The sequence below is a fragment of the Python bivittatus genome, unplaced genomic scaffold (assembly GCF_059951505.1).
Source record: "Python bivittatus isolate LINGU-HERP-01145 unplaced genomic scaffold, Pbiv_v1 ctg000820_np1212, whole genome shotgun sequence".
Classification (NCBI taxonomy): domain Eukaryota; kingdom Metazoa; phylum Chordata; class Lepidosauria; order Squamata; family Pythonidae; genus Python; species Python bivittatus.
Genome location: NW_028277107.1, coordinates 1,574,574 through 1,646,430, shown reverse-complemented (window position 1 = coordinate 1,646,430; position 71,857 = coordinate 1,574,574). Strand labels below are relative to the sequence as shown.

Genomic DNA, 71,857 nt, shown 5'->3' with positions numbered 1-71,857 from the left:
GTTTTGTTTTCAGATAGACCACAGCAGTCCATGGAGGCTCTACCAAATATTGTCCTAAACATCATTTCCCTTTTGTCTATAATATCCATATTGAGGGACAAAGATGAAACCCATCACCCATTTAGTTTAAAAGTAAAACACAGGAAGACCCCCTTGAGGGCCAATGCTGGATTCTTGTTGCAAAGCAGAGAAGGAGATTGCTGATCAAAGTGGAAATGCAAAGCGCTCTTGGGGCAGCCCAGCAATTCAGAAATAGGGCAGAAATGGACCTCCCTCCCCCTTCTCTGAGCTATTGCTCCTCTGAGGTTGCCAGATCTTCCTGAGAAAACTGATCACTTTTTCCTAACTGTAGCTCCTGGAAGAAAAATTTGCAAAAGAAAACATTTGAAATGCAGATCTTTATTCTAAAAAGAAAGACTGACATTGTCCATTTCCTGGAATCACCTTTTTTACCTTAGAGGGGAAGCAAGCTCCCCTCCACCCCCCCACAGCTTCAGGTCTGATAGACTGGAAGGAAAATATATCTTTTGAAAAACAGGATCAATATGAGAGACTACAAGGTTGGTTACATAGTTGAGCATATGCACTTAATAACTAACATCCCGTAATAACATTACACATTGTCAACCTATAGATGTGATGGTGTCCATGATGACCTGTGGTTTTCTGCATCTGGGACGCCTGGGGGCCTTGGGGCCTTTGCTGTGTTAAGTCTTGCCTGGGCTTGTATCTGCCTTTTCCTGCTTTAAGCAGTCTGCATGCTTAGTCGCAGAGCTCCCTGACATGTTCCGTGAAGGAATGTGAGTCTAATGGTGCATCCTTGACATGTTCTGGTGGGGAGTGCGAGCCTGATAGGTTATGACCCCAGTCTGACTCCCATTTTATTAATTAACTCCCCTTTTGCTGATATCACCACCTTGAGATCAGCCCCTCAGTCAGAGTTGCCAGTAAACGGACGTCCACCTTCATCTTCCCTGTTCACAACACACTAACCCCTCACACACCCTCTTACGACATACAGTGTTCTTGTCTTTGCTTCTGTCTATGTGCATCGTCTGCTGCCTTTCAAAAGACCACCTCGCCTGTTCGCGTTCCCTCTTCTGCAACCTCGCCCAGCCCTTCCGCCTTCACAGAGACCCACTCCCAGCAGTTCAAAGCAGTCCACACAGACTTCCGTCTTCCTCTACTGAAGGTTGCCACTTCCTGACCACGGGAGCTATCCTGGGCCTTTCCACGGAGAGGAGATTTCCTCTCCTCTGACCCAGAGCTCTATGAAAAAGCCCAGAATCCCAGATCTGTTGGAGGGTGGGAACACGGTTAGGGTTAGGTGTCCTACCCCCACATTACCCCAATGGCTCAAGTATATATGGCTTTGCTTCACGTTGTGAATTGGCTTTACAAACCATACACCAGCACATATGCCTCAAGAAGAGAAATGAAAAGGAGAAAAGGTCAGTTCCAAAAGACAAATACACAGAAATCAAAGTACAAGAGGAGTCTCTATGAAAGTACTTTAAAAAAGATTAAATATGTAGCATGTCAGGAATGTGCACCACCAAGTATAGAACTCCAGTCATCATTCAGATTTTATTGCCCGTTGGCAATACTTGGTGGCTCCTTTCCTTTCCTTTCCTTTCCTTTCCTTTCCTTTCCTTTCCTTTCCTTTCCTTTCCTTTCCTTTCCTTTCCTTTCCTTTCCTTTCCTTTCCTTTCCTTTCCTTTCCTTTCCTTTTTTTCTTCCCCTACATTGGTTCAGTAGTAATTTGTGGAGCAACCAGGGGCAGGGAGGTAGACAAAAATCAAAAGGGCAGAGTTAAGGAAAAGAGCAAGGAAGGAAGGAAGGAAGGAAGGTACTAGTATGGAATGGTGCTGAGGTGGGACATGGGGTGGGCTGAGGAAGGGGTGGGATTCTGAAGCAGGAGCTGAAGGAAAAGCCTCCATTGTGCCAAGGGGGAGGGAGGTCAGGCACGGCCGCCCACCTATCAGCCTGCCGTCACCGCTCTGGCTTTGGGGTGAAGAATAAAGAGCTGAATTTCGTGCAACTGCCTGTTGTCTCTTTGATCCCGGCTCAGAAACGAACTGGGAAGAAATCATTCTAACCGCTATACGGGCTGAGACTTAGGGAAATCCAGGGTTGGGGTGGAAGGTCCCAAGGTCTAAGGACATCCCTTGAAAAGAAATCCCATTTCCCTACTTACAGAGAGCTGAGGGAAAGGGGAACACACACACACACACACACACACACACACAAAGTTGGGAGTAGAAATGAGCAGGAGGCACACACAAGAACTTACCTAATTAGTGGAGGAATTAAAAGTTACACTCGGGATAGAAAGTCCTACCCAGCAGAACCAACAGGGGAGATGGGAAGCTCTTAGTTTCGATCACAAAGATTTTAAAATGGTGCAGTCGAAGGTCCCCATTGCAGGCCAAATTGGTCTACCAGCTGTGTGGGTCACCCGAGCCCATTCCAGACACAAACCTCGAGCACAACTCTTCCTCGTCCCCGCCTGTACGGGAAATAACCCTTGTCCCAGGCGAGGAGCACCCTTTCCGGAGGGAGGTCAGGAGACCTTTGGCTGCTCATTCCCCATCTTCCCCAACCGATGACACGCGTGTCCCCCAAGGTGTTAGGCGTATCCTTTACACCCGGAGACTTCCCAGTGAACTCCTGGCCCTCCTCCTCAGTCCCTGGTTCTGGACTGAGAGAGGGACAAGGCAAGCAGGCCGGTATTTGCCCAGATAGAGTCCAGCGCACGACCTTGTGCTACCTGTTAAGGCATGTGGGTCTTGTCAGCCCCCCTTGCTTTCTAGGGCCTCCCAGCCTTTGCCAAGAAGGACTCGTGGAAGTCTGGGGGTGGCTGGAGCTGAATTTTTAGACCCACAGCCCTGGTCACCAGCATGGATTGAAACATAAAGAGAGAATCTCACACACACACATTCACTGGGCGCAAAACGCAGAAAAGGGCAATTACCAACTATGAAGTCTCAGGTTCAAGCAACTGTTTGGCTTAAAAGCCAAATTCCTTTTGCTACCAGTGTCGAAGCGGGCAGAATCCTGGGCAGCACCATCTGGACAAATGATCCGGTGCCACCTGGGTGATGTTGTTTCCAAAATATGAGAGTTTCTGACTCTCCCCTATTAGGATTCAGTCTGGCAGAAGATCAGACACGAAAGTACCAGCTGAGATTTTAAAGTTTTATTGAAAGTAAGCCAATAGAGTCAGCTGCCCCCCCCCCTTAAGGCAGAGAAGATCCCTCCCACACCCAAAGAAGACAATTTTATACATGTTCCTTACAAAGAGATACAGCAATTAACAAATGATTGGTTGAAATTGGCATAAGTTTTGGATCCTCATTATTGGGGGAAATTTATCTTCCTGATGAGCTATTGGATGCTAGTCAGAGTTCAGGGCACCCCCTCCCCTTTGTCTTTATGCCCCCGACCCTTATGGAGACAGGGTGTCTAAAAGAGAGAAACGTGTGAACATTCATCAATGTCCGTGTCTGTGTTATCCCTTTGGTAAGGAAGTAAATATGAGGGAAAATAAGAGCCCTTTTTCATAAGGTTTCAATCCCCCCTTTTTAAATTCTTAATATTTCAACCAAGAATTTAAACCTTGTAAGGAAAGATTTTCTGTACCAAGATGAGGTACTTGTTTTTCTACAGATAACTTGGTCATGTACAGGTACTACATGTAGAAATAAAGATGGGGAATCAGTAAAGACATATGCAGATTAATAAACCACAAACAATTACAACTACTAAGCCATGAAAAATTAGGCAGCCAGGAGGTTAACCAAGACCAGTCCCACCTAGAATTATTCCAATCTTCAACATACTCTTCTCTATCTTTTCGTATTTCTGCCCCAATGTGAGCAATCTGTTTATGGTCAACCAGGAGTCCTTTTGTCTGGTCATGGAACATGCAACATGACTGATTAATATACACGCAAACACCCCCCTGACTCTTCAAGATCATATCTAGGGCCGTCCTATTCTGGAGGACCACATCCTTAAGGGAGAGGACTTCATCTTGTAAGTGTTCCTCCAGATTCAATGTAATATTCTCCCATTTTTCCAATGCCATAGAAGTGTTGTAAAGAAAGGAGGCAAGTTTATGTATATCTTTGTATTTCTGAGCAACTCCCACCACAGGGAAGAGACTCCTGCCAGTGAAGGTTCCCGTAGACCATTCTAGGTGTTCTGCTCTCCTTTCCCGGTGGAAAGTATGCCTAGTAGAGTATCGAATAGCTTCTAGTGGCACCATATGAATGCCACCGGGCCATAACCACCCTATAGTGCAAGTCCGTGACCAGGCAGGTGGCATTTCCTTAAATCCCTCATTGCCACATAACCACCAAACTCTTGAACCTAAACAGATTGGTCCTTTAGATGTTAGAACCTGTAGAATAATCTTGAGAGTAGGAAGAAAGGTGCCTGATTTAAAGGAGTACCGGGGGAAAAGTTTTTCTAGCCATTGAGTAAAAGAACCATCAAATATAGGAACTGACTTGTTAAACATCAACCATCCAGGACTATCCCATGTAAATTTATACAGACACCCCTCTCAGTCCCCAACAAAATCATTTCCCCCTCTCTTCTGGAAACAAAAGGGGGCATCAAGTATGTGGTGGAGAAACTGGAAAGGTTTGGGATCCGCATAGCCTGAGTTAAAACTCTGAACTGAGTAATTATACCCTCTGTCCAAGCCTAGGGGTATTGGCAAAACAACTAACCCTTGCTGGCTATGAGTAGGGAAATAACTGCAAATCCAGCAAGCAGGAGGGTTGGTTTCATTAACAACCAAATTATGAAGTTGTATCAAAGTATTATGTGACCAGTCAGTGATTACTACCTGAGAGATGAAGAAAAGAAATGACAAACAGAAAAGAAAGAGCGACATGCTGAATTTTCCCAATACCTCCCCTTCTGTTCTCTGTTCCATCCAGCGGATCCTCCGGAAATCGGGAAGGGCAAGGAGTGTCCTTACAAATCCTTACAAGTCAAATATGCTTTGAACCTTTATTACCCACAAACGTATTCAGTGTCTTTAATGTCCCTTTGAGAAAACCAGCTTAAGGCCATCCACTCCTTGAACTTTCCACTGGGCTTTTGGTTTCCGTTGCTGATGTTGTGATGGGACAACGCTGTCACCTGGTGGGGAGGCAGCCTTCTCCCGCTGGTAATGCACCCACGCCTGAATATCCTCAACCTTCAGGCTGGATGGGGTCGTCAAGAGCACCTGGAGTGGCCCTTTCCACTTTTCAGACAGATGGTCAGAGCCTTTAGACCACGCCTTCACATATACCCGATCTCCGGGCTGAAATGGATGCAGAGGCTCAGATAAGGATTGGAGTTGTTTCCCCAATAGCCCCCGTTCATTTTCCTGCAACAAAACAGAGATCCCCATTAAATACCCCTTCAAATCAGCTCCCCCCTTTTTGAGACTTACTTTCTCCTTGTGTCCTGGCAGGGAACTGACTCTATATGGACGTCCATGGAGGGCTTCAAAGGGGCTTATTGCCAATTTTTCTCTGGGCAGGATTCGAATTTGTAGCAATGCCTGTGGGAGCAAATCCACCCAGCCTAGTTTAGTTTCTTGTGACAATTTCCTGAGCTGTGTCTTTATTGTCTGGTTCAGTCTCTCAACCTGTCCCGATGCCTCTGGCTGACGAGAGGGACGTAACTTCCAGGGGATGTCAAGAAATTTTGCCACCTCCTGAATCCCTGTAGCCACAAAATGTGGCCCATTATCTGAATTTAACCCCTCCCAAGGGATCCCATGTCCTGGTATGATTTCCCTTAAAAGAGTCTTTACCACCTCTTTGGCCTGGTTGGTCCTGCAAGGGAACGCTTCAGGCCACCCCGTTAGAGTCCGCAAACACCAGACAATACCGATATCCTTTATTTCTGGGCAATTCAGTGAAGTCCAGCTCCCATTTCGAACCAGGAAGGTGCTCCCTGGGTTGAGTGCCCATGGGCCCTTTTCTGATTCCCGTATTTGGGTTATTCTTGCAGCAGGTCAAGCACAATTCCCAAATCTCCTGAGCCCTCCTGAGTGATTCCCTCAATGGAAGCCCAGAGTTGCACATGCCGAGAGAGTGCCGATGGGCTGGCCTGTGTTCGCTGGTGCATTTGCTGCAATAGCGACCTGGAGAGGGCATGTGATATTACCAGCTGGCAATCCTTCGTTTTGAGCCAGCCAGAGTCCTCCCAAGTTGCCCAGCCCCCAGAGCTCTTCGCTTTTCCTTCCTGGAATATCTAGGATTCGAAGGCAGCCCTGCAGATGGATCTGGCACCCCATTAACCACCATGATCGCCTCTGCCTGAGGCTCTGTCATTTTCCGAGTGGCTTCATTGGCTAGTTGGTTCCCGTTCCTTTCCGTCTGCTGAAGCACCTTTCCATGTCCTTTCACCTGCATCACAGCTGCCTTGAGGGGCAGGTGCACAGCCTCTAAGAGGGCCTGAACTTCCTTTAGGTTTTTAATCTCCTCCCCTTCCACTGTTTTAAATCCTCTGCTCTTTCCTTTTCCCAATTGGAAAGCTCTCGCGAGGGCAATTGGTTTGGCTTGCTGAGCAGAAGTACTGGGAGGGAGGGGTTTAGCCTCCACTACCTCCCGTTCTGTTACTGCTTCATAACCGGCTTGCCTAACCCCATCCTTAATTATGCTGCTCCCATCAACGAAGAACTCACAGTCAGCATGGCTAATGGGGACATCTCTCAAGTCCTGTCTACTGGAGAATTCCTGTTCTATCGTTTGAATGCAACTGTGTCAAATTGGATCACTGTCTGGCTGTGGTTTAGGGAGTAAGGTAGCTGGGTTGAGACTGTTAGTGAAATCTGAGAGTTTCTGACTCTCCCTATTGGGATTCAGTCCGGCAGAAGATCAGACACGAAAGTACCAGGTGAGATTTTAAAGTTTTATTGAAAGTAAGCCAATAGAGTCAGCTGGGCTCTCCCCTTAAGGCAGAGGAGTACCCCGATCACACTCAGAGGAAGATATCATACATGTTTCTTACACAGAGATACAGCAATTAAAAAATTGATTGGCTACAATTGGCATAAATTTGAGATCCTCCTTATTATTAGGGGAAACTTATCTCCCCGATGACCCATTGGTTGCCAGTCAAAGTTCAGGACACCCCCTTTGGTCTTCTGATACTTATGGTTTCCTGGAGTCCAGAGGCATCCCCAGAGCAGCTGAAGGGTATTCTGTAGGCTATCAATTGGGGTCAGTTCCCCCCATATCTTTATGGCCTCAACACTTAAGGAGACAGGATGTCTGCCCAATGTCTTTCAACAATGACAGAAATGAGAGGAATGTGTGAAGGTTCATGAACATTAGTTTCCTTGTCATCCCTTCACTCCCCAAATGTAAGGAAAAAGATGAGAGAAACGCAGAGCCCTTTTTCATAAGGTTTCAAGACAATTACTGGTTACCAATCGTAACTCTGGGCTATCCAGGAAGGCTGCCTGATCTTGCCCTAACTGGGCATTTGAAATCCACAGACCCCCTTTCTGATCCAACACCGTTGTGATGGCGTCAGGCACATGAAGTGTAATTGGGGCCCCAAGGGTAAATTTCCCCGCCTCCTTAGAAAGTAACAGGGTGGCTGCCCCCGCTCGAAGGCACCTCGGCCAGCCTTTCGCCACCTGATCCAACTGCTTCGAGAGAGAGGCAACCGGCCTCCGCCAGCTCCCAATCCGCCGAGTGAGGACCCCCAGGGCCATTCCGTCCCTCTCAAGCACAAACAGTTCATGTGGTTTTCAGGGTCGGGTAAGCCTAAGGCAGGCGCCGAAAGAAGCTTTTCTTTCAGTACTTTGGAAGCCCGTTTCATTTCAGGAGTTGCCTCGACCCGTTCACCAGGTCCCTTCAAAGCCTCATATAGAGGTTTTGCAATTATGGAATAATTTGGGATCCAGAGTCTACAAAACCCCGTCATTCCCAAGAAAGTTCTCCACTGCCTCTTTGTGTCTGGTAGCCCCACCCGGCAAACGGTTTCCTTTCGTTCCCAGCTTAATTGTCCCTGTCCTTTGGAAAATGCAAATCCCAAATAAACCATCTCAGTCAGCGCAATCCGTGCCTTGCTTTTTGAAACGTTGAATCCTTCATACCCCAAGAAGTTTAAGAGACTTACCGTGGCCAGTTTGCACGAATCTCTGTCCAAGGTAGATATCAAAACAACATCAACCTACTGAATCACTCAGCACTCTGTCGGTGGAGTCCAATCCCGAAGGATGGCGCTTAAAGCTTCTCCAAAGAGGGTGGGTGAATTCTTCCACCCCCATGGAAGGCATCGCCAGGAATACCTTCCAGAGGGGATTTCATTACAGCCAGGAACTGCTTCCCACGTAAAAGCAAAAATTTTCCAGGATGCCTCATCAAGGAATAAGGGTCACTAAAGTGTATGGATTAGGAACTACAGGGGTGATGTCTTGTGTTAACTCATTAATGATCCTGAGGTCCTGAACCAAGCGGTATTTTCCTTCCTTCTTAGGAATTCCCATGATCGGTGTATTAAATTCAGATTCATAGGGTGCCACTCAATTTGTCGCAATAAGAGATTTCAATACCTACTGGAGACCTTTCCTTCTTTCCAATTTCAAGGGATATTGTTTTATTCTTACAGGGCCTCTCCCAGGTTTCAACTGTACTTTTACTGGGGTGGCTCTCTTCGCCCTTCCTGGAAACCCCTCTACCCACACCCAGGGGACAACCTGATCTATGATTTCATCTAATCCATTTGAGCACGGCTGGCTTTTAAGTGTTAAAGTAAAATTGCGTGCCTCTGGATTCCCAAATTGGACAGTACAACCATCATCAGAGAACTCAATTTTTGCTTGTAATTTCATCAATAAATCTCGCCCTAAAAGATTGGCCGGGCATTTGTCCATATAAAGGAACTGATGCTCCAGCCTTTTCCCATTTACTTCTATGGGCACAGACTCCATCAAGGCCACCCTTTCCGTTTTCCCCGAGGCATCAACTACTGTTTTCCCTTTTGCCGTTGATAAAGTGGGTTTTGTTTGGGGGATTTCAGTCAAAACAGACTATGTGGCACCGGTGTCTATTAACATTTGAGCTGGCTCTTCCCCCACCATTAATTCCACCACGGGGTCCCCAAGGGGTAAAGCAAAGACCCCGGGACCGCGTCAGGTGCTGTCCTCAGTTCTAAGGGCTAGCTGGGCGCCTCTTCCTTTTTCTGGGCAGTCTCTACCCCAGTGCCCCGTCTTTTTGCAGATCCTACACTGATCTCTTCTTAGGGAGGGCCTTCCTCCTCGGCCCCTGCCTCCCCCCTCCCTCTTTCTGCCTCTACGTCAATGCCCTGCAAGTCAGCGAGGAGGGCTCTCTTGTCTTTTGCCCATTCCTTTTGTTCCTCCTGAGGTCTGTGGTTAAAGATTTTAAAGGTTACTTCTACTAAAGTATGCATAGGGGCAGTTAGAGCCCCATCCATCTTATTCTGTTTTCTGTTAATATCAGGGGTTGAATTTTGAATGAATACAGAATTAAGCATGGCTTTTGCCCCTTCACTCTCTGGGCCTAGATCTGTATATTGCCGGTAGGCTCGCATAATGTGTTCGAGATAATCAGCTGGATTTCCATCTGCTTTCTGAGAGACCTCATCAACCTTGTGGCTAGCCAGCTGTTTTGGGAAGCCCTTTCGGAGCTGCTCAAGAATGCACTCACGGAAGTGGGACAAAAACCTTTGGTGTTCTCCAGTCTGGCCCTGATCCCAAACTGGCTTGGGGTCTCTCAGTATGTCTTCTACAGGTACATAAGTTTGATTATCCTCAGCCTTCCGTTTATCTTTCCCATACATTTTGGCAGCCTGCCAAATTAAGGTTCTCTCTGCCTCTGTCAAGAGAACATGGAATGGGTGCATTACATCGCCCCAAGTGGGTTGATGAGAGAGCATTATCCCCTCAAAGCATTGGGTCATCCGTTCCAGGTCATTAGAGTATGAGGGAGTATGAGATTTCCAATTAAATAGGTCTGCCGTGGAAAAGGGTAGCTATACATAGGCTTTAGTGGTTTCACCATTAGGTCTCACCACCACCTGTTCTCTCAAAGGGAGCATCCTTGCCCCCCTTTCATCCCCCTCCTCCTCCTTCTTTTCCTTAAGCGCCGTTTTACTTCTGGTGACTGCCGGAGAACTAGCCCCTGGTCCTTGCTCTCCTTCTCCTCCCTCCTTCATAGCTATTTCCTCCCTGGAGAAAGCGAAATCTTCTGGGGTGATGGAAAATCTTCCTTGTCCATACGACTGGAAGAACCCCCCCCCCCTTCCTGGTCTCCCTGACTGGTAACTGTGTCACATTGGGGAGGAGGAGGAGGAGGAGGAGGAGGAGGAGGAGGAGGAGGAGGAGGAGGAGGAGGAGAGGACTGTTGACCCCCCATGTCTGAGGCACTCGGCTCTACTCTTGCCCCACCTCTGTCCCATTGTTGTGTCAGGATTTTCTCATGGGAAGAAATTCATCCCGTTATCTGTGCAACAATATTGTGTCTAGCTTATGCAGCTTATGTAAACAACACCACTTGTGACTGTGTGTTGTGCACGTATACTGCTATTTACTGCCACCTATAGGCGTGTGTATGCTAGTTACCCAGTGGGGGGGTATGGAGTGATAATATAACTGGAGCATTGTATGCCCAGCCCTACAGTTTTAGTTGCAGTTGCAGTAGAGCGTTAGCCACTATGTAAGTATGTAGTTTTATGGGTTATGTAGTTGTAACAAATAATTAAGTAGTGTACCTCTTCTCTGAGAGTTTTTGGCTAGAGACTTTATGTTTGTGGATAAGTCTTGGATGCTGAATTTATGAGAAGAAGTGTTTTTTCCTATATTTTGTATACAACTTGTATTTTATGAAGTTTTGCATTTTTATCAATAAACAGCCAGATAGTATATATATTCTGGCTGAGTTTCTTTGGAGAACAAGATATGGACGTTGCAGTTTGCAAACCTATCATGCTGGTGTGTATTTTTTCCCTGGGCAAAGGGTTTCTGGGAGCACTGCTGTACTCTGCTCAACATGTTGGGCCGTTAAAGAAGCCTGAGCTTCTGGGGGTGCAGTTGGGATTGTGGGGTATGCTGGCAAAATGCTTTCAAGAGACCCATAAAGGATCCTTATTGGCTCCTCAGAGCTTGCATCCCCATATGGATTATGGAGTTTCAGAGGTTTCTGCTGAACTATTAGCACAGTCCCATCACTGGGGTAGCGTTCTGGATTCATCATTATTGAGGCAAAGCATTTTGCTTGAAGTTACTCTGCACCAATCAATCAGCCCCCAAATGTTCTCTGCCTCCAGACTTCCCTCTTCTGGCCACAGAGGGAAAATCTCCTTTTGAGATGGCCAATCTTTGTTTTGTTGTTGTTGTTGTTGTTGTTTGATTAATTAATTTTTCTTTCGTCATCCCAGACCGGGAATCTCCCAGAGCTCACCAATTTTTAATTACACACCCAAGGGGTGTCCCCCTGTGAGGGTGTGGCTTACTGGCACAACTACCCATACCAGAAGTCTTTTGTACACCTAGCACTAGGTTATTCTCTGCTGGTCCGGCTTGCTTTCACTCACACACACACACCGTCACTCGCAGCGAGGCTGGACACACTCCTGGCGAATGGAGCACACCGGCTTTCAACTCTGGCAGTCGCTGGTCTCAGACCTTGTGCCAAAATTGGGGCATCTATACCCCGTTTGCTGAACAGTCCTGGTCGCCCCCGGGAGGCAAAATTATGGACACACACCCCATTCCTTTCAACCGGACCACCCGGAGTACCCAAATGTACTCACCTTTCTGGCGCAGCTCGAGGGTAATTCCCAGTCAGGAATCATCAAATCTTCCCTTTGTGGGTCCCTTAGGGGTCACCAGGCCCAAAGGGCCTCCGCCCTTTCAGGACCCCCGGACACTGAACAATACCCCGGATGAGTCCCCATTTCTGTTACCAAAATTTGAGAGTTTCTGACTCTCCCCAATTAGGATTCAGTCCAGCAGAAGATCAGACACGAAAGTACCAGCTGAGATTTTAAAGTTTTATTTAAAGTTTGCCAATAGAGTCAGCTGGGCCACCCCCTTAAGGCAGAGGAGAACCCCTCCCATGCCCAAAGAAGACAATTTTATACATGTACAAATGATTGGTTGAAATTGGCATAAGTTTTGGATCCTCATTATTATTCGGGGAAATTTATCTTCCTGATGACCTATTGGATGCTAGTCAGAGATCAGGGCACCCCCCCCCCTTTTCTTTATGGCCTCTACCCAGGATGTCTGAATGAGAGAAATGTGTGAAGATCCATGAACGTCCGTGTCTGTGTTATCCCTTTGGTTTTCAAAGGTAAAGACGTGAATATGATGGAAACTAAGAACCCTTTTTCATAAGGTTTCAAGAGGACTGCACTCCCCCAATCCTGGTCTCTCCATAAGTCATCCAGAACTGCAACCAATGCAATTCCCATCCTGTCTCCCGGCCGGAAACTGAGCTTCAGCCCTTTCAGGCAAGCCAGGTCAGGAATTGGAGACCACAAAGCCTCTGGGAGCTCTGCGATGTTATTCTGAGGCACAAGGACAGCAGCTTGAAAGCCTGTCAGAGTTTCCCACTGACCTCTTTTATGGGACACAGAATCAAGACAGGATTATTTTTACTCTCTACAGGAGGAAAAGTGCTGAATTCCATTTCCTGTCTGCTCCTTTGCAACAATTGCTCCCTCTAAATGAAGATGCAACTTTCTCCAGAACCTCTCTTTAAAATGGAAGCTTGGAGATGATCTACAGTTGTCAAAAGCAGCTGGATGGAGAAGGCTTCCTGATTGGGGGGACACCACAGCCCCCTTCCTCCTGACCCCATGGATAATAACAGCCTTTCTCCCCTCTTTGCATGGGGTCCTGCATTGCACAATGCATCCCCCAGGGGGCTCCCTCTGCAAAGAGAGGGAACACCATGCGCTTCAGCGATAGGCCACTGGGGGGCAGCGGCCACAGGTGGCTTTTCAGGGGAGGGTGGGAATAGGAGTGACATCACTATCTCTTGCCTCTCTAGGAAGCTGCACTCTCTCTCTTTAACCCTTTGAGCTTTGCAGGAGGTAAAAGGCTGCAGGAAAGTCTTGCAGGGAAGAGATCCAGAGGAGGCCCTGGGGGAGGAAGGAGAGTTTGCATTGTTGCAAATCGGCAGCAGGGAAGAAGAAAAGCCCTGCAAGGAAGGAGGTGCCCCAGATTGTGCCTGCATTCTCACCATGCGCTGATGAGGCGGAAAGAGGGCTGGATCCTCTGTAGTTCAACGCGTCTTAGGAGGGTGAGTGAACCAGGAGATCCTCTTAAGCTTCATTCCTGCAAGCCCTGTGCTTTGTGTGAACTCGGCCCCTGTGCTTGGGGCATCTGTTTGGGTTTAGGGCATGTCGTCTGAACCCGCCTGGGTGTCCTGGTGTGACTTGGCTCTTAAAAGCAAATCCCGAAGAAAGGGAACTAGAACATCCCAAGCCAGGCTCATTTCACTGGCATTGCATTGTATCTGAACTGGACTTTGGGGGTTTGTTAACCTGTTTGGGGTTTGGCATTGTATGGCACTTTTATTTCCCAAGTTTCAATAAAAAGCCAATAAGAAGACTTGAGATGAGACTTCTGATGAATAGCAGATGTATTTTGATCAAGACACAGCTGGGTGACCCCAATCAACACATTAACAAGAGATGTTGATGGAATCACCCCTCACAAAACAAACATCAGAGGCTTTATAGACATTTAAATCTGTAATCAGATAGTACATCCCCTCATACCCATACAAGGGATTTTTGGGACGGTCTGAACAAGTGAAAGGTGGTTCTTAGGAAGGTAAACTTAACTGTAACTTTTTCTTCTGGTTACCAAGGGAATGGCATACCAGATTCTTCTTATCTTTCTCTAGAATGTAGGGCCTCACAACTGTTGCAAAAAGCTTGGTAACAACAAACCCTGCCAGCACCAGCCTTGTATCGAATTAAGTTATGGCTTGCAGCATCTGCCTAGTTCTAAGGGAGATTGGGTGGGGGATGCTGGGCTCTTTAGAAGGCAACTTTTATTGAGCTTGTACTTGGCTAATTGCTTATTCGAAGACAATCGGGCATTCAGCAAAGAGATAAGGGGGGGGGGGAGAACCCAGTGGTCTTTACAAAACAAAAGCAAGTTAACCCTTTAGAAATAAAATAGAGTGCACTGTTACAGGTATGGTTATACATTATGTGAAGCATATATATATATATAAAATATAAAATTGTGTATCAAAATAATGCCCTTCATTTCCTCCCTTTGCTTTTGAACATAAGATGCTTCTTATGTATGTGATTCCACTTATATGTTTTCGGAAGAAAGCGAAGGATCATAAGTTTGGCAAATGTTTGGGCTTGATTTCTGGGGGCTGCAATTACAGTTAAACCATCAATTGTGGAAACAACAACAACCTTTCCTTTCCTTTCCTTTCCTTTCCTTTCCTTTCCTTTCCTTTCCTTTCCTTTCCTTTCCTTTCCTTTCCTTTCCTTTCCTTTCCTTTCCTTTCCTTTCCTTTCCCTACATTGAAAGGAATGAAGAGATTGCCCTTCATTCAGCCAGTCATCTTTTTGCTTTCAGGTGAACCACTTGTGTGGTTGCGTTCACACAGTGTACTTTCCACTGTGCTTTTCTAATGCTAATTTTCTTACTAAAGGAACTATACATGGAATGAATATTAATCCAGCAAATGAACATAAGAGCAAAAATAATACTTGCCTTATCCAGGCGCTTCCAGGTAGCCAAGATAACCATTGATCTGCATTTGTAAGTCTTTGTCTTATTTCAGAAGCTTTTTCTTGCAGGTCTTTAACAACCTGTCGAACTACTCCGGATTTGTTAGTATAAAAACAGCACTCTTCTTCCAAAAAGAGACAGAGGCCTCCTTTCTCAGCTGTGAGAAGATCCAGACCTCGTCTGTTTTGGAGGACTACAGCTGCTAATGAATCCAGTTGGTTCTGGAGTTCAAGTACTCCTTGCGCAATTTGATTCAGGCTACTTTGGAAATCTTTTGACAGTTGTTGAAATGCGATAGCAGAGTGGGTTATTCCGGCAATCCCAGTTCCCTTGGCTACTCCAATAGCTATTAACAGGGGAAGAAGAAGTGGAATTCTCTTCCTCCGAATATGTCCTACCAAAGGGATTGGCGGGTCTTGCTTATTTACAATAACTCCAATATCAGGAGACAGGAAGGCTAAAGTACATATTCCTTCCCAGTCAAGGGGCAGGCATTGGAATGCCTTGTCCCCACAGAGAAAGAAAACTCCTCCCTCTTCCAGGCATGGTCTCAAAGTGAATTCAAAATCTTTTTCCTGGGTACTGTCACTGAACTTCACAGTGTAAGTCTCAGTCACATACATTCCAACCAATGGTTGAACCCCTTTTTGTGGGCTTACAGGGGCTTCCATTGATTTGTTTACTGCCACGCCTGGCAGGGAAGGGTCCACAAAATATGAGGAGTCTTCCCATTGTCCCTCTTGGGACCTTTGGGGAATAGGGAAACAATCCTTTCCCTTCTTGCCCTTTAAGAGCCAAGGGAGGAAATCAAACTGGTCATAAGCAGGATTAGATTATTCAGACACCAGTTCTCTCTCATTTTTCCTTGCAGAATAGTTATTCTGGATCCTTTGGTTAAATACACATCTTTGAGCTGTTTTGTGGCTTCATGCATAGCTTTCACCATTGTGAAAGTATGATCACGAACCATTGAAACTACCATGGCACAAGCATTCACATCAATTCTCCCCACTTCCACTCGTCTCTTGGGTTCATGGGGATCATGACGCTGAACAAACATTGGTGTTTTATCTAGCATTTCTACTCCAATTGCAACAGGCCCATCTATGGGGGGGCCTTGCTTTAGTCCCATTCTCAGTATCATCCTCTTAAGTGCATCAAAATAAGATTGAGCAATTCCACTTGGGGGTCTTTCTCCAGTGAAAACCAATTTAGTCTTGAGTTTGTACCACCATTCTGCTGAGACAGGAAGGGCTTGGTGAACCCCTGGGGTTATAGGTAAACATATCCAACAATCCTTTGCTAATTCGGGGTTACCTTCCTGCAGCAGATTTTGGGACAAAGCCACAGTGTCATAAATGTAAGTCTTATTAGACTGTAAATGGAATACAAACTCCTCTGTATCTTTTCTGCGTATTACCTTATAAGTAGGTGCCGGTGGTGGTGGTGGTCTTCGAAGTCCAAACCTTTCAATATAAGCATCAGTATTGTCAATCAAGATAAACACTTCAATTATCAATAGACTTATGATCAGATTTTTCAGACACACACTCTTTGATCTGTCCCTGTGCATCCAAAGCATTAAGACATCCGCCCTCCAGAAAATAGTAATCAGACCCATCTTGATCCCTTCCCCAAAAGGTGCGGGGAAACCAACAACAAGTGAAAAGTATTCCAAAACAAACAATCAACACAATGAAAACAATGTCAGTTTCACAACTTGGGTTGTGACCAAGCCAGCACATGTAGGGGTTTGTGTGGCTGGGAAAGTCTATGGTTTCAAATCTTCTGTTCCTGAATTAGGCCTCTACCGGTGGACCTAATTAGTCCTTGAAAAGATCTGCTGGTGAAGCTGGAGAGTGCTGCAATTTTAGTTTAAGTCCATCAACCGAGGAAACTTGCCACGTCTCTGAGGGTTCCTCTACCTGCTTGATTCTGGAGCCGTGTATCCAGGCCTTAATGCCTTCAACTTTCACAGCTGTTGGGGTGCTCAGAAGAACTTGCTTTGGCTCGGACCACTTTGGATCTGTGCAGGATGGGAACAGCTCCTTAACTCTGACCCACTGGCCTGGCTGGTTGATGGGCGGTACGTCAGGAGCAACTGGCAAGGCGTCTCAGACCTGTAGTGAAATAGAACATAAAACCTGCGCCAGTTTCTGTAGATATTGAGAAATGTTCTTTTCACCTGTCCATACAGTTAGCACTTCATGTGATACAAATGGTCTCCCATAAAGCATTTCAAAAGGGGACAACATCAGTGGCCCTCTGGGCATAGCTCTGATACGTGTTAGAGCAAGGGGCAACACTTTAGGCCATGGTAACTGAGTCTCTTGACAAAGCTTGGCAAGCTGAGTCTTTAAAGAACGGTTCATGCGTTCCACTTTGGCTGACGCCTGGGGCCGATAACTTGAATGAAGATGCCAAGGAATGTCCAGGAATTTACTGACTTGTTGAGTGACATCAGAAGTGAAGTGCCTCCCATTATCTGACTCTAACCCTTTAGGGACCGAGAACCTTGGAATGATGTACTCTACCAGGGCCCTAACCACTTCTCCTGCACGTTGAGATGAGACAGGGAAGGCTTCGGGCCATCCAGAAAACAAATCCACAAAGACCAAAAGATGATTTTTGGGTCCCTTTTTGGGAAGCTCTGTAAAGTCCACTTGCCAGGCCTCTCCTGGATATTGAGCTGTACGAAGGTGGCCTGGGCGGGTAGGTTTACTACTCTTTGGATTATTTCTGTGGCAGATGGTACATTGGGCCACAGCTGATTGACACAGGGGTCTCAGCTTCTTGTTACTGTATCTTTGAGAAAGCCACTTGAAAAGAGGTTTGGGGCCACAGTGGGCCATAGCATGACTTCTTCTGACAACCATCCAAAGGATTTGAAGAGGTAGCTGGACACGATTGTCAACAATCCACCACCCATCTTGGTTATACATTATATGAAGTATATATATATATATATATATATATATATATATATATATATATAATATAAAATTGTGTATATATGTAATATAAAATTGTGTATCAAAATAATGCCCTTCTGCATGTTGTGTGAATCCTGCTTGTAGGGAAATGTAAATACGTATTTATTGGGTATTCCAAGTGCTTGACGGAAGTCAATCCCCTATTTTGCAACACACACAGTTGTTGTTGTTTAGTCGTTAAGTCGTGTCCGACTCTTCGTGACCCCATGAACCATATTGCGCCAGGCCTTCCTGTCCTTCACTGCCTCCCTGAGTTTGCTCAGTTTCATGCTCATTGCTTCAGTGATGCTATCTAACCATCTCATCCTCTGCCGTCCTCTTCTCCTTTTGCCTTCAATCTTTCCCAGCATCAGGGTCTTCTCCAAAGAGATCTCTCTTCGCATTAGGTGACCAAAATATCTGAGCTTGAGCTTCATTATCGATCCTTCCAATGAGCAATCAGGGTTGATTTCCTTTAAGATTGACTGGTTTGACCTCCTAGCAGTCCAGGGGACTCTCAAGAGTCTTCTCCAGCACCACAGTTCAAAGGCATCAATTCTTCGGCGCTCGGCCTTTTTTATGGTCCAGCTCTCACAGCCATACATTACTACTGGAAAAACCATAGCTTTGACTATGCGGATCTTTGTCGGCAAGGTGATGTCTCTGCTTTTTAATATGCTATCTAGGTTTGCCATAGCTTTCCTCCCAAGGAGCAAGCGTCTTTTAATTTCATGGCTGCAGTCTCCGTCTGCGATGATCTTGGAGCCCAAATAAATGAAGTCTTTTACTGCTTCCATTTCTACCCCTTCTATTTGCCAGGAATTGATGGGTCCAGATGCCATGATCTTAGTTTTTTTAATGTTGACTTTCAAGCCACCTTTCGCACTCTCCTCCTTCAAGGCTCTTTAGTTTTTCTTCACTTTCTGCCATTAGGGTGGTATCCTCTGCATATCTGAGGTTATTGATGATTCTCCCTGCAATCTTAATTCCGGCTTGTGATTCTTCCAACCTGGCATTTCTCATGATGTACTCTGCATATAGGTTAAATAAGCAGCGTGACAGTATACAGCCTTGTCGTACTCCTTTCCCTATTTTGAACCAATCAGTTGTTCCATGACTGGTTCTAACTGTTGCTTCTTGGCCTGCATACAGATTTCTCAGGAGACAGGTAAGATGGTCTGGTACCCCCATCTCTTTAAGAATTTGCCACAGTTTGTTGTGATCCACACCATCGAAGGCTTTTGCATAGTCAATGAAGCAGAAGTAGATGTTTTTCTGGAACTCTCGTGCTTTCTCCATGACCAGTGAATGTTGGCAATTTGATCTCTAGTTCCTCTGCCTCTTCGAAACCCAGTTTGTACATCCGGTAGTTCTCGGTTCACGTACTGCTGAAGCCTAGCTTGTAGGATTTTGAGCATAACCTTGCTAGCATGTGAAATGAGTGCAATTGTGCGATAGTTTGAGCATTCTTTGGCATTGCCCTTCTTTGGGATTGGAACGTAAACTGACCTTTTCCAATCCTGTGGCCACTGTTGCGTTTTCCAAACTTGCTGGCATATTGAGTGCAGCACTTTAACAGCATCATCTTTTAGTATTTTAAATAACTCAGCTGGAATACTGTCATCTCCACTAGCTTTGTTGTTAGCAATGCTTCCTAAGGCCCACTTGACTTCACTCTCTAGGATGTCTGGCTCAAGGTCAGTGACCACACCAGCGTGGACATCAGGGACATTAAGATCTTTCTTGTATAGTTCTTCTGTGTATTCTTGCCACCTCTTCTTAATCTCTTCTGCTTCTGTTAGGTCCCTGCCTTTTTTGTCCTTTATCATGCCCATCTTTGCACTAAACGTTCCTTTGATATCTCCAATTTTCTTGAAGAGATCTCTAGTCTTCCCCATTCTATTTTTTTCCTCAATTTCTTTGCATTGTTCATTTAAGAAGGCCTTCTTATCTCTCCTTGCTATTCTCTGGAAATCTGCATTCAGTTGCTTATATCTTTCCCTTTCACCCTTGCTTTTCACATTCCTTCTTTCCACAGCTATTTGTAATGCCTCATCAGATAGCCATTTTGCTTTCTTGCATTTCTTTTTCCTTGGGATGGTTTTAGTTACTGCCTCCTGTACAATGTTACAGACCTCCGTCCATAGTTCTTCAAGCACTCTGTCTACCAAATCTAATCCTCTAAATCTATTCATCACCTTCACTGTGTACTCACAAGGAATATGATCTAAGTCATACCTGAGTGGTCTAGTGGTTTTCCCTACATTCTTCAATTTAAGCCTAAATTTTGCAGTAAGAAGCTCATGATCTGAGCCACAGTCAGCTCCTGGTCTTGTTTTTGCTGTCTGTGTAGAGCTTCTCCATCTTTGGCTGCAAAGTATATAATCAATCTGGTTTCGGTATTGACCATCTGGTGATGTCCATGTGTAGAGTCATCTCTTGTGTTGTTGGAAAAGAGTGTTTGCTATGACTAGCTTGTTCTCTTGACAGAACTCTATTAGCCTTTGCCTTGCTTCATTTTGTACTCCAAGGCCAAAGTTGCCTGTTATTCCGATTATTCCTTGACTTCCTACTTTAGCATTCCAATCCCCTATGATGAAAAGGATATCTTTTTTTGGTGCTAGTTGTAGAAGGTGTTGTAGGTCTTCATAGAACTGGTCAACTTCAGCTTCTTCGGCATCAGTGGTTGGGGCATAGACCCAATGTTCTTCCCTTTCTAGCTCCATCCTTTCCTGCAAACCCCCCAGTTTTACAACCATTCCATGGATGGGGTGTATTTGGACAAGAACGGAGAGCTGGCAGCTGACTTGGAGATTGTGAACTAGTTATGGTTTCCCAACCAGTCTGTTGTCAGGGAGAAGTTTGGGAGTTTTGCAAGACAGAAATCCCAGGAACCCAAGTTGCTCATTGACCAGGATGTTGCTATGTGGCCCCAAAGGTTTAGCAAGGTGGGGAAAACCATTTTATTCCTATCTCTCCTCTTCAGCATTGTCTTAAATAACACTTTCCCTGTGGAGCTTCTTTGAAGTCTCTGAAGCCCTTCAAGGGATCAAAAGAGTTGCAGAGAACCTCTCCTTAATTTTGTAGCTTACATGGTCCATTGCTATACCTGAATAAGGGAATCTGGATCCAAGTTCAACTGATGCCATTTTGCTTTTATTTTTATAATGCTTTCCACAGTTGTTATATTTTACGGATGTGGACTAAAACTGATGAACAGTAAACAAACACAGAAAAAACAGGCAGCAGATTCACTGGAAAACAATTTGTTTGTTTGTTTATTTATTATGCAATTTTGGACTGACATAATTATGTGACTCATGGTGGTTTACAAAAATGAAACACAGATAATATGATAACCAATTCCTAAAATGCTATGTTGGCTCTTATAAACGACTCCTGGAAGAGCTCCATTTGACCTTTTCTCTCAAAGCCAACAGAGTCAAGGCAAATCTAATCTCTCATTGCAAACTGTTCCACAGTCTGGAGGTGAAAAAGAAGAAACATCTCCTAGATTCAGATCCCTTGATCTCCCAGAAGGGAGATTCCTGGATAAACAGCTGCTTCTGTTAAATGGACCTAGTATACCATTTCTTTCCTTTGATGTCGACCCTAAACTACTGTCCTTCATGTTTCCTTTTTCTGCTCAGGGTCTGCTTCCCTCCAGGTATGTGGAAAGTTGTCAGCATGGATTTTTCAAGGTGGGTCAGGAAGGGGAGCCCATCTGCTGCTAAGACTGTGTTTTCTGTGCGGAGGGGACCTTCTCTCTCAGGAAGGTGGGTGACTCCAAAGTGAAGCAGCCCTTTAGTAAGAAGGCTAACACTTCTCCCTGGGTGAAGAACCCACGTTGCTTGGTTTATTTCTGAAACATATTAAAAAATAGACAGGCTAGGAAACCAAGGTATGAAAGATCAACTGCTAAACCATTAGCATGCATCCTTCACCAGGGTTAGAAAGCAGAAAAGTGCTCTCAGTGTTTAGTAAAGTTGGTCACAGTTCCTAAAATTGCATCTTCTTTTGTTTTCACTGTTTCTTACCCCATGCAGCATCTCTGCTGGTGGCACAAAAACGACTCGATTAGTGGCTGAACCTGGTAAATGTTACTTTTCTTCTCTTCAGATGCAGATCATTGCACCAAATGTCCAGAAGACCAGCATCAAAATAAGGAGTGAGAGAAATGTGTCCCTAAGGAAGTAAGCTTTCTGACCAACAATGAATATCTGGGGACCATCTTGTCTTCCCTTGCACTTTTCTTGTCGTTACCTACTGTATTTGTACTAGCAATCTTTGTGAAACACAGAGATACTCCCATCATCAAAGCCAACAACCGGGACCTCTCTTACATCCTCCTCGCCTCCCTCTTGCTTTCCATCTTGACCACCTTCCTCTTCATTGGGCGGCCAAGGAGAGCCACTTGCATTCTCCGACAGACAGCCTTCAGCATCGTCTTCTCGATTGCTGTCTCTTCTGTCTTGGCCAAAACAGTCACGGTGGTCCTTGCCTTTCTGGCCACAAAGCCAGGGAACAGAGTGCGGAGGTGGCTGGGGAGGAGTCTGGCCAATTCCATCATTGTTTCTCCTTGCAGTATCCAGGTGGTCATCTGCAGCATCTGGCTGGTGGTGTCTCCCCCATTCCCTGTTTCTGACATGCACTCCCAACTAAGAGAGATCATCCTGCAATGCAATGAAGGGTCTCTTGCCATGTTTTATATTGCTCTTGGCTACATAGGCTTCCTGGCTGCCATCTGGTTCATGGTGGCTTTCCTGGCCAGGACCCTACCTGGGGCCTTCAACAAAGCCAAGCTGATCACCTTCAGCATGCTGGTCTTCTGCAGCATCTGGGTCTCCTTTGTGCCCACCTACTTGAGCACCAAAGGGAAGTACATGGTGGCTGTGCAGATCTTCTCCATTTTGACCTCCAGTGCTGGCCTGCTGGGTTTCATCTTTTTCCCTAAGTGCTACATTATTTTACTAAGACCAGATCTAAATACCAAAGAGCAGCTAGTTGTGAAAACATAAATCAATATCTCATTACTTCTGCAATCTTTTTCTCAAAGTTATAATTTTGTGTACATTCTATGTGTTTCCCATCTCAAAAAAGTTTTGTAATACACTAGGGTTCTTAGGTTCAACCTCCTAATACCCTCTGAATGGCTTTGCCATGGTTTGGACTTGGTTCCACTGCTACCACCTATTGTGCTGAAAGCAAACTGGCCATACTGCCCCCTCTCCCCATTCCTTTGCACCCACTCCCTAAGTGGTTTCAATGAATTAAGCCAATATTACAAGTATGGAATAATTCCCAGGCTGCAGAATTTGAAAAGGAGGTCTTAGAAGATGTCCTCCTCTCACCATCTCTTCACAGTTTCCAAAGTGGGGTCTCCCTGGACAGCTGAAGTAAGTCCTGGGAAATGAAGGAGAGGAAATTTTGCTTTGGAAAATTGGTAGAGGTCCAGCTAGGAAATTGCATGTTGTTTGTCTTCTTATCCAGTATTGTCAAATTAAGTGTTAGTATACACAATATTTCAGGAAGACCAGAGAATGAGGATGGTCTGCTATGAAGGAATGTTTGCCTTTCAAGATGGTGGATGTTGCAGTTTGATGTTACAGACTATCAGACAATTATAAGCAAAACTAACTTGAAAGGTTTCTCCCACAGGAAAGGTTGAGACCAACCTTTCTGTTCCAGATACAAGTCTCCTGTGTAGTGGGAAGTAGCTTTTTCCTATTCAGGCCAGTGCCTCAACTACAATAGTTGTTGTTTTATAAGAAATAAATACATTTAAATAAATAAGTAAACCCAAATAAAGAAGATAAATAATGTCCCTGTGGAAGGACAAGCTGCCTGAGCAGGCTATAAGCCCCTGCGCACCTTCTTCCCCCACCTTCTTGGCCCTCCCCCATCACCAGGGCAACCCAGCTACCCATCAAAGTGGGGATTGCTCTCTGTTTATATACAGTAGCTTGCCCTGCCAGCGTCGGTAAGGGTGTGGTTTTCTCCTGCCTCATGAGGAGAAGCAGAGCCAAACCCGGGAGTCAGATAAAGAGAAAAACTCAAGGATCGACAGTAGCAGGTTTGGCCTAGCACAGCCAGCGCCACTGCTCAGTTTCACCACCACTAGTCAATTTCACTGCCTCAGGCATAGGCAGTCAGGGAAGGGAAACAAGGCAAACCGCAAGCTAATTGCTGGCAGGTGGCCCCAATTAACTCATGGCCAAGAGTAAATTGGAACCGGCAACATTGTAGTACCGGCGGCTCCCCAGACCGGGCAATGCCCCGATTACAATGCTTCAGGAATACAGCAATCCGGAGGCAATCAGCGAGCAGTTGGAACCCGACTTAAGAAACCCCATTTCATCCGCATGAGAAAAGCCCCATAAGTACACTGACAACATGGACAAAAGACGAAGATCATGAGGACAATGAAACCTGTCCTGAATCTGCCATTAAGGAGACGGGAGGGAGATCGTGACAAGCAGAGGGGTGACCAGGGACAAGGGCAGGGGCGGAACCCAGGGGTACTATGGGTCAAGGGGGGAACCCTATAAAATACTGTAAGAAACTGCGCCAAGCCAATCCTGGCTTTGTCTGTAACCGTTACGCATTACACCTGAGTAAACTAGCTTTTGTTCGAGTCCATGTCTCACGAGGGTTATTTCCAGTACCGAATGCAGCTAACGTTACAGACAGCCCTGATGAGAAGAGCAATAGGAAAGGAGGCAAAGCTGAGAGAACTGGGGAGAGAGAGGTGTTTCCCTCAGATGGAGGAAAGTTTGGGAAGAAGAGGAGGAGAATCCAGAACCCCAGTCAGGAACAAACTGGCAGGAAAGGGGAAGAAAAAGTCAAGACTTGGACAGAACAGAAATAGAAAATAGAAACTAAAAAATGATGAAAGACAGATTGAACTCCGAAGGAAAAGGAGTACAGCTGCATAGAGAGTGACAGTAGAGGTATTCAGGGATTAAGGCGACAGAAATATCGAAGTCAACCATAAAGAAGTATATTGGAGATATAGAATAAAAAGATATGAAGGTAGAGTGAAATTGGATTTTGAAGAATATAGTGTAGATAAAAAGCTTATAGAAAATGATTAAACTAGAAAATAATTTTATTATTAAGATTAATTTCTGAACTAGCTGAAGGCATGTATACTTGAAAATTTCTCTCTCTTTTTTTCTTTTTAAGATCTCCTTTTGTACAATAAAAGACTCCCTCCAGCTACTGAAGGGAGATACAAAAAACCAATAAATTGTCCAAGTTCCCAGGCCAAGTTTTGATTATTGCCTTGGTGGTTTAAAAAAAGTACTCACAATCCATTGTATGTTGAGGGGAATATCCTGGCAGAGATTTTAATTCGAGCTCGCATTCAAATTTAGCTTTGTGGAGTCCTTGGCGCTCCTTGAGCTTGGTTGTTTTCTTGCAGACGTTTTGTTACCCAACTAGGTAACATCTTCAGTGCTAGAAGGGAGTGGGGTGTACTCTCTGTTTATATACAGTAGCTTGCCCTGCCAGTGTCGGTGGGGGTGTGGTTTTCTCTTTAGTAGTTCCTTGATTAGAATATTGTTCTCTGCTTGACTGTTTGTCTGGTGTTCATCCTGGTGGCAATCCCTGCTTATCTGAGTGTTGAATGCTGGCAAGGAGGTGTTCTGTTCTTTTTGTTTCCTTATCGTTGTCTCTGAAATGGTGTGTAAATTGCTTATCTCTATGTGCCTGTTGATGGCTGACGTTTCATTACCTGACTAGATAACATCATCAAAGTGAGTGTGGGGTTTGCTCCATGTGTGTATATAGTAGCTTGCCCTGCCAGTGTCAGTGGGGGTGTGGTTTTCTCTTTAGTAGTTCCTTGATTAGAATATTGTTCTCTGCTTGATTGTTTGTCTGGTGTTAATCCCTGCTTATCTGGGTGTAGGTTGTTGGAGAGGATGTGCTCTGGTCTTTGTATTTCCTTCTTAGCTTTCCTATTTTTCTCTTTTGAATAATGTGTAAATCTGGTTTATCTCTATCTGTCAATTGATGGCTGATGTGTTTGAGTGCCAAGCTTCTAGGAATTCACTAGTGTTTTTGGAATCAGCTTGGTCTGGGATATACACAGTTGCCCAGTTGTAACTATGGTTGAATCTGTCCATGTGTTGTGAGATTAAGGAGTTTTCATCATGTCTTCTGACTGCTAGTTTGTGTTCATGGATGTGCTGTGCTAGTCTTCTGCCAGTCTTGTATAGCGGCTGTTACAGTCCTTACCCTGTATGTTGTAGATGACTCCTGTTTTTTCTTCCTGGGCTACTAAAGCAAACCTAATGAAGGAACTATCAAGGAGAAAACTACACCCTCACCAACACTGGCGGGGCAAGCTACTGCATATAAACAGGGAGCCAACCCCACACTCACTAGCACGGATGATGTTACCTAGCTGGGTAATGAAATGTCTGTAAGAAACAACCAAGCTCAGAGAGCCCAAAGGATTCCACAATTCAACCCTGAGCGACATATATTCTCTTCTATTGGAACCTTAGCTTTATTTAGTATATGTTATTTTCTGTGAGTTCAGACTGGTTCCTTTGCTCAAAAAATCCCAAGTCCTGTTCTTAAAAAGCTGGATATTAGTTCAATGGTTTGCAATCTGAGAAAAAATCTGGTAAGAGGCAAAAGGCAGGCCGATGAGTGACTGGGGACAAGTTGCAGATTTCCCTTCTTCCAAAGGGCAGATCTTGATAAGGTGGAAGTCAGTGAGAAGATGTGAACCAATAATTAAATGCCCTGAACATTATTTTACAGGTATTTACATTTGATGTAAGTATCTCTAGGTGCTGTACAAGAAAAATTAACCACGTATCATTAAAAGGTAAGTCAGATGCTCAAAATGGAGAACTGAATGGAACAGATGAAAACAACCAACAGGGAGATCCACTCACCTAGCCCCGATGCCTGGAGAAAGAGCCGGTCTGGACCACCCAAGGCCAGCAGGAGTCACTTAACAGAGTTTTCCATTGTGTTTGAAGCTACTTGTAATCTCCCAGTCTGTAGTCTTTAAAGGCAGCCCTGCGTAAAAGACATTGCAGCAGTCTATCCAGGTGCTCCTCTGCGTGAGAGTAACTGTAGACAGATCCTCTTGTGCCAGGCAAGGCCTCAGTTGATGGCTGATGTGGGCCTTCCGGGCTGTGTGGCCATGTTCTGGAAGTTTTGGTTCCTAACGTTTCGCCAGCATCTGTGACCGGCATCTTCAGAGGACAGGAGCACAGACAGGAGTGGTTCTTTCTGTGCCTAGGATGCTGTGACCCTAGTGGGTATTTATAGAGATCAGCAAGAGTGCCGGCGGGGAGGGGGGTTGTGGGTTAACAAGTGGCTGCTTGTTTTGGTGATTAGAATATGTGTGTATCTTCCTGGGGGTTAGGCAGGTTTTTTTTCTGTTGAGTTGTTAACGAGTGGCTGCTGAGGGTGATTAGCATGTTCATTGTGTGAATTGTTCACGCGTCCTGGTGGTTGAGCTGAGTTTGTTGACCTTTTGCAGGCTGTATTTTTCAGGATTGGTAGCCAGGTTTTGTTGATTTTTAGACTTTCTTCTTTTTTATTGAAACTGTGCCGGTGTTTGTGAATTTCAATGGCTTCCCGGTATAGCCTGGTGTAGTGGCTGTTGGTGTTGTCCAGTATCTCTGTGTTTTCAAATAGGATTTTGTGTCCAGTGTGCTTGAGAGCATGTTCAGGTACTACAGATTTTTCTGGTTGCTGTAGTCTGCAGTGTCTTTCGTGTTCTTTTATCCTGGGCACAGAGAGAACCGCTCCTGTCTGTGCTCCTGTCCTCTTTAGTATCTCTAGATGCAGAACAAGCCATTGATTTGATTTGGATTACATTTTTAAAGTTAGTGATGGTAAGAGCTAGTTTCCAAGGGATTTTTTTTCATTGTACTGAGATTTATTATTTGCAACCCTGCACCAGAGTCACATCAAACCAAATGATTTCAGAACTCGGCCGTAAGTATCCAACATATAAACAGGCTATGATTGAAGCCAGTTGTTTTAAAAAATGCACGTTCATAAATGCTCTTTGGTCTTCCAGTTTTTCTGTCTGGTCAGTTGTAGCCCTGATAGTGGCCTTCCCCTCCTTCTTTGCCCCTCCCTCCCTCCCTCACCTGGACAGCAAAGACCAGTTGCTTCCCATTTCTTGGGCTTCTATGGGATGCAGGCAAATATGGGGCCTAGCAAAATGGATACCCTCATTACAAGCCCAACAAATCTCCTGAGCAAGAGAGATTTTGCTTGGGAGTTGATTGATCTCCACTTTGGCTTCTAGTTCTTCAAATGCCACTGGGCTCTTCCCTTAAAAAAGAGAAAAATATTTGTTTCAGTGTTGGTTGGTTAATTTACTTCCAAATATACGCATGCCACCTCTTCTTATGATTTCAGGGGGCTTATAATGAATACAATAAAGATACAGTATGGAGAGACATCAGAGTCCTCAGAGGACAGCTGTTCCAGATGGAAGGGGCTGCTGCTGAGAACTTCCTCTCCCTGCTAGATTCTGTAGGGAAAGGCAGATTCCACTGTTCTTCTATCATAGGCCTTCATGCATAATCAGCAGCACCTTCAACTGCCCAAGAAGTTTCTTAGCAACCAATGCAGCTCTTGCAAAATTGATATCAACCTGGGCTAGTTGGCGTGTGGAATGTCACCTTTTGTGCCAGCTGTAGCTTCTGAGTCAACTTCAAGGGCAGCTCCACATAAAGCAAATTAGAGTAGTCTGGCTGAAAGATGGCAAGATGTGAGCCTTCACTGTCTCGCATTCAGGAATGGGCCCAACTGGCAGACCAGCTGAAGCTGTCCCAACCACACTCTTCACCAGTTGTTCCAGTAGGAGCCATGAGTCCAGGAGAGGTTCCATCCCATGAAGAGCTATAGATCAAACATCCATGATGTCAGGTTCAGCCTGGCTCATGCCATTCAAGCTAGCCGCCATTCTGCCTAGCTAAGTTCAAACACGCCTGGTGAGTTTCCTTGCCTCAGGTGCAGGCGATTGAAAGAGGAAGCGCTAACCGCAAGTAAACTGCCGACAGGTGGCAGCAATCAACCCGCGGCAGGAATCAATTACTTTGTAACAAGTGGGACTTCCCCCAGCCGCTGTAGGCAACCAGCCAACAATAGAAACAAAGAACTTCACAGCTCAAGCCGTGCTCAACCGCCCATCAAGCACAATCATGAGTCAGCCTCACGGGACCTGCCGAAAACAAATGACCCTGGCTGAACCTGCCATCGGCCCAAGGTGGGGAGAGCTGGGGGTGAGGGGCGAGATAAGGATGGGCAAAGGCGGGCGGGGGCGGTCAGCAGGTGGGATTTGCAAAGTGCAGGAAATGGGGAGACTATAAAATGCTATGTAACCTGTGCCAAGCCAACCCTGGCTTTGTTTGTAACCACCTGCATTACATCTGAGTCAATTGCTTTCGTAGGAGCCTGCGTCTCATGGAGTCTTTATTCGGCAATGAATGAAGCAACTCTTACACATGATACCACAAAGTGTCTGGAGGAGCATCAGCTTTGCCTTGCTGGGATTCAATCACAAACTGTTTTGCTGGATCCAGTTCCTCCCAGCCTCCAGCCACCAGGTCAGGATTTCCACCACATCTCCTCCTCATTGTAGGGTCAAGATGTCCAATTGCATATCATCAGCATATTTGGTGGTGGATAAGACCGCACTGTCCTGCTTGAGAAAAAGACTGTTCTTTGTTTGTGAAGCTGGAACTAACCCATATAGCAAGTATTCCTTGTCTAAATAGGATATTTATTAGCCATCGTTCTGGAGCATGAATAAACCTATAAGTCTTCTGATCCAGTAGGTGAAAGGTAAGGATTGTTGCGACATTCATTCACACCCCAAAACTTTTTACACACTTAACAGGAAGGAGAAAGGAGTAAATCATATGGATTAAAATGAGATAGACCACTTCTACCAGGACTTGAAACAACAGGACTTGGGGTTTTCTTTTTTCAAAAAATCGTAAGATATCAAAACCTGTTAGTGGACTCTCTAAGAAACATTTTGGGGAACCAGATATCTAAGAGTCATTTTCTATTTTATTTTGACATCAAATGTTCTTTTGTATTCAGATCTGGTCTTAGAAAAATAATGTAGCATTTGGGGAGAAAGATGAAGCCCAGAAGGCCAGCACTGGAGGCCAAGATGGAGAAGATCTGCACAGCCACCATGTACTTCCCCTTGGTGCTCAAATAAGTGGGCACAAAGGACACCCAAATGCTGCAGAAGACCAGCATGCTGAAGGTGATCAGCTTGGCTTCGTTGAAGACTCCAGGGAGGTTCCTGGCCAGAAAAGCCACCAAGAAGCAGATGGCAGCGAGGAAACCCATGTAGCTGAGGGCAATGTAAAACAGGGGGACAGAACCTTCATTGCACTGCAGGATGACCTCTCCAGATTGGGAGTTCGTGTCAGACTCAGGAAAGGGGGGAGAAGTGCCCAGCCAGATGCTGCAGATAACAACTTGGACACCTGAGCAAAAAAGGACAATGGAGTTGGCCAAGCTCTTCCCCAACCATCTCTGCACTTTATTCCCTGGTTTTGTGGCCATGAACACTAACACAACTGTGACTGTTTTGGCCAAGACAGAAGAGACAGCGAGTGAGAAAATGATACTGAAGGCAGTTTGTCGCAGAAGGCAAGTGGCTGTCCTTGGCTGGCCAGTGAAGAGGAAGGAGGTCAAGAAGGAAAGCAGAAGGGAGACCAGGAGCATATAAGAGAGGTCCCGATTGTTGGCTTTGACTATAGGAGTTTCTTGGAATTTAATGAAGATCCCCAAGACAAAGCCTGTGGTTAAAAAAAGGAAGAAGGTAATGGAAGCCAGGAGGATCCCCAGATTTTCCTGATAGGATAGGAAGGTTATAATCTTGTGTGTACAGTGATCTTGATGGATGTTTGGATATTGATCTTCTGGACATTGGTTGCATTTTTCTGCATCTGAAAAAAACAAGGATAAAATGTTTTCATCAATCATATTGTCAGACCTAGCCCAAGGAACTCCAGGAGACCACGTAGATTCAGTTCAGCAATGTTTATTAGCTACAACCTCTAGCAAGAATCTTCCCAGATTGAAACCTCAGTTCCCAAAGTCAGCCAGTCACAACAGTGTGAATTCCTCAGGGAGGTGCCAGCCTCATCCTCTTATCTCTTCCTCGCCCCTCAGGAGACGAAAGAGCATGTTTTCCTCCCTGAGTTTGGCCTTCATAATTCCATTCCATCACACATATACTTTAAAGAAATGCATTGGGAAACTGGGATAGTGTGAATGACTGCATGTGAAGGAAATCAGTCTGCAGTAAGAAAGGGAGGAAAGGGTATGTCCTCCCTTGTTCACAAAGAGTCTGGGCTTACATCTGCTGAGTATACTTTAACTTGGTGTCCAAAAATGATGAGTGAAGGAGAATTTTAGGGCCAAGCTGGAAGCCCTCATCGAAAGACATCTTCCCAGGGAAAACAAGGCGCTGGCTCAGTTACATAGTGCCAAAGGAGGAAACTCCCCCCTCCCCAAATGCACTTTACCAAGGAAACCCAAACTGTCCGCTCAACCATAAAAACTTTAGAAGACCAAGGGAAGCTGAGAGGCAGGAAGAAGATCCCAAGAGGTGAACCCAGAGTCTGGAACCAGGGAACAGTTTGGTGAACCCCATAAGAATAACTTTTTAGGAGGAAGCTATGTTCATAGAACTCTGCCTCTTTATTCCTTCAGCCCCCATTGTCTTTGTAATCTTGCCTCATTACCTCCTAGTTACACCCTCATGGCCTCACCAACCTTGCTAGGCACTTGGTATGTTAAGTCAAGTGAAATCTCTCCAATCAAACCATATAATTTATTTTTTGCAGTCTACAAAGGGAGAGTCTATAATTTCTTACTTCTTTAGACTTCTCTTTGCCTCCAGTGCTGTCAATGTTTCGCTTTGTGTTTCAAAGTAATGTGTTCTCACCTTTGCTGTAAATATATCCCTGGAAAAATCAACTAAGCAGAGAATTGGATTCAATGGCCCCTTCCAGATCTGAATCTTCTAAAAGGCCATCAGTTTCCCTGATGAACTCAACCAATGTCCCATTAAAAAAGTGCAATTCCAGATTTAGCTGTGGAGAGATGCAGATATTCTATCTGGTCTGTGCTTGCCCTGTTTGGTAAACTCCCCTCTTTCTTTCCCCTTCCTCCCATTGCTCGACAGCAAAGACCGATTACTTCCCTTTCCTTGGGCAGATCCTTTGGAGAATGATGAGAACAACCACCAGAGTGTTATGCTTCTTCCTTTCCCTCCAACTAGAAGGGGAAATGGTCTGAACTGTTCTTCCTTTGACTATGTGTTTTTTTAATGTCAGTTTCATCAGGGAAGGAAGGAAGGAAGGAAGGAAGGAAGGAAGGAAGGAAGGAAGGAAGGAAGGAAGGAAGGAAGGAAGGAAGGAAGGAAGGAAGGAAGGAAGGATTCACTGTTTTACCATTCCAGTGTTGAAGCTGTTAAAAACAAAACAAGAAAGTCCAGGTTTTCATCACTTTTCATCAAAACAAAAACAAGAAGAACAACAAAAATCCAAACACCGCTTCCTGCAATGGAAAGAACTGCATGAGAAGGACCACATAGCACAGCTTATGTTTGCAGAAGAAAACTCATAGCTCAGAAAACACCTGAGATAGAGCAAGAAAAGTTAGGTGGAGGTGACCTTAAGGGTGGTTTCAGGGTGAGTTGGGGCGTCATCAGGCATTCCTGTTCTAAATAGTAACCATCTTCCTGCAGAGCAAGAAGGAAATGTGACTCAGCCCCAACTCATGATTTCTTTGTTCCCACCCCACTTAGACACCATCCAGAAGCTGGAAGGGCCATTAAGGCCACCATCCCTGCTCAGTATAAGACCCAGGTGCTGAAATACTGTGTTCTGTGTTTTGTGAATGTGAAAAAAATGGAAGCAGGACAAGGAGAAGTGATTGGGTTCTGGAATCCTACACAGTTGCTTTATTTTGGCTTCTCAGGAAAACTGAAGCTATAACCTTCAGATGCCACTAGAAGTGTTCCATCCAGACAGGGACAATTGTGAGAAGACCTGATCAATCCTTTCCCAAAGACCCAAGCAGTGTCATTATGCCCTGGAACTAGAGTCATCCTTACTATTCAGAGAAATGGGGTGACTAGCAAAGTGAAACATGAAAGGTGTGAGGACAAGATGAAGCCCAGGAAATCCCGTCTTCTTGGTAATACTAAGCCCTAGTTGGTCCAGTATCTTTTCATCTCCTGCCCCAAGTTACAAATACAGAGAGAAATGAACACAAAAGGTATGAAGGCGATAAATTCCTTTGAAAAAGGGATTGCATGGAAAAGATCAAGGTGAAGACACTTTTCTGAGGACTGTCCCTTTCCTTCGCTGTCACCCACCTTCCATGGTGGAGATGGTTCCTTCAGCGCAAGGAAGACAGTCGTAGCAGCAGATGGGCTTCCCTTCCTGAGCCACCTTCCTGAATCCAGAACGACAGTGTTCCACACACCTGGAAGGAGGCAGGAGCTGAGCAGGGAGAGGAAGAGCATCCAAAAAGGTATTTACTTTCAGGAAAGAGGCAAACGGGGATGCACTTAGTGATCTGCAATTCAATCCTGAAGTTTACTCAATTTGAAGTTTGTAAAATCATTGGGGTTCATCAAACAGATTGCTTCCCTGCATGTTGCTTCCCTGTTATCTTCTCTTCTAATTTTTCACAGACAACAATTTTTAGGTTTAGAATCTAAATTTATAATCTAAATTACTCAAGATTGGATGCATCTTTCGTGAATATCCAATGAATCCTGCGGTTCAATGGCTCTGATCTACCTACATTAGTCCTACCTAAAGGACTAATAAATAGTTTACTTAAATATTTAAGGGTTTATTTCTTGTAGACAACTTGACATCTACGCAAGGAATATATTGCCTTGCTTAAAGAACCTAGATGACATTCAAAACCACTTCCTGCCCAAAGAATGCAACCCTCGTGCTAGGAGCTTCAGAGAGAGTGAAATAAAATTTTCCCACCTTGTTCAGCCCTTCCATCTCTGCAGTCCCATTCGGGTTGATCATGAACGTGACATCTTGGGATCCTTGTCTTTCCAGACTCCCAAACCTCACTTTGCTGACAGACATATTGGAGAAAATCACCCAGTTCACAAGGTCCAGGTCTGAGGCCAGCTCTCCCTTCTCATCCAAATAGACCCCTTCTATGGAGTTATTGTGAAACTGTGAATTTTGAAGGAAGGAATGAAGCTGCAATGGAAGAGAAAATGGGTATTTTTAGACTGGGCATCCAATGATCTATAGTAAGACTCCTTCTTTTATTCTGGGGGTGAAAAAAGATTTTTCTCTGTATATACAAAACGAACATATCAGATTCATTTTTCAAATTCTTAAGGGGACAATTCATAAACAATTTAATTTTAAAACCTATTGACTTACATTTTAATTATATATGAACTGGACCAACACTGAGATGGGACTGAGAGGGACTCAGGTACAGTGGCAATGAGTGAACCATTGGGAGACTTGAAAGAACAGGTTAGGGATAGATTGTCATGGAGAAAATGACTTGATGGGACACATAAATTAGTTTTATTAATAATTAATAATAAAGCATTTATTAATTATTATTTCGATTTTGGTCTTCTTCAAAGCACAGGTTCATATAATAACTTAGAAAATTATTTTCTGAAGAGGATTGGTGTTCTTGGAGGCTCCAGTTTTTGATAACCACTATGAAAACACTTGTCAAGTCCACGATGTCCAACTCTCAATTCTGAAGCATTCTCACGCAACCAGGCTTGGGTCAGATAAATACTTCTTTATTAAGAGGTACATGTAGCTTGTAAACAGAACATTGCTAAAACTACCGCCTTGGGTAAACCTCCCTCTATTTATCCCCCCTCCCCTTATTGCCTGGGGTCATGACTCCTCTTCACCTGTTGCTGACCTCTCTCCTTCCTCCCCGAGCTTCTTCGGGGCTCTTTAGGCCCCAGCTGCCTGGCTGGCAATCAAGCCAGTCTAAATTGCCCATATTTGGTTAAGCTGCTTCCCAACTCCCCTTACAATCATTAACAGCCACACCCCCCCCCCTTAGTTACAAGTGGCAGAAACAAATCAATCCAACTCCCAACGAATGTAATACAATACAATGGAAAACAACAACAGTTGGGTGATGCAGGTTCTGACAACACTTCTTAAAAATGGTTCAAGGGAGCTCCATTGTTGACCAAGGCAAGAAACTATTGGAGAATCTCTTTGATGATGAAGGTGAAAGAGGAGAGTGGGAAAGCTGGCTTGAAACTCAACATTAAAAAAACTAAGATCATGGCATCTCGACCCATCAATTCCTGGCAAATAGAAGGGGTAGAAATGGAAGCAGTAACAGACTTCATTTATTTGGGCTCCAAGATTACCACAGACGGAGACTGCAGCCATGAAATTAAAAGATGCTTGCTCCTTGGGAGGAAAGCTATGGCAAACCTAGATAGCATATTAAAAAGCAGAGACGTCACCTTGCCGACAAAGATCCGCATAGTCAAAGCTATGGTTTTTCCAGTAGTAATGTATGGCTGTGAGAGCTGGACCATAAAGAAGGCTGAGCGCCGAAGAATTGATGCCTTTGAACTGTGGTGCTGGAGAAGACTCTTAAGAGTCCCCTGGCCTGCTAGGAGGTCAAACCAGTCAATCTTAAAGGAAATCAACCCTGATTGCTCATTGGAAGGATTGATAATGAAGCTCAAGCTCAGATACTTTGGTCACCTAATGCGAAGAGAGGACTCTTTGGAGAAGACCCTGATGCTGGGAAAGATGGAAGGCAAAAGGAGAAGAGGACAGCAGAGGATAAGATGGTTAGATAGCATCACTGAAGCAATGAGCATGAAACTGAGCAACCTCCGGGAGGCAGTGAAGGACAGGAAGCCCTGGCATGATATGGTTCATGGGGTCACGAAGGGTTGGACACGACTTAACAACTGAACAACAACAACAACAACAACAAATTTACTATTTCTGAACTACAATCTTTTTTTTAGGTGACCTTGATGATCTTCCTCTATATACTTCTGTAAGGAAGTGCACAATTATGGGCGCAAAGACGCAGAAACACATGGATATGGCAGAGTGGCCCCTCTGACTTTAACATGGAAGAGCCCTTCAGCCATCCCCTCAATTCCCCATGTTGAACCTGTGCAGAGCCTGCTAGGTCATAAGGATCTGCCTCTCACTTGAAGAGAAGCGTCCCCTTTTACTCAAGAGGGACTGCAAACACTTCTTTCTCTCAGTTTGTCTTCCCTTTCCTGTAGCTAGAAGAAAGTGTGGTAAACCTTCTCTCAGAATGGAAGTATCTTCAGAAAAAGTTGCAAGTCATTTAGAAAAATAAACTTTAAGAGCTGAGAGCTGATGATAGTGGAGAAAGGGGAAATGAATGATCCTGGCATTTGCAGAATCTGTCTCAGCTGATAAGCATCCAGGAATACAGATTCAGACACACGCACAGTACAGGTAAAACAACAACATCAACACTGTGCTGAGTTTATGAAACAACTTCTGAGATCAATGCTTAACATGCAGAAATCCTGCTGCTGAACGTGCTACCAGGTTCCTTGCAAACCTTTGCCAAGGAGGTTTAGTGCTTCAGGAGTTTGACCAGGACTGTGGAGACAAGGGATTAATAGATAGGTCACTTGACCAAGAGAAGAACCCCAACGCTTTATCAGCCTCCTGCCAGTTAAGCTCAACTCCGTGTACTTTCCTTCCCTCTTGTCTTTTTCCAGATACTTTCCACTTTCCAGTCTAGCCATCAAAGTCCTAACTGGGCCTTAGCCTACATCATTTATCAGCCCAGAAAAAGTTGGCCATATTCTGCCACTTGCTGTGACCTTTTCCTTTCTCCAATTCTACTGAAAATGTAAAACAGCAGCAAAAGAATAACACCTTTTTAAACCAAGAAATGGGGACTGTGTCTTGGCCAAGACAGTCCTGGAGCAGAGGGGCAGCCTGGCAGGGGAGGGCTCAGAAGGGTGACACTGTCTAATACACCCCGCAGATCACTGGAATGGAGGGGACAGGATTGGGTGGGAGATGGTGGTGCTCCTGCTTGCCAAGAGAAAAGTCAGAGGAGAGACACAAGGGGAAAAAATGAAAGGAATTCAAAAGGGAGAGGAATGGAAAGTTGGAATTCAATATCATTTCTGTATCTGAATGAATTGATTTTTCTGAAGAGAGTTTGGTTCTTACATTTGTAAAATTGATTCTCAGCTGCAGGAGAGAGATGTGCAACAGAAAAGGAATACCTGCCAAGCCTTCAGCCTCGGTGTTTCCATGTTCTCAGCACCTTTGATCCTTGTCCTTTTAGATTTGGATAAATAGGCTGCCTGTAAGGCCCATGCCACAGCCCAGATGGTGTTGTAAATGAAATAGTTGTCCAGAGACAGGACCCGATCCATTATCTCCTGAGGCAGAGCCTCCAGCTCTGCTCTCTCTCTGCACCGTCTCCAGACTTTCACTGAAAAGGCATCCTTGGTGTAGGAGCATCTAAAAGATGTCTGTGCAAGGTAATGCATGACAGGCATGAAATGGATCACGTCACCATACTTACCCATGTGGTTTCTCTTCATGAGAAAGGAAAAAATGCTATGGATGAACTGAATGGGAATGATACTATTTTTCAAAAAAATGGTGAAGTCCCATCGGATTGTTGTGATCAGGACTTTTCCTGTAACTGGTTCCTTAAAAGTTTCATAGACTCGTTGTATAATGATTAATCCCATATTGAATGAATACGCTTCAGCGCCATAAAGAAAGACATTCACTTGTCTCCACTTGTGGTATGGAAGATCACTTATGAACAAGTGATAGAGAGAGTTGGAAAAGGTTTGTGATAAAACCGGACAAATGCTGTTCCTTATCAGCATGGAGGTCATCGTCCTCAAGAACAATTGTCCATTGTCAGTGTCTGGAGCAAGGAGACCCACCAACGTCCACCTCAAATGGAGGAGCAGCTTGACCATCCCTGGGTACTGGAGTCCTTCAGCAGGGAGCATCGGGTAGAAGAAAGGAGACTGAGTTTTATCTCTCAGAATCTGGGAAACAAAATTGAAATTGATCTGAAAAGGAATGAGAGATAGTATTTTATTTGATACACATAATATCCAAAATTTAAAATAAAAATTCTGGCCTGAATGAAGGGATTCGTTCCACTCCTTGCAATGCTTCAGGCATTGTGTCCCCTTGTCACGTCCACAAAGTCCAAACCCCAATTTAGAAGAATTCTTGTGAAACCAGGCCTGGTTCAGATAAATGTTCCTTTATTGGTTGGTACATGCAGCTTGAAGCAAAGAATTGCTAAAACTAAAACCTGTGTAAATTTCCCTCTACTTATCCCCCCCCCCCTTGCTAACACAGTCCTTCCTGGCCTTCAGGCTACCACCGGTTTTGTCTGCATTCAAGTCTTGCTGTAAATTCCCATATCAATGTAAGCGCTTCTCCATCTCAAAGCAATACCCCAAGCACACCTATTAACTACCATTTCCCCCCCTTGTCACAAATGGCAGAATCCAATCAAGCAAACACCCATTGACTGCTATAGCTTTTAAAATTTTTAATTTTAAAATTGACATTTGATGGATGCAGGTTCTGACAGCCCTCTCATCTGCTTCTTGAGTGGAGAATTTTCTGATCTCCAGGAATTAGAAGGTCCCCCACTCTGGACTGGCACCATTGTAGAGGGAATATGTCTGCTCTAAATCTTCCCTTCCTTTGGATATGTGGAATCAAAACACAAGACACGAGTGCACAATAATCGAGGCTTCACTGCAGTGTTTATTAGACAGTATGTACTGGAGGGGGACCCCACCAAAGGTTATTGGGAGACACTCCCCTGTAGGCAAAATGGAGGCCCTGAGATTTATACAGTTCTGCAAGAACGGGAAGGAAAAAGAACGCATATTCGTATGATGACTCAGGCATATCTAAATGAGCAATACTTCTCAAGTTACTTTCTGCCCCTCTGTTATCTGCTGTCTACAAGGAAAACAAAAGTGTGATAGAGGAGAAGAAACAAATCAGTTCAAGATACCAAATGCCAGGAGGAAGGGATCCTCCCTCAAGACAGATGCCTAAGTTGCCGTGGGGTGTTTGTGATAAGGTGTTCAAAATCAGCCCAGTTCATACCAGCTTCAAGGGTGCTGCACATTCCTTTCTGTTTCAATTTCATTAAGGTGATCCCATTCATCTGAGGCTTCTAAAAACTTGCTTCTTTCACCCAAAGGTATATTTTCCTCACAGTTAACCTGAACTTTCATCCTCAAGCCTATCACTTCCAGAATTAAACTCTTATTTTCCTTTAAAAGAAAGGACCTCTGATTGAACGTTTCATGACTAAAAGGTACCTTCCCAGGAAAGACACACCTGAGGCACTTTGTAGGTGCTCAACATGGTAGACATGAGGATGGAGGTGTCGGTTTCAGCCCCTTCGAGAACCACCACCGTGTTTCTCTGCCTTCCACAGCTGTAGTTGGGGACATTGGCCTCCCCATCTGAAAGCAGGTCCAGCAGAGCATCTGAAGTCATTTGTGCACTGAAATAGTTTTCGTAGACATTGTAACTCAGAGTGATGTTGGGCAAGAGATGGGAATCTTGGTTGATGTCCTGGATGGCAAAAAGGAAGGAGAGCATTTTCCAATCTTCTGTTGATGCTATCCTGCAAATATCAATGTATGAGAACATAATCAATAAAAATAACATTTTATTTAACCTTTTTCTATGATGATATTTCTAATCTACCCAAGTCCAAGTCTCTCTCTGAATGGATTACAATATGCTGAAAAATATTGACATAAAAACAATTAAAACATTGCAGCATGTTAATAGATACTATTAGATTGATTTCAAACACATGGTCCCAGTTGGTGACTGGAAAAGAACTTACCTTCTGCAAAACTTCATTGTTGGAAATTTGACTTATCCTTCTATATAAAACATAGAATCATTGAGTCCAAAAGTTGGAAAGGCCACTTAGACCCCCATCAGACAGACAGACAGACAGACAGATATACACACACACACACACACACACACATACATACATACATACACACACACACAAACACATACAAGGAGCAGCTGTGACTGTTAACAAAGCCAGTATGTTATCAATCTCTGGTCAAGTTTTGATTTTGAAGTCCTTGAATGGAGACTTAACTTCCATTGAAATCATTACACAATTACAACACCTGGCATTATTTCAAATGGCAATCATACACATTTGGAAATTCAGTGACTAAATAAATTCCTTTCTGTGATTCCTTCATATTATCAGTGAATTTTTGTCCAGAAAAAAGAATGTGGAGGTTATCTCATTTTCAATGCAGGGGAAAAAAATAGAGCATTCCTGCATTTTTGTGTCCATGTTGACAAGGGAGGGGTAGGAGGGAGCAACCCCCCTCTCCATCCACCGTCTAGCTCTGTTCAGAGGATATCTCAGAGGTGAGAGATAACAGAAGCAGGAGGTCAAGGCGACAAAGGATCCTAAGGCCGGAGGGGGGCTGCAATGCAATGCAGGCAGATTCACTTACCACAATAATTCATTTGAAGGGGTTGCGTTAAAGCTTAATGGTTGAAACTTAGCCCTGGTTGCAGAGATTATGCCACCAATGAAAAGCTGTCCTGGTCTGTAACGATTGTGTGGGTTCACCCCATCCCTCTTCGGAGTCAGGAGGCATTTGGCCTTGAGCTTCATACAGACTCCCTGAGGCCACAGAAGCAGCACAAGCAGCAACATGACTTGTGTTCCTGACTGAGCCTCCAGCTTTGTATCTGCTGTGAATAGAGATCAAGAAGCCATAGAAGATCAAGAAGTCTTCTTCCAAGACAGAAGCTTCAGGTGCTTTCCTAATCCAGACTGAGTCCAGCCAAGGCTTCACATCTGGAGGGGAGAGGAGTAAACACCCCCCCCAACTGCCCTAAAAGGCTCCCCTTGCTCTTGCTTTCTCCAGAAGCGTTTATGTACCCACAACTTTCCAATGCCATGACATCAGCCAAAAGGCTTTAGTGTGCTAATGAGGTGAAAACATGTTATTGACATCTGTGGTCAAATTTTCTCAAGGTTTGCAGAAAAGTCTCTAGAGGTTGAGCACCAAGACAACAAGTAAATCACTGTGATTTGGATAATGGTAAGGAGGAAAGAGATCACCTCTCTGAGCTTTGAATGAGTCAAGAGGCAGATATACAAAGGGAGAAGTCATAGATGGGCTCCCAACTTTGAAGATGAACCAATGATGGGATGGGAGAATTTGGCCCCAAATGTCTGTAAGAGTATATCATTATACAATCCAGTATCAAGAAAAACTTAAAGCATAGGTATGAACAGTCCCACATTGAGTATGGATTTAGTTGGTCTTGATTTGTGATGGATTTTGGCTATACTGAATGCAGAGATATATGGGAACCATGTTCCTTTTATTTATTTATTACTTGTTTCTTATAGTTTACCAAACCACAGTAAATGTCCTGAGAAGGAGGACTTTTATCCATTATATTGATCAATAGTTTGGTTCAGGTTTTCCTTAAGTGATTGTTAACTGAGCCTCCCTATCCAGGAAGGGGTATAACTAGATGGATTTGTGCAATGTCACTCCTAGAAGTAGGAGTCATGAATCCAGGAGGACCCCCAGATTGTATATCATTTTGGTCTGGGGGACTACTACCCTATTCAGAGGTATTGATGGGATGTCTCCAAAACGAGGCTGCCCCCAGACCCCCAGACTCTCAGTTCTAGCTAGGGTTGAGATGCAACCTGCCATCTCCCTCCAGACCCTCAGAGTCTCCAAGCACTGAGTAATCTCCTCTACAGCATCACTGAGGCACCCCAGGGTGGATATACAACTGAGCGTCACAAGCATACAGATGATCTCACATCCTGTGCAGATGGATGACTTCTCCCAGTGACTTCATTCTATGTTAGAAAGGAATGGAGAGAGAATCAAACTATCAAATACTCAAGGGCTGGGAGGTCATGGCCTTCATGAAAACATAAGCTGGTCTCATGTAATGGAGGTGGTCCTTATGTTAGACCTTTTCTTTGTCTCAGGGTAGATGAGTTCTGATCTGGAGATGGAGAGGGTTTCAGCCACCCCATTGCTATGGTCAGATCACACCCTGATTCAGTTGCAAGTGAGCAGCACCCACAATCTCCAAGGGGCAGCAGGAAGGATTCAGAAGATCTGTCTCAAGCATCTAATGGAACCAAACTGTCTGGTAGGTGGTTCAGTTCAGTTACTGAGGCCCTGCAAGAAATGAAGCAGCAAAAATGATACCTGGAGAATTGGTGGGGAAAGGCAAGAAGCAGATCCAAACTAGCATGGGGACGTGCTCATGTTCAAGCTTACGCCATGGCAATAAGGGAGTGAACTGGGCTCACTTTTCCTTCCTTATTGCCTTGGTGGGCTGTTGTCCATCTGCCTTGTCTGGATGACAAACTCCCTTTTAGTCGTTACAGGGATCCCATGCCTGGCTGCTGTGATCAGTTTCCATCGTACTTTGCCAAGAAAGCTGCTCAGATTCTTCCAGGTCCTGATTACTCATAGACTTTTTGATGGTAACTAAGGCATCATCTCACCATAATACGCTGGACTTGATTTGGCCTGTGACTTTGAGGAAGTGGAAGTTGTCTAGATTGTCTTCTTCCACATGCAGTTTGGATCCTTGTGAGGAGCACTTAAATTAACCACCTCCTCCTATCAGATTGATAATGCCTTTCTGCCTGAGGGATTGCTCTCGGCAGCCCTGAAGGAGGCTGTGGTGCGCCCCCTTCTGAAGAGGCCATCTCTGGATCCTGTAGCCCTCTTAACTATCAGTCTCCAACTTCTCCTTTTAGAGGAAGGTTGCTGAGACAATGGAAGCAGATCTCCTAGGAAGCACCCTAGAAGACATGGGCTATCTATCTATCTATCTATCTATCTATCTATCTATCTATCTATCTTTCTAAACCAATTCATATGGCTGCCCAACTCACACAGGGTAATTCCAGGCAGCTTACAAAATTAAAACCCATTATACAGAAACCAAGAACCCCACCCCCACCCCTTTGATGGCAACAAACACACTCAGACTAACCTAACAGGCTCTGTATCAGCCTGAATCCTTACTATCTGAATTCTTCTCCATCTAGATTCAGGTCTGGATTTGAGATGGAGAGAGCTTGGTTTATGTCAGGTTCAGCCTGCACCGCACGCCTAGGAACTTGCCCAGCCACGCTTTAGTCAATTTCACCTCAATTGCACCGCTCGAGCGCTAGCGCAGAAAGAGGAAATGCGAAACCGCAAGCTAATGAATGGGCCACCTGGCGCCACTTCACTAATCTGGAGCGGATGCTTTGTGTTAAGCCAGAGGGCCGCAGGCGCTATGGACAAAGGAGAGAGCCGCGGACTTGAGGAAGAGATCAGCGAAGAGATCAGCACGCGAGGGGTTGCTCCCGGGCTGTGCGTGCAACAGAAGCTCCAAGGAAGGCAACGACCACGCCATAGGCAACAACAATCAAAGAAACAAGAGAACTGGGCTGAACCTGCCATTCCAGTAGAAGGGGGGGATTACAGGGGGCAATCTGCAATCTAATTTGTAATATGTAACCTAGCAACGGGGCCCGCGGGGGGATTGAGACAACTATAAAGGTGTAATGTAAATGTACCAAGCCAGTCCTGGCTTTGCTTGTGACTGCTACGTTACGCATGAGTAAACCTCTTTTGTGAACCACACGTGTCACGAGAGTTTCTCTGTCGAACGGGGCAAACCTTACAGTTTATTCTTCTGGATGACCTTTGCAGGGACCTGGGTGGGGGTTGAGTGTTCCTCCTGGTCCTTTTAGATCTCTCATCAGCTTTTGATTCTGTCGACACAGTATCTTACTGGACCACCTACAGGGGTTGGGGATAGGAGATGTTGTTTTACAGTGGTTCTGTTCCTTCTTCAGTGGATAGTTCCAGTGTGCTGTAGTTGGGGATGAGACGCTGGGCTGATGGCTCCGGATGTATAGATGCCCCATGGGTCAGTCCTCCGCCTTCTGCATTTGACCCGAACGTGAAATCATTAGGCGAGGCTATTTGACAGCGTGGGATGCAGTATCATTAATTAAATGTGGCCACTCTGGTCTGTAGGGGAGAGGCTCTCAATATCTTATTAATGTGTCAGGTTAAGCCCAAGAAACTCCACGAGACAGTTCTGGAACAGCTCAGTTACTTTATTAGCTCGTACCTGCTAGACAGCATCTCGCCAGACTAACTCTAAACTCCCCAAGCCAGCAACTAAACACGATGAATTCCTTAGGGTGGTGCCAGCCTCATCTTCTTCACTTTCCCATGCTCATGCTGGGGGCTGAGGAGATGCTTCTGTCCTTGACTCCTCTCATTCCATTCCATCACATTATGGTTCCTGGATGCTGCACGGATCTGAATGGGAGAGAACAAGTTGAACCCAGGTAAACAGATTTGAGTTCTTCAACACCTGTGTGATCTTCGGAGGGGTAAGCACCACCTGTGAAGGAGCAAGTTTGCAATTGGGAATCTTTCTGGACTCTCAGCTCCTGCTTAAACAGCAGATGGAAACCATGGCTAGGGGGGCTTTGCCCAGCTGTAGCTGGTGCACCAATTGCAGTCTTAGCTGGCGCAGGAGGACCTGGCTACAGTTACTCATCCTATTGTGACCATCCAGATGGACTACTACAATGCACTTTTCTAGGAAATAAAGGATGTTTACTTCTTGGGCATAAGGACTGTTCTCAACTACTTCCTGGAAGGTTCCCTTTCCTTTCTAGAAGTCCCTAAAGGAGCACGGATGGCGTTGCAGTGGAGATCAGTGGCCAGATGGTGAATTCTGGCTGGTGAAGTCTCCCCAGATAAAGGAGAGATCATGGGATCACCCACTTGCACTCCAGACAGCTGCTCCTTGTGAGGCGACTGCAGGAACTGGGTTTTTTGCAGTCGGCTCATGAGCTGAGCAGCTGGGAGTCAAGGGATTTCAATCAAGCTCACAGCCATAATGCAGCCTATGTGGACATGAGGTTTGTATGCGCCTCATTTCTTAAACACTTTTGGATGTAACTAATTTACAGCTAAAGAGAGATTAAAGAGAGATTTTTCTGAGCGGCAGGATAAGAAAATTCTAGTTGGTGAGTCAATATTCTTTCTGTATTACCAAAAAAAAAAAGGTTTTAAATATTAAAAACCCATTGGCAAAAAGCTTAACAAGGAGTAGATGTAAGAAAGTTTAAAACAGGTAAAGGGGACAATTATTTTGAAAGATTATTTTTTTGGTGAAAGTGCTTTTGAACAAATTGGAATTAAAAATGACAAATGAACTAGACCTTCGTGGGAATTTTTTTCTTTTTTTGGTTTACTATTAAAGAGTAGAGACAATTGGTGGATGGTGTGGGTCTTCCGGGCCGTGTGGCCATGGTCTTGAAGTTCAAGACCATGGCCACACAGCCCGGAAGACCCACACCAGCCATCATATGCCGGCCGTGAAAGCCTTGACAATACACAATTGGTGGATTTTACAAAACAAAAGATAATGGTAATATGAGCCTAAGGCTTCCAGGGGGTAGAGCAACAATTGATCTCTGCTGATGTTCGCATTTAATGCTGAAAAATACACCAAGCAATCACATCCTTAAATTTATGCTACGTTTCTTGATTTTTGAAAGCATTTGACTTGATCTCAAGGAGCAGACTATAGGCAATTTTAAGTCATTCCTTGATAGATGGGTATTGTCCTATAGTTGCTTTGTTTAAAAAATGGAAATAGCCCAATAATAGGGTCTGAAGCCACACTGTCGATGAGCCTAATACCACACAAAAGTCATTGTTCTTAGGACTTTCGCTTTAGTTTGGCAGGCAACAAGAAATAGACAAGTAAACAGGAATCACTTGTCTGGTCCCCATCTTTGACTGTGTTCAAAAGAGGAGCAGCCACCCTTCTCCATCACAGATCAAGGCCAACCAGATCCATACTGGTGTGTGACTATTCACACTCATGCTAAAAACCTCTCTTGATACTGGATTGTATAAACCCTTTAGCTTAGAAGGTTTGGGTCCAGGTTCTCCAGTCTCACTCACAGGCTCAGCTTCCAAGTTTGGTCCCCATCTGTGACTTCTCCCTTTGGGCATCTGCCTGTTGACTCATTCAGAGTTCAGAGAGGTGATCTCTCTCCTCTTTACAATTAAGCAAATCTTGGTGATTTGTTGTCTCCGTGCAAAATCACTAGAGCCTTTTGTAAACTTTCAGATTTGACACAAACATGTCAGTAACATGCTTTTTCCGCAAATCATACCAAATCCCTCTTGGTCAATATGATGTCATGGCATTGGGGAGTCTTGGGGGCATAAATGGACCTGGAGAAAGAGAGAGCCTGGGGAGGCTTTTAGGACAGGACCCTTCAGATGTGACGTTTTGTCTGCACTGGATCAGGAAAGCCCCTGAAGCTTTTGTCTTGGAAGAGGGCTTTGCTTTCTTCCACCTCTTCTTTTTGATTGTTGTTCAAAGCAGGAACACAAGTCATGTTGCTGCTGCTTCTGCTGGTGCTGCTTTTTGGGCCCCAGGGAGTCTGGGGGAGGCTCAAAGCCAAATGTCTCCTGACTCTGAAGAGGGATGAGGTGGACCCACGGAATCATTACAGGGCAGGAGAGCTTTTCATTGGTAGTATAATCTCTGCAACCAGGGCTTTGTTTCGCCCATTCAGCTTCACCACAACTCCGTCAACTCAATTTTCTGTGTAAGTCCACCTTCCTCCACTGCATTACAGCCGCTCCATTGCTGACTGATTTTCCAGCCCTCCTATCTTACCAGGCATTGTCCTCTTGACCTGTGAGTTTTTCTCGCTTTCCATCCCACTTCATCCTGGGAGATTCATTTTCCACCCTGCAGCTGATGAGTCTCTTTTCAAATTCACAGATATAGTTGTGAGAAAAATACATTTTGGGTGAATCTTTGGGTGAAAAAGACAAGTTTTTAGAGGCCTCAGATGAATGGGATTGCCTTAATAAGATTGAAACATAAAGGAATGTGGAAGCATCCTTGAAGCTGATGTGAACCAGGCCAGTGGTAAATTCCTTATCGCAAACATCCCCATAGCAACCTAGGCATCTTCCTGGCATTTGGCACCTTGAACTAATTTGTTTCGTCTTCTCTGTGACACTTCTGTTTTACTAGCAGATAACAGATAACAGAGGGGCAGAGAATAACGTGAGAACTATTGCTTATTTAGGAATGCCTGCATCATCATATGAATATGTATGCATATACATTCTTTTTCCCTTCCCCTTCTTGTAGAACTGTATAAATATCAGAGCATCCATTTTGCCTGTAGGGGAGTGTCTCCCAATAACCTTTGGTGGAGTCCCCCTCCAGTACGTACTGCTCAATAAACACTGCAGTGAAGCCTCAATTATTCTGCATTTGTGTCCTGCGTTTTGATTCCACATAGTCATTGAGTGGGGCTCTCCTTTTTTTTTTTTTTTTACTTGGAAGAATAAACATTCACATTGTTTGACATCCTCTGAGCAGAGGGAGATGGAGGATTAAGTCTGAACATCTGGCTGATCTCCTAACTTCCAGCCCTCCTACCTTACCAGGCATCGTCCCCTTGATCTCCATGTTTTTCACTCTTTCTGTCCCATTTCATCTTTCAGATCCATTTACGCTCTGCAGCCAATGAGTCTCCCTTAATATTCCCAAGTACAATAATCAATTAGGGATCCTCTTTTTCTTGACTTTGGAGAATAAACATCAGTTTCCTGCACATTCTCTGAGCAGAGCAAGATGGTGGATAGAGATTGGAGGGTGGTTCCTCCCTTCTCCCCTCCCTTGCCCCATAAAAGGGTCAACAAGGGTATGAAGTGGAAGAATGCTGTATTGTTCTCCACATTGTAGATGGGATACCCTCTACATTTCTCCCCCGGATCGAAATTCACACATAATATGAAAGAATCCCAGATCAGGGAATATTTAGTCGCTGAGTTTCCAAACGTCCAGGATTCCCATTCAGAACTGATGCCAGGTATCTAATCCTATGTGATTTAAATGCATGTTAAGTCTCCATTCAAGACTTTTGACAATGGACTTCAAATCTAAACATGTCTAGAAACTGTTAACTTATCAATTTTGTTAACAGTCGCAACAGTGCAATGTGTGTGTGTGTGATCGTGTGTGCATGTTTCTGAGAGTGTAATGGCCTAAATGGCTCTTTGCCACTTCATGATTTAATGCATCTATATTTAATGTGGAAGGATTGGTCAAACTTTCAACTATTATATGTTGGAACACATAACTGGACAGAGGGACAGAAAGACAGATGGAAAGAGAACATTTAAAGTCACTCTGAAATCTCACTCCAACTCCAGAAACAGCATCAAGAATCAGCCAAGGGTAATCTTAAGTAGACATGAGATCCGTTCAGTATCTTAAAATGAAGTATAAATAGAGAGAATCCCAGAGGTCCATCCAAACAGGTAATGAAATGCTCAGACGTGGCTCAGATGTTCTGTTCTGGTCAGAAATGGGGAGACTGTTTTTGTAATATAATCTTTTATTAAAGTATTTTATTGGTTTTTACTAGATAGTTTTGATTAATCCATTTTCTAACATAAATTGATGTAAAATAAAAATAAACAATTCACCATACACAAAAACAAAAGTAAAGAAAAACATTACAAAACAAGAAAATATGCAAAAAGAACACATTATCTTAGGTTAGCTGTAATTTCTTCACAGCAACTCTTGGACTTGGGTGGCTTAAAGGCATTTTTCAAAAGGAAGTTAAATGAAATGTCCTTTCATTGATTATATTCTAATATATTTATACTTGCAGAAGAGCATCATCAGAATACTGGAAAATGTTATCCTTCCTTTTTGCCATCCAGGAGATCAACCAGGAGTCCCATCTCTTAGCCAACATCACTCTGGGATACAATGTCTATGAAAATTATTTCCATGCAGGAAAGACTTTGGATGCTCTGCTGGACCTGCTTTCAGACGGGAAGGCCAATGTCCCCAATTACAGCTGTGGATGGCAGACACACACAGTGGTTGTTCTCGATGGGGCTGAGACTGACATCTCCATCCAGATTTCAACCATATCAGGCATCTACAAAATCCCACAGGTGTATCTTTGCTGGAGAGACGATTTTAGTCATGCAGCTTTCAGTCAAAGCTCCTCAGTTGTAAATAAAGAGCAGTGTTTGATCATGGAGATGATAGCATTAATCCTTCAGATTATCTAATGGGATGGAATATCCTTCCACCATGGCCTCAGTCCAGGTTGGGGGACCTGCTAGTTACTGGGTACAGGAAAATTTCCTACTCAAGAAGCAAATGGGGAGAGAAGCAATGTGTGAAACACTGAGTAGAGAAACCTTCTGTGAATGGAATGGCTTCTCCCTGTATTGGAGCCAGACTTATTATCGTAACATTTGGGTGTTATGGGTGTCAAATAAAATAGCATCTTCCTTCTTTCCTTTCCAGATCAATTATAGTTTTGTTACACAGATTCTGAGCGATAAAATTCGTTTTCCTTTCTTCTACCCAATTCTCCCTGCTGAAGGAGTGCAGTACCCAGGGATGGTCAAGCTGCTCCTCCATTTCACATGGACCTTGGTGGGTCTTCTTGCTCCAGACACTGACCAGGGGCAGAGGTTCATGAGGACATTGACGACCATGTTGATAAGGAATGGTATTTGTCCAGTTATATCACAAGCCTTTTCCACTGTTATGGAGAAAGTGGTGATAGATCCTGTTCCATACCAAAATTGGAGACAAGTAAACATCTTTCTTTATGGTGCAGAGGCTCATTCAATCACTATAGGGGTACTTATTATACATAAAGTACTTGAATACTTTAAGGAACCTGGTACAGGAAAAGTCCTGATGACAACAGTCCTGTGGGACTTATCCTTATATTTGAAGGACGTGGTCTTTCCTAGGCAAAGCATCCATAGCATTTTTTCCTTTCTTATGAAAACAAAGCAAACAGTAAATGATGGTTTATCTCCGCATTTTTACTCTGCCATGCAACGCTTGGTAGAGAAATCATTTATGTGTTTGTACACCAAGGATGCCTTTTCAGTGAAAGTCTGGAGACGGTGCAGGGAGAGAGGAGAACTGGAGCCTCTGAGGAAACAGGAGATGGATTGGATCCTGTCTCTGGACAACTACTTCATTTACAACACCATCTGGGCTGTGGTCCGAGCCTTACATGCAGCCTCTTTATCCAGATCCAAGAGGACAAGGAACAAGGGGGGCAAGAACACTGAAGCCCCACAGATGAAGGCCTGGCAGGTATCTCTCCTGCAGTTGGGTATAAATTTTAGAATTCTAAGAACTGAACAGCTATTCTAACAAATTAATTTATTCTGAGCCTAAAAAACACATTTTATTCCAACTTTCCATCTCTCTTCCTTTTTCATTTCCTTCACTCCTTTCCCCACTTTGACAACATATTCTCCTTTTAAATTTCTTTTCAAATAGAATATCTTCATCTTTTCACTGTCAAAATGTCCCTGCTTGACTTTCTTTCAGTAGAAGCTGGGAGGGAGAGAAACGTGGAGCGCTTGGTGTCAGCCCCTCGAGGGAGGACAGGCAAGAAACCGACCCTGCAGAGGTTCCAGGAACGCTCCTGGATTGGAAATGGGTAAAAGAACAAAATCCTGAAAGCTGGTCGAAGCTTTCCTCTGTCCCATTTCACAGTATTTGTTGTTGTTGTCCATATTGAAATTGTTAAGTTAGTCGATATTACAATTCAAGTGTTTATAGATTCTCTCCAAATGAACTTGGGGAATGGATCTGAAACCTTCATTTTGGGTGTTCAGAAAGAAATCTTCAGTCTACCCACAGCACAAATGAAGTGATTTTGCCATAGAACATTGTAAGTCCTGTCTAAAGATACTTATATTCTCTTCCATTCCAGCTTCATTCTTTCTTTCAAAATCCTCAGTTTTACAATAATTCCATAGAAGGGGTGTATTTGGATGAGAACGGAGAGCTGGTAGCAGACCTGGACATTGTAAGCTGGATGTATTCTATCAATAAATCCATTAGTAGAGTGAAATTTGGGAGTCTACAAAGAGAACGATCCCTGGATTTCAAATTTATGATCCACCACAATGCTACTGCAGAAATGGAAGAGCTGAACCAGGTGGGGAAAGTCTTCATTTCACTCTCTCTGAAGCTCTTGCGAACACGATTGCCCTCCTCTGGCAGGGAATAGCTGTGAAGGCCATCTAGGTTCACCTAGAGAGGCAAGATTTTCTTCCGTTAGAGCTCAAGATATCCAAAAGAAAACATATCCTTAATTATACAGCTAAAGTTGAATAGAAATGTTTTTCCCTCTCCCCACTCCAGATATTTGCTTTAATTGTTTTTTACTGCTGCTCTGAGGTGCCCAGAGATATGGACCATGAGATTGGAGGCCATATATCTCATAAGTAAATAAAATGTGTATTAATCCTCTGCAAAGGGATGTAGATTTGAGCCATGGGGATAATGATTCATTGCACTAAAGCGAAAAGAATTCATCTGACTTTCCCTTGTGTAATTCAGTATTGAAACTTAGATTCTAAACTAAAAATTGTAGTGTGCAGAAAATTCGAAGAGAAGATAAAAAGGGAAGCAACATTCAGTGAAATGAGTTTGATGACCTCCAAGTTTTTTATGTTTCAAAGCTGAGCCTTGAACCTGAAATTACTAACCCTTCCTTTTTGCCCCCTTCCTGGACATAAATGTGTGATTCATTTTCTGGATATTTTCCTCTCTGTGTTCAGCCCCTGCCTCCTTCCAGGTGTGTGGAAAGCTGTCCTCCTGGATTTAGGAAGGTGGCTCAGGAAGGGAAGCCCATCTGCTGCTATGACTGTCTTCCTTGCGCTGAAGGAACCATCTCCACCATGGAAGGTGGGTGATAAAGAAAGGGGGAAAGGGGAAAGGGGCCGACTTTGGGGAGGAATATTCACAACAGCATTTTTGGTAGGCATTTCTAAGCTTGGCTTTAAAAAAAATCATTTCCTTATAATAAGTATAGCATTACATTTCATAGTGAATTAAAAAAATGATATTGAAGGCTAATTGAGATAAAACTTTAAAAGATTCTGGATGAATGAGGGTTGAGCATTATGAGGGAGATGGCATCTCTTGCTCTTCATCTTGCACACAAATCTTTCATGTTTCTGTTTGCTATTTACCTCTTTTCTCTGAGCAGTCATAATTTCCAGCGTACCAGGACAGAAAGACATTGATAGGGTCTTGGAAGAGGATCAGCTCTTCTTGTAACTGTTCAAGTCTTGGTGGAACCATTTCGTTGAGCAGCCAGAATTCATAGTTTCGGTTTTCCTGAGAAGTGAAGAATTGGGGACCTGACTTGGATGCTTCCAGAGCCCAGTGACTTCTCTCTGTGCCTCCTCCGTTCTCTGCTCCTCCTTCCTATGTTCATGTTCTTTTTTTCAAACCCATGTCCAATTAGACTGATCCACACTCAAAAGAAATACAAAAGTACTGGACCTGGAGCAGGTGGTTTCTCTATATCTTCCCATAAGGGATGGGGGGACTTTTTATTGTGTAAAACAAAAGGTATTTATGAAAGTAAAACTTACAACTATATAACAAATAAATACATTAGTGAGGCCATGAGGGTGTAACTATGAGGTAATGGGGCAGGACTACAAAGACAATGTAGAGAAGAAAAGAAGAAAAAGTCCATATTCCATGAACATGGGTTCCTTTCTCAAGAGTTCCTTCTTTGCTTTCCCAGAATTCTGCTTACAGGATCTTTTCTCAGCTTATCATCACTTGTCAGCCCTTCAAGGTAGTCTGCAAAAACGCCAATGCCAATGAGTACTAACAAAACATCCTTCTGCGGGCTGAGATGTCTCTTATTTGACCGTTGCCTGGACTGTAGTTCTTCCTCTTTGATCATGTCAATGTCTCCATGGGTGGATTCCCTGAGAAAGTGTATTTTCTAAACTCATTGCATAACCTGACACCGTATAGCTGATGCCGTGGAATGGGGGGCTTTTACGCTGCCCCTAAAATTCTCTTTCACTGCTCATTTCAGGCACCCAGATTGAAGCATCTTCAGCAGATGCAACCCAACTTCGCTTGAACAGAGGAGGGGAGCCCCCATCTCTTGGAGTACTTCTCCTTACTACATACCAATTTCCTCCAAACTCAATCATTCACTAAATCCCAAATTTGGGGATTTCTCATTTTCAAATTCCAGAATTCCAAATTTCTAATCTTTGGGTTAGAGGCCTTTAGCTTGGCCCCTGAAATTGAAGCAACCTGAAATTGAAGCAACCGCAAGAGACGGCAGGCCAGCCTCCACATGATCAGTGGCGGAGAGCAGCCCTCGATCAGGACCTACTCCTTACTACAGGCTTCCTCCTTCCATTCACAGTGGTTCACACCATCCCTAACGCCACTCAAACTGTGCATTTCATTCATATGTGTGTTTAATGGGAGTTCTTCTTGCTCTTTTCAGATGCAGAAAAATGCAGAAGGTGTCCAGATGATCAGCATCCAAGCATCCATCGAGATCACTGTATCCCCAAGATTAAAACCTTCCTATCCTATCAAGAAAAGTTGGGGATCATCCTGGCTTCCATGGCCTCATTCTTGTCCTTCACCACAGGATTTGTCTTGGGAATCTTCATTAGATTTCTAGAAACCCCCATGGTCAAAGCCAACAATCAGGACCTCTCCTTCATCCTCCTTGTCTCCCTCCTGCTTTCCTTCTTGACCTCATTCCTCTTCATTGGTCGCCCAACCAAACCAACCTGCCTTCTCCGACAAACAGCCTTCAGCATCATCTTCTCAGTTGCCATTTCTTCTGTCTTGGCCAAAACAATCACAGTTGTGTTAGCCTTCTTGGCTACAAAACCAGGAAATAAAGTGCAGAGGTGGTTGGGGAAGAGCTTGGCCAACTCCATCATCCTTACTTGCTCTGGTGTCCAAATTATCATCTGTGTCACTTGGCTGGGAGTTTCTCCCCCATTCCCTGACTCTGACCTACATTCCCAGCCTGGAGACATCATCCTGCAATGCAATGAAGGGTCTGTGGCCACCTTCTATATTGCCCTTGGCTACATGGGTTTCCTGGCTCTTATCTGCTTCTTGGTGGCTTTCCTGGCCAGGAACCTGCCTGGGGCCTTCAATGAAGCCAAGCTGATCACCTTCAGCATGCTGGTCTTCTGCAGCGTCTGGGTCTCCTTTGTGCCCACCTACCTGAGCACCAAGGGCAAGTACATGGTAGCCGTGCAGGTCTTCTCCATCTTGGTCTCCAGTGCTGGCCTTCTAGCCTGCATCTTCTTCCCCAAATGCTGCATTATTCTGCTAAGGCCAGACCTGAACACAAAAGAACACTTGATGTCAAAATAACACAGTAAAGTGGGTTTAGGATGAAGTATTTTCCAACCTTGTCAGTTAATGATTCCAACAAACAGTCTTTGAACTCTTAATTTTCCTAAAAGACACCCCACCAAGTCCTGTGTTTTGATGTCATGAGAGAAATGGACCATCACTTTTTAATAAATATGATTTCCCACTTTCTCTTTGCTCTTTTCTATAAACTCAAGAGCATAATTTTCTATAAATTGTGCAGGGGGAGATAAATGCTTTGAGTGAGTGAAGGAAGATTTTCCAGGGGTACATTGAATAATGTTTAATGTCAAAATAAGATATTAAAGTGAATTTTGGTAGTAAGTTCCCCAAAACATGAGTTACTAATTCCAACAAACAGTGTTTAAAAATTCAATGTTCATTAAAAGAAAATAAACAAGCACCAAGTCCTTTTTTTCTTCAAATATCATTTGTTCTTGAGTGTACAAAATAAGTTTCTGTGTGTGTGTATTTCTGAATGACCCTAAATCATTGTGTTGGGAGTTTCCAAGTGGACAAGTGGATTATCCAATTTGTGGATAATAAATGCCATTTTTACAAGAGAATTAAAGAAGTAAAGCTGGTGAATTCAGTTTCACAAGGAAAGGAAAGAAAGAAAGAAGAGAGTAACGGTTGAATTGTACTTGCAGAACTGAAGCCAAAGTGCTGATACAGCTCACGCTAAGCAAAATTCCTCCTTCTGAGGATTTTGCCAGACTTTATGGGAAGCATAAAGATTAGGATGATCAACAGGAAATTGTTTCACTGGTTCCTGCATTTGTATGTCTCCCAGATGGGATCCAGACCTAGCTAGAGACTCAAAACCAAATTCGCCTAGAAAAAAAGCCCAACTAAATCCATATTAATATGCCATTCTTGATGACCCTGGTAAAAGTCTCTCTTGATCCTGGGTTTTCTAAAAGTATTTTATTGGAAAGCTTTGGGGCCAAATTCTCCAGCCTCCCTCACTGGCCCATCTTCAAAGTTGGGAGCCACATCTGTGAGCTCTCCCTTTGGGCACCTGCCTGTTGACTTAGTCTGGGTTCAGAGGGGTGACAATTTTCTTCCTTGCAATTATCCAAATCATAGTGATTGATTTGCTGACTTTGTGTGAAGTCCCTAGAGATGTTTCTGCTAACTTTCAGAAGATTTTACACAAACGTGTCAGAAAATGTTTGGATGTCTATATCAAACTGAAAGGCAAAGTTGGGTGAGGACTTTGTCAGAAATTCTGGGTGGATAAATGGCTCTGGGGACTGAGAGAGAATCTGAGGGTGGATTTAAGGCAAGCAGGGGCTGTGTTCATGTCCCTTGGGTGGACTTAGTCTGGATCCAAAGCTTCAGTCTTGGAAGAGGTTTGCGCTTCTTCCACCTCTTCTCATTCCTCGTTAAAAAGCAGGTGCCACAGAGAAGGCTCAGTCAGGAACACAAGTCATGTTGCTGATGATTTTACTTGTGCTGCTTCTGTGGCCCCAGGGAGCCTGTGGGATGCTCAAGGCCAAATGCCTCCTGACTCTGGAGCAGGGCGAAGTGGACCCACAGAATCACTACAAGCCAGGAGATTATTTCATTAGTGGCATAGTCTCTGCAATGAAGGTTAGGTTTCAGTCATTAAGCTTCGATAGAAGTCCTTCAAAAGAATTCACCATGTAAGTCAATCTTCCTGCATCATATTAGAGCATTTCCAGCAAATTTCTACAGCTCCAGCCCTCCAAAAACACAAGGTTCTCTCCCCATGATCTGCTTCTCTTGCTAACTTACATTCTGATTCTGTCTTGGGGTCCCTTTTACATACTACAAGTGATGAAGCTCATTTTGAGCTGTCAAGTATAAGACCCCAATATTTGCCCTCACCCACTTTCCTTTGCGTCCTATGAGCAGCGCTAGACTGTGGACAGACAGGCACCGAATGATCTCTCCCTTTGACCTCATCCCTGGGCTGAGTTGAACTCTGGGGGATGCCCTGGTCCAAGCACAGAGGGAAAGTGGATGTTCTCTCTGCATCGGAAATGAGATGACTCCACTATTGTTTTTCCACACCAAAATTTACTGCTGGGATGAAAGAGTCCCAGTTAAGAACATTTGCATTCGTGGAGTTTGCAAATGTCTCTGATTCTCATTCACAAGTTCATCCCAGGGACCGAAAAATCTTTTTAAAAATGAAAATATTATATCTATCATATTGGTTGGTTCCTTTATTTGCTTATTTATTTATAGGATTCATAGGCTGTGTGACTCTGGGTGGCTCACAATTTAAAGTAATAAACTAGAATACAGGAAAAGAATCGTAAACAGCCCCAGAAACAACAACAAACCAATGAAGGTCCATCCAAGAGGGCTTCAATCTTCACTTCCCCAGAGCCGGGGAGAAGAACCTGGTCTTTAACAGCTTCTGAATATCATCTCGGTGGGAGCCTTTTACAGTCAGTCTAAACTCTTGGACCAACTCCAAAAATGTTTATAATATCAAGAATATACAAGAACTATAATTAAATAGTTTCCTTTAGCCATTCAGTGACTTAAAATGTAATACAATTTGAAAGAATCCTAATGGTGCACTGAAATATGGAAGCTATCTGGGTATATCACCTCTTACCCACCCCCCACCCCCTTATTGAGGGAGTCCATCAAATACGGGATAAGATGCTTGAAAACCAACGTATGAAACTGAAATGGTGTTTGTGTAACCAGCTGGGAGGGTGCCTTTGAAGTATTGCATGATCCAAAATTGTCTGTTTTTTAAATTCTTTTTCTATGGTAATATTTTGGAATGTTGGAAACTGTTTGGGAGAAGAAGTGATTGTGTTGATTAAAAGTATGATCATGGAAGAAAAGTTAAATGTGATTTTCATCTCTGCAGGAAAGCATCCAAACTTTATTGGAAATTTCTCCCCTTCCTTTTTGCCACCAAGGCCATCAACCAGAATGGCTATCTCTTACCCAACCTCAGCCTGGGGTATAAAATCTATGAGAATTTCTTCAAGGTAGAAATGACTTCAGAAGCTTTGCTGGACCTGCTTTCAGACGGGGAGGCCAATGTTCCCAACTACAGCTGTGGAAGACAGAGAAACACAGTGGCTGTTCTGGAAGGGGCTGAGACCGGCATCTCCATCCAGATTTCGACCATGTTGGACACTTACAAACTCCCTCAGGTGTAAATTAATAGATGATAGAAAAAAATGGATGTGAAGTTGTAAACCTAGACTAAGACTTTAATGTATGCTTTACTTATATCTGCTGTAAAAGAAATTGGAAATCATTCTTTTTTGTGTTTCTATTTCTTTCTTTTTCTGTACTTCTGCTTTCCTTCTTTCTCTTTATTCTTTCTTTTCTTCTATTCTTTTTCTTGCTTATCAGTTACTGCTGGTTTTTATCTGTTTTTAAAATTTAATAAAGCTATTATTTAAAAAATCCCTCAGATGTGTCTTTCTTGGGGAGACCATTTTCAGTCATGCAACTTTGAATCAGAGGTCCTCTGTTTAACGAAAAGCGGAGTTTTATTATGGAAATGATAGGAATTACATTCTGCTTGTTAAATTTTAAATATCACCATCTTCCATTCCTTTCAGATCAGTTACAGTTTTATTTCTCAGATTCTGGGGGATAAAGCTCAGTCTCCTTTCTTCTACCCGATGCTCCCTGCTGAAGGATTCCAGTATTCAGGGATGGTCAAGCTGCTCCTCCATTTCAGGTGGACCTTGGTGGGTCTCCTTGCCCCAGACACTGACCAGGGGCACAAATTCATGACAACGCTGACTTCCCTGCTGATCAGGAATGGCATTTGTACAGCTATGTACCAAAGCTTTACAGTAAATGAGGGTCAGATGGATGTAATATTTAAAGAATATTTCAAGTGGAGAGAAGTCAATGTCATTGTTTACGGTGCAGAGACTAATTCATTCCAAATAGGACTAAAGGTTGTACATAGACTACTTCAAGACTTTCAGGAAGATGCTGTAGAAAAAATCTGGATCACTGCAGCTCACTGGGATCTCAGTCTCGAGTTGCTGTTCAATACCTTTTCCTTTAAATATGTTGGGGGCATTTTTTCCTTTCTGATACAGAAAAGGAAATGGGCAAACTATGATGCTTTTCCCCTCTTTTACGAATCCATGCATGACTTTGTAAAGAAAACCTTTATGTGTTCATCCACTAAGGATGCCTTTTCGGTGAAAGCCTGGAGACGGTGCAGACAGAGAGAAGAACTGGAGCCTCGGGCCCAAGAGGAGACTGATCGGATCCAGGCTGTGGATGGCTTTCTCATTCACAACACGATCTGGGCTGTGGGACGCGCCTTACATTCAGCATCTGTATCCAGACCCAAGAGATCGGTGAGGAACAGGGGTATGATGGTGGAAGCTCCAAGGCTGGAGGCTTGGCAGGTATTTCTTTTCCGTTAGACAGGTTTCCCCTGCAGGTAGGAATCAGTTTTGTCCGTGGGTGCCTTGGTTACTTATTCTGAAAATTAAATGATTGAAAAAGAACAAGAAGGCAGCAGGGAGTGCATCCCCAGCGCGAGGCTCCCAGCCATGATCGGCATGGGGGTTAGGAGGTATGGAGGTATGGAGTTTGAATGTGAGGTGAATGTAGAGAACCCCCAGCGTTACTCCGTCTGATGCTGGCTGTCATGGTGGGGAGGAGAGTTGCGGTGGTGGCGGCTGGGCCGAGGACAACAAGGAGAGGAAATGAGCAATGGGTATGTGTGTGGCAGTGGGCAGCACTTGGACCCAAGGGGACGACGGTGGCTGTGATCGCTGCGGTGGCCGCGGGAGAGTGCTGGCGGTGGCTGCTGAGGCTGCATCATCTAGGCCAGTTTGGACGGTGGCAAAAGTCAGTCCAGCTGGGCCAGGAATGGCTGAGGAGCCAAGGCCCATGCCCAACTCTGTGGGTTTTGGAGGCAGCGCTCATGGTGGTGGCAGGGTGGTGGCGATGAGAGCACCAGGGGCAAGGCTGAGGCGGATCCAACTGTGATGGTGGAGCTGGAGGCCAGAGCCGAAGGGCCCACAGAGCCTAAAGCCCATAGAGACCCTTGGGGGGTCTGGGTTTTAGCCCTGTAATGTGCCAAGGGGGGTACCCCTTATGACCAGAGAAGAGGCCGGGGGGAACTGGAGTAGTTGTGGGGTCAGTAGGTGAGTCAGTCTGTGGATGCTTGATGAGTGTGCTACCCTGTTCCTGGGTGTGAGGTGGGAAGAGGGTAGGAGTGGATGTGGCCCTCTTCTCACCAACTAGTAAGAGAGGCCGGTTGAGAGAGGGGGCGTGGTAGTGAAGGGGGAGCTGGGGAGACTAACCCCTGTTGGCATTGAGAGCAGATAGCTGCACTGCCAAAGGGGCCCATTTCCCCTCACCCCATATTCCCCCTTGGTCTGAATGGTTTATGATACGGCGGGCCTCTTAGGTCTGAGGCCAGGAGGGTGGGTGGAGGGTCACCTTTGGTGATTCAGGGCGGGTATTCATGTGCTGGGTGGCATGGGACATTATGATGGGAGCCAGAGGGCAGGCTGTTTCAGGGGAAGACGGCCCCAGTGTGTTACACCAGTGGTGTGTTCTGGCCCTCTGGGCTCAAGCCCTGACCCTCATCAGTGGACCTACAGAGGCCGGGCTTTCAGCTGCTGCTGATGAATGCCAGGTCAGTCAATAATAAGCCCCTCCCCCCTTATTCATGACCTTATTGGGGAGGAGCAGGCCAACCTGGCCTGCGTTAGAGACCTGGCTGACACCAGAAGGGGGTGTTCCCCTTTCAGAAATGTGTCCTGCCAGGTCTAGGGTTTGGCACCAGCTGAGACCCCAGGGCAGGGGAGGGGGTGTGGCAGTGGTCATCCAGGAATCTCTGGTGGCCTTCAGGGGCTCTGCTCCACATGTTGCTGGATGTGAGACCCTGTTCCTGAGGATGGGCACGTGGGATCAGTCGGGAGTTTTGCTTCTGTACCAATGTCCCTGCTGCGTAGCAACCTCCCTGCCTCGAAAAGCAGGTGGCAGTCATGGCTAGGAGGGCCTTTGCACAACTTTGTGTTGTGTGTCAGTTATGCCTCTTCCTCATGCCCTGGTCACCTCCTGATCAGATTACTGCAATGCACTCTCCATGGGGCTACCCCTGAGGAGTATCTGGAAGCTACAGCTGGTGCAAAATGCAGCAGCATGGACAGTTCTGAATGCCCCCAGGGAGTCCATATAACACCTCTGCTACGCGAGCGGCATTGGTTGCCAGTTTGCTTCTGGGTCCAATACATCGTGTTGGTTATTACCTTTAAAGCCCTACATGGCACAGGACCAGGTTATCTGAGGAGCTGTCTCACCCCCGTTATATCAGCCCAGCCCACTCGGTCCAGCAGAAGGGGCATGTTGCAGATCTCACCAGTCAAGGAATTTTGACTGGTGGGGTCTAGGAAGAGGGCCTCCTGTTTTTCTTTCTCTGTGCTATTGCTTTTGTTTGGGCCTTTATTATCTTGTTTTTCGGAGTTTTCTAAGCATCCTGAACCATTTTTCCCTCTAGGATTTCCATCCGTGGGATCCTTCCTATTCTTTCTCTTACCTCTGCTACGCGAGCTGCATTGGTTGCCAGTTTGCTTCCAGGTCCAATACTTGGTGTTGGTTATTACCTTTAAAGCCCTACATGGCACAGGACCAGGTTATCTGAGGAGCTGTCTCACCCCCGTTATATCAGCCCAGCCCACTCGGTCCAGCAGAAGGGGCATGTTGCAGATCTCACCAGTCAAGGAATTTTGACTGGTGGGGTCTAGGAAGAGGGCCTCCTGTTTTTCTTTCTCTGTGCTATTGCTTTTGTTTGGGCCTTTATTATCTTGTTTTTCGGAGTTTTCTAAGCATCCTGAACCATTTTTCCCTCTAGGATTTCCATCCGTGGGATCCTTCCTATTCTTTCTCTTACCTCTGCTACGCGAGCTGCATTGGTTGCCAGTTTGCTTCCAGGTCCAATACTTGGTGTTGGTTATTACCTTTAAAGCCCTACATGGCACAGGACCAGGTTATCTGAGGAGCCGTCTCACCTGTCAGCTGTCTTAAAATCCAGAACACTACTCTGACTTTGTTCAGTTACCCTTGCCTGCATTATGATGAATCCTAGAATGACATGGGCACTCTCTCCCAAAGTTCCTACAACTTTCACTCGCTCAGCCACTTCATCCCTATTAATAAGTATCAAGTCCAGTATAGCTGACTCTATTTCCCTCCTCCACCTTTTGGATGATAAAATTGTCTGCTAGGCAGATCAGGAACCTGCTTGATCTCCCACTTGCTGCAGAGTTTGCTTTTCAGTTGATGTCAGAGTAGTTAAAGTCCCCCTACTACAGTGGTATGTTTTGTGGAGTCCTTAGGGTTCTCTGAGCTTTCTTGCAAACGTTTCATTACCCGGCTAGGTAACATCTTCAGTGCTAAAATGGGATGGGGTTTGCTCTCTATTTATCTGCTGTGGCCTGCTTTGCCAGTGCTGGTGGGAGTGGGGGTTCTGTTTTGCTCTTCTGATAGTTCATTGATTAGTGTATGTTGACTGCTTGATTGTGTGCCTGGTGGTGACCTTTGCTTATCTGGGTGATGATTGCTGGTGACTGAATGCTGGTGAGGTGATCTTCTGGTCTTTTGTCTCTTTTGAATAGTATGTAGATGCTGTTTATCTCTATGCATCTATTAATTGCTGCCTTGTCTGAATACCAAGCTTCCAAGAATTCTCTTGCATATTTGAATTTAGCTTGGTCTAAAATGCTGACAGTTTCCCAGTTAAAACTATGGTTGAGTCTGTCCATGTGTTGTTTAACTAAGGAATTTTCATCATGTCTTCTGACTGCTAGTTGGTGCTCATGGATGTGTTCTGCTAGTCTTCTGCCTGTCTGTCCTACGTAGTGTTTGTTACAGTCCTTACACTGTATGTTGTAGATGACTCCTGTTTTTTCTTTTTGGGCTTACTCAGTTTACTTAGGATATTGTTGGTTCATGTGCTACAGAGATGCCATGTGGTTGTAATAAGTCTGTTGGTTGTTTCTGAGATGTTTCTGATGTATGGCAGTGTGATCCTTTACATAGCTTGTGTTGGTTGTGTTGTAGTAGGTTGAGTGGACAAGCACTTTTGATAAAGTTGTGTGGATATCCATTTTGTTGGAAGATGTTGTATAGGTGGTCTTTTTCCTTTTTCTGCTGTTCTGGGTCGCTGCAGTGCATTTGTGCTCATTTGAATAATGTTCTTACGCAACTCCTCTTGTGGGAGGTTGGGTTGTTACTTTGGTAATGGAGTACTTGATTAGTGTGGGTTGTCTTCTGATTGACTTGGGTTTCTAATTTGCTGTTCTTTCCTCTGCTGATGAGGATATCCAGGAAGGGCAACGTGTTGTTGTTTTCTTCCTCTCTGGTGAATTTTATTCCTTTGAATGTGTTTCATGGACACCTCAACTAACTGATTTACAAAAAGTTCATCTATTTCCTCTGCTTGGTTGGGTGGCCTGTAGTACACACCTAAAGCAATGCCATTTTTCTCCCCCTTTATATTCATCCAAATACTTTCAAGAAGACTTTCATCCTTGGTATCATGTAATTCTGTACAAGGGTAGCAATTCTTTACATACAATGCAACTCCTCCTCCTCTTTTGTTGGGTCTGTTTCTTCTGACCAAATTATATCCCTCTAGTAGTATATTCCAATCATGGGTTCCATCCCACCAAGTTTCGGCAACACCAACAATACCATACCTGCCCTCAGGTATTAGGACTTCAAGTTCTCCCTGTTTGTTCTCCTTACTTGAGCATTATGTACAGGCATCTGAGCCCCTTATGGCTGACTTTGTGTTTGCAGCATCTCCTGTTTTATACTTGAGTGCCCCTTCCTTCTCATCACTTCCTTCTTCACTGTCAAATTCATTGTCTTGGGGCTTATGCTTTGGGTTTGGCCCTAGAAATTGGCCTCCTTCCCCCTCCAGATTTAGTTTAAAGCCCTTCGGATCAGCCAAGCAAAATGCCTTCCAAACACATTCTTCCCAGTCCTCATGAGGTGGAGCCCATCTCTTGCCAGAAGCCCATCTTGCAAGTAGTGCAGACCATGGCCCAGAAATCCAGTTTTCTTGATGGCACCATCCCTTGAGCCAGTGGTTTACATCTGAAATCCTCCATTTCCTCATTGGATGTTGACTGTCACGTTCAGCCCAAGAATCACATGAGACAGTCCAGAAATCAGCTCAGCTTCTTTATTAGCTTGCACCTAATAGCCAGAATCTCACCAGACGAACTCTAATCCCCCAACAACAGCAACTATAACCATTATGCCCGTAGGGAGGGGCCAGTCTCTTTCTCTTGACTTTCACACAGTCCAGCTGGGGGCTGAGGATATGCTTTCCTTGAAATGTCTCTCCCCTCTCCCATTAACCTTGAAGCTCCATTCCAGAATCCTCCCTGCTCATGCCTTCCATCACTTTGACCATCCGTTGGAAGTATGGATGAAAAAACTACCTGTGCTCCCAACTCTTTTGCCTTCTAGCCTAGCTCCTCATAGTCCCTTGATATTGTTTTCAGGCTCTTTTTTGTTGTATCGTTTGTCTCTACACAAAAGAAGAGAAAGGGATAATAATCAGTGGGCTTGATTAGTTGAACGAGTCTCTCTGCCACGTCTTTGATCTTTGCACCTGAGAGACAACATACTTCCCTTGATAGCTTGTCTGGTCTGCAGATTGTGGATTTGGTTCCTCTGAGAAGTGAGTCACCAATCACCACCATATGCCCTTTCCTCTTTGGGACATCCAGCGGACTCCACTTCTCTGTGGCAGTCTGAGCTCCTTCTCTTCCTGTTACGGGGACACTTGATGAGACCCTTCTCCAGAGGTCTGCATGTCTTCTTCTGGTGGGGGGGTGGTGGCGGGGTATGAAATTGATTGGTAAGCTCCAGTGGCAGGGAGAGTTTTCTTCTTTCCTTTGTCCTCCGAGTGACATGCTGTCATGCCTCCTCCTGTGGAGACAAACTGTGGTCAGTTTGTAGACAGACTTCTGCCTTTTCCAGGAAATCCCCATTTTCATGGATGAGTCTCAGAATCGCTAGACATCCCTCTAGACCCTCCAGTTTCTCCTCCAGCAATCTGATCATTCTGCATTTGGTTCAGGTATAATTGGAGTCCTTCTCAGGCAGGAATACAAACATAGCACATGCCTTGCAGGTCACCACAGTGCTAGCTTCTTTCTCCATGACTTTATTAATCTTGAGTGTTCTGCAGATCCAAGTGCATTTTCCAAATAGATTTTCCCTTGTAGACTTCTTGATTTAGATTCTTAGTTGTAAAATTCACGCATGGGTAGCTGGCTTGATCCGATGAGCTGAAGTCTCACTTCTTTGTAGCTCACGGTGAGCTCCGCTTCACTCTCCCAGAATCCATCGGTGGCATGCAAATGTCAATTGCACAGGAGGAAGGCAGTCTGAAGAAGCGATTGTAGGAAAGGACAGGAAGAGAATAAACAAGACTTGGGTCCCATGAAAGACAGCCAAAATTTTGGAGGCTTCCTATTAAAACAAAGAGGGAGAGAAATGTACTGTACAAAGCAGCATTCATGCAACACGATGCACACAACACATACCTGTCATGCTCCTTCTAATGCATAAGGGTGTTGGTGTGAACATAGAAGAGACCTCTTCTCCTCCATCAGCGATTCTGACCTGTTGACTTGATCCCAGGGCTAAGGTTGTGCTAACCAGGAGCCAAATTGGGGTTACACTTTAAACTGTGAGAGAGTACCAACTAATACTCTCCAATCACAGAAAGGAATGACTGTTAGCAAGAAGAGAGGTGTGGTGGACCAATATCTTTGGATCATCAGTGGTACTTCCTGTGCTAAGTCATTGATCTTCACTGCTGAAGACCAGGAGAACAACACAGGAAGGGAGGAAATGTGAAACTACCTAGCTCAATTGGGCAACTAATGATACTGCAAAAGAGAAAAACCACACAACATTCCTCAAGCTAAAGGAAAATCTGAATGGCTGAAAATTGCTTTTTTAGGTTAATTTTTTTTTTTAGGTTAATAAAACATCAATGAAAAGAGAATTGGTTGTTTGCCTTCAGAGCAGTTGTATGTTAGCACTGCTGTCATAAAGTGGTGGGAACAAGAACATGACCAGATGTTGAAACTCCCACCCTTTACAATCATTGTTCTGATCTACATATTTCACCATGAAGTTAGCAGCTGTTCTTATTCCTGTGCGTATTGATACTCTCCTAACCAAGCTGGAAACTTAAAATAGAACCTGGTTTTTGAACAGAGAGAGAGAAATGTTCAGATCCCTCCCAACACAGACCAAGACATCTTAAAAAAATAAATAAAAAATCTTTTGATGTCCCTTCTAAATTCTTCTTTTCCTTTCCTTTCCAGCTCTACTCCTTCCTTCAAAACTCTCTGCTTCACAATCATTCCATGGGTGGGGTATACCTGGATGAGAAAGGAGATCTGACAGCTGACCTGGACATTGTGAACTGGGTAGTTTTCCCCAACAAATCTGTCAAGAGAGTGAAATCTGGGAGTCCAGAAAAACAGGCATCTCAGGATTTTAAATTTACCATCGACCAAGTGGAAATGCTGACCAAGGTAGCAATAATATTGATTTCACTCCACTAAGGCTGGTAACAACAGGATTGTGCTTCTTTGGGGGAGGATGTGCCTTTGAGTTTTCATTTCAACTCATCAGGTTCTCAAGAGTCTGAATTTCTTCTTTATCGGCTATTCAGGAGCCCTTGAAAAATAGAGTCTTCAATTTTCAGGTAAACTATTCACTGAGCCTATGGAAAGGGAGGTAGACGGAGCCAGTCATGCAAATAATGTGGTTTACCCAGCAAAGCAAAGAATCCATCCAACATTTTCCCGATAAATTTAAATTTATCTAAATTTATCTCAATTTAGAATGAAAGTCTAAAACTTGTAGGGTGTATGAAACATCAAAAGGGAAGAGAAACAGAAGGAATATGCGGTTCAATCTGTTTGAACATCACATTTCTTATTGGCTTCTAACTAGTCAACGCTAAACCTTGAACTGGAGATCACCAACCCTTTCCTCCGTCGCCATTTTTCTGAAAATAAGTTTATATTCTGGATGTTCTTCCTCTCTCTGCTCAGCCCCTGCCTCCTTCCAGGTGTGTGGAACGCTGTTGTCCTGGATTCCGGAAGGTGGGTCGGGAAGGGCAGCCCGTCTGCTGCTACGACTTCTTCCTTCTGCGGAAGGAACCATCTCCACCGTGGAAGGTGGGTGACATGGGAGGAAAGGGGCAGACTTGTGGGGAAGACCATAGACCTAGACATTTTTCATGAAAGGGTGTTTTGATTAGCATTTTTAAGTTTGGCTTAAAAAATATTAATATGTATAATTTATTTCATTGTGAGTGATAAGAAATAATCTTGGAGGTTAAATCAGGAGCAGACTATTAAAAGAAAGGGGATCAATGAGGACTTGGCATTAGAAGGGAGATGGAATTTCTTGATCTTGATCTTCTTTACTGGTGAACCTCTACCATTTTTTCTTGGCATTTTTGGAGAAATGGAAAACTTCCTTTCCTTTCCTTTCCTTTCCTTTCCTTTCCTTTCCTTTCCTTTCCTTTCCTTTCCTTTCCTTTCCTTTCCTTTCCTTTCCTTTCCTTTCCTTTCCTTTCCTTTCCTTTCCTTTCCTTTCCTTTCCTTTCCTTTCCTTTCCTTTCCTTTCCTTTGATCCACTAATGCATGAGTAAAAAGCTGGACTTGTTTAACAGGTCCAGCAACAGGTCCAATGCTGGACTATCCTTCCTTCCTTCCTTCCTTCCTTCCTTCCTTCCTTCCTTCCTTCCTTCCTTCCTTCCTTCCTTCCTTCCTTCCTTCCTTCCTTCCTTCCTTCCTTCCCTGATAAGGGACTTTCTCTTTTTTTAAGTGGTGAAGCTGACAAGAGTTTCCCCTTCTAGCTGGAGTTACAGAAAGAACTGTAAAACTGAGGCTGGGTTTTCTCATCAGCCCTCAAGAGAGATGCCCAAGGAGACGGAAGCCATTGGTGCTTGCTTTCCTGCATGGACGGGAGGATGAAGAAACAGGGGGATACACCAGCCAGAGAACTGCTGTCCAGACAGAAGACCTGGCTATCTCCTTTGTGAAAGGGAAGGGAGCATAGACATTTGCAAAGGAGAATTTAATAAACAGCTTCCTCAACACCCAGTTTACACATGAAGACCAGCAGCTGAGTTTGTTGGAGAAATACTTTCCTTCTTAAAAGAGTCAGAGCTGGAAGGGGCCACTGAGTCCAACCTTCTACCCCTTCTTGTGCTTGAATTAGTCCAGTATAGGAGGTCCCAATGACCATCTCTCCAGGGGTCATTGGTGGAGGGCTATGGAGTGCTTTGTATTTCATTTCTAAAAGGTGGTTGACAGAATATGGGATTCAAATGATGCAACTGCTAAAAGCAGACACAGCTCCTCCTGGAAAAGTGTGGCAGAGATTCTCATTTGCCTTTGGCACTTGTCCTTCTGCATTATGCTACTTAAAATTCCGAACCATTGCCACATAATATCTTTCTCCACACACATTCATCCACACCATCACCAGTTTCACTCCAATGATGCATCTTATGGAAGAGCATGCTTTACGGCAGACATTAATCTTGCTATTTTCAGATGCTGAAAAATGCACCAGATGTCCAGCAGATCAGCATCCAAACATCAACCAAGATGACTGTATACCTAAGATTGAAACTTTCCTATCCTATCAAGAAAATTTGGGGATGATCCTATCTTCCCTCACCTTGTTCCTGTGTTTGGTAACAGGTTTAATCTTGGGAATCTTTATTAAATTCCAAGAAACTCCCATAGTCAAAGCCAACAATCAGGACCTCTCCTACATCCTCCTCATCTCCCTCCTGCTTTCCTTCTTGACCTCCTTCCTATTTGTTGGCCGGCCAAGGAGAGCCACTTGCCTTCTCCAACAACCAGCATTCAGCAACATCTTCTCAATTGCTATTTCTACTGTCTTGGCCAAAACAGTCACAGTGGTGTTAGCCTTCTTGGCCACAAAACCAGGGAATAAAGTGCAGAGATGGCTGGGGAAGAGCCTGGCCAATTCTATCATCCTTTCTTGCTCTGGTGTCCAAGTTGCCCTCTGCAGCATCTGGTTGGGAATTTCTCCCCCATTCCCTGAGTCTGACATGTTCTTACAATCTGGGGAAATCATCCTGCAATGTAATGAAGGCTCTGTTGCCATATTCTACCTTGCCCTTGGCTACATGGGCTTCCTGTCTGTCATCTGCTTCACAGTAGCTTTCCTGGCCAGGAATCTACCTGGGGGCTTCAATGAAGCCAAGCTGATCACCTTCAGCATGCTGGTCTTCTGCAGCGTCTGGGTCTCCTTTGTGCCCACCTACCTGAGCACCAAGGGGAAGTATATGGTGGCCGTGCAGGTCTTCTCCATCTTGGCCTCCAGTGCTGGCCTGTTGGGCTTCATTTTCATTCCCAAATGTTACATTCTTTTCCTAACACCAGATCTGAATACAAAAGAACATTTGTTGTCAAAATAAAATTGAAAGTAATTTTTGGTACGTCTTATCCCAAAATGCCAATTAATTATTCCAAAAATATTATTTCCTACTTTAATATTCCTAAAACAGCATTCACACACAATCCTATTTTTATTTTATTATTTTGCATCACAATAGAAATAAACCACCACTTTTTAATAAACCCATTTCCCCTTTTTTTCTTTGTATTTAATCATGTAGAAAACTGGGCTAGGTGTGGGCGTGCTTTGGGTGAGTATAGTATTTTGCCAGGGGTACATTTGAAGCAGAGACCCAAAAAGAATTACATGGAGTAAATTGATTTATGGATAGTGGTGTTGCAGACTGTTTATACAGTTATGCAAAGTAGACTGTATATTTCTCTGTCCACTTACTGGTATATCTTATATAGTCACCCTCTGGGGGAGAGGGACGACATATACATTCAGTAAATAAATAAATATTATTATTATTTCTTTTTTGATTTATTTATTTATTTATTTATAATGTTTGAATGGCCACCCAGCTTAAACACAACTTTGTCTATTTTTTACATTATTATATTATATTTTCCTCATATTCTAATGACTTCAAGACATCTCAACCCCTCCTAAGGCCTACAGTTAAATCAGATTTCCAGCGTATCCCTCCTACTGACATGCCAATCCACAATCCTCAAAGGTGTTAACCTGACCCATCCATGTACTGACAAGGGAGGAATATTGCATGCTGCCACCAAGGTACTCTGAGAGCACCAAGAGTGTTCCTATAGACCCAAAAGCAAGGGGAGACATTCTCAACAATTTGCTCCTCAATGTGGAGTCTCTGGTGCTGGTTAGTAGAATCAGAGCTTTTGTGTTTCTGGTCTCCCACTTAAGAAACCAATTGAAGGAGGGACTTTCCACCCTAAGAGTGTGTTAAACCAGAGACCAGGACATCCTTCCACTGAACCATAAACCAATTTATTGTCAGATATGGTACCAGAGGCCAACAGTCAATGCTAGGAGAGGGAGCGATGCAAAGAAGGGAAGCAGTCTGAGGAGGAGAAGAACCTGGCTTGTGTGCCTCTGGATGTTGATGCCCCCCCCCCCCAAATCCCTGGGCTGTGCTCTCCCAGCACTTCATGCAGCTGTTGAGCATGGGCACGATTGGTCGTTCTGGGGCAGCCTAAGCCCCTTGCTGAAATGCTAGAAAGAATCTCTCTGCCCCCCGATTTTCCTCTGCAAACACAGGAAGGATTGAAGACACTGATAGGTGGAGTTTCTGAAGCCCATCTGCAAGTTGGTCCTCTCAAGACGCTGAGAGTCTTTTGAAGGTGGGCGCATGGATTGCCTGATGGATCAATCCAGAAGGAAATTGGGGTTGCTTTCACTGAATGTCACTGGAAGCCCTGCAGAAGCAATCAAGTTGATCAAGCCTGCCAGAAATATTCTTCTGTCAAAAGCTTTTGGCTCTTTCCATTTTCTCACCTAGGCCTTGGAATCCCACCAAGCTTTGCCATTTAACTTAGTGCATATCTTTGCTTTGGGAATTTCTGAATAATAGGACAGATCTTGCAAATCCTCCTGGCCTGTTCTGGTCTCCTTTGTTGTTTTCTTTTTTCCCTTGTTCAGGAGGGTCTTGTGTCCTTCGAGGAGGTGGCTGTGTATTTCTCCGAGGAGGAGTGGTCTCAGCTGGATCCTCACCAAAAAGCACTGCATTGGGAAGTCATGCTGGAAAATTATAGGAACGTGGCCTCTCTGGGTAAGGGTTTGCTTCTCTCCCATGAGAGAGTTTGGAAAGACATTTTCTAGTTAGATGCCATCACCTCATCTCTTGGAGGCGGGGAAGGAAAAGATCTGGCCTTCTCCTGCTCCAAGGAAGGAAGGACGTCAATGGCTCTCTGCTTAGATGCATCCCCTGCCATTTCTCATCTGGTGGATTTTTCCATTTCTTTTTAAAGGTATCAGTGAGAAACTCACTCCTTGGCTTGAGGAGATGCTCAACTCCATCACACTGATTTCATCCTTTTGGGCCCAGATGCTTCCCTGTCTGTCCTCTGAAGGATTCTCATTTATTCAGGCTGTTGGGTTAATGACTTGTCTTCCTTTTGATTTCTATCCTGAGCCTTGGGGTGAAGGGCAAAATTGTGCTGCTTTTCCATTGCAAACATGCTGTTTAGGGTTAATAGAAGAGCTCTAGAATTGTTTTCTCTGCAACCATTTGATTTTGGCCAGAGAAAAATGAAGAGCAAATGGAAGGCAATTTGAGTAGGAAAAAAGGACAAATTTCAAAATTGATTTAGTTCTCACTGGTCTTTCCTGTTATTGACCGCCTTCCAATAAATTTTCGGTTTTCTCCTAAGGTCTCCCTGGATGTTTCCCCGGATTCTTCCTGAACTCAACGCTGACTCTGGATTTGGTTTGACTATATAAGGATGATTCTAAACAAACCGGATGCTGTAGATGTTTTCAAAGCTTTTATGGCTCATGAGTATAGAAATTATCATTTCTATACCATGTGATTGTAAGGATACAAATGTGCAAGATATTGGAATTTGGCAAAAATTCAGAAGGAAAATCATATGACCTCCTACAGTCTGATCTTTTCCCCCATCCTTGCTATCATGTTCATTTCTCTTTTCCTTTGAAGGTGATCATGGCTATGAGCATAAAGATCCCAGTGAAAAATTCGAAGTGATCAGGCATGGAGGCAGGATGGACAAGGAACTGGAGATGCAACTAGAAAGTCATGAGAGAAGCCAGTCAAATAGTTGGAATCAGGAAAGGCATCCTCTTCCATGGATGCCGAGACGCAAGGCTTTCTTGCCCAACAAGGAAAAATAAAGGAAAAATATACTGGAAAAAGTGTAAGACTATTAAAAGACCAATTAGTTGTAAATGAACACTCTCCAACCCAAACCAAAGGAGAAGATTCTGTCTGCAGAGACAATAGAAAAAATCACGATTGGACCTTCACTCTTTCCTGTGAAAATGGGTCCCTTACTTCTCATAAAAGGATCCACACAGGGGGAAAACCATATAAATGTTTGGAATCTGGAAAGATTTTCAGAAGAAGCCAAAAAGTTACTTCACATGAAAGGATCCAGAGAGAGAAGAAACCACATGAATGCACAGAGTGTAGAAAGATCTTTCATAGTAGGAGTGAATGTACTTCCCATAACTTCCCTGGAGTGTGGAAAGAGCTTCTGTGAAAATAGATACCTTATGATTCATAAAAGGATCCACACAGGGGAGAA

The 71,857-nt window shown here is 44.3% G+C and overlaps 1 protein-coding gene, 1 long non-coding RNA gene and 1 pseudogene across 3 annotated transcripts in view; all 3 read left to right on the top strand.

Annotated features, from left to right (window-relative positions):
- The window catches only part of LOC148214047 (uncharacterized), a 13,546-nt gene extending 11,674 nt beyond the window's left edge, over positions 1 to 1,872 (top strand). Inside the window, exon 6 of the mRNA XM_088128896.1 lies at positions 1 to 1,872. This exon is cut by the window's left edge and continues 5,046 nt beyond it. The gene's annotated coding sequence lies outside the window, so the exon portion shown is untranslated.
- An 11,210-nt stretch (positions 1,873 to 13,082) lies between these two features.
- LOC112542589 (uncharacterized) lies at positions 13,083 to 43,374 on the top strand. Of its 2 annotated transcripts, none has more exons than XR_015793542.1 (3): positions 13,083 to 13,292; positions 41,824 to 41,990; positions 42,904 to 43,374. It is a non-coding gene; the product is annotated as an uncharacterized LOC112542589 (long non-coding RNA). The 2 variants fall into 2 exon arrangements; XR_015793541.1 differs by lacking the exons at positions 41,824 to 41,990; positions 42,904 to 43,374 and adding exons at positions 21,378 to 21,503; positions 21,847 to 24,964.
- Positions 43,375 to 49,904: 6,530 nt separating this feature from the next.
- On the top strand, positions 49,905 to 68,640 carry LOC103050979 (vomeronasal type-2 receptor 26-like; annotated as a pseudogene).
- The last annotated feature ends 3,217 nt before the right edge of the window (positions 68,641 to 71,857 follow it).